Source organism: Lactuca serriola, chromosome 4, assembly GCF_051521515.1.
Source record: "Lactuca serriola cultivar US96UC23 chromosome 4, Lser_US96UC23_V15, whole genome shotgun sequence".
Lineage (NCBI taxonomy): Eukaryota > Viridiplantae > Streptophyta > Magnoliopsida > Asterales > Asteraceae > Lactuca > Lactuca serriola.
The window spans coordinates 396420148-396492236 of NC_136411.1; the positions used below are offsets into that span (position 1 = coordinate 396420148).

A 72089-nucleotide genomic window follows, 5' to 3' on the forward strand; every position below is an offset into this window, starting at 1 on the left:
TAAGTATTTTGTCTAAATTGTTCAAAAGTTGTAGCTTTAAATTGAGAATGGTTTGCATACAACAACATATTAAATCTAATAAATTAAGTATAATATGTTAAAAGTTAACGACAAAACATTCTAAGTAGAAGTAAAAATATTATTTTAATATTGAAATTTAGTTTATTTATAATTACACTTTAGGTTTGATACTTATTTAACCTTATTAACCAACTTATAATCATTATTAGAAAGACACTACAATTTATCACTTTTAACTATTTACAAAATATTCTTTAGGTTACTTAAGTTTAACTAAAATTTATTTAAGTTGATCTTGTACGGTTATATTTAAAATAACAATTTAAGTGTTTTACACAAATTGTTCAAAAGTTGTATCTTTAAAATGATAATGGTTTACATATAACATATTAGACCTAATAAATTAAGTATAATATGTTAAATGTTAAAAACATAACTCTATAAGTAGAAGTCAATATATTCTTTTAATATTGAAATTTAGTTTATATATGATTACACTTTAGGTTTCATATTTATTTAAGTTTATTAACCAACTTATAATCATTATTAGAAAGAAATTGAAAAGTCATGGGAGTTTCAAATGAATGTGGTTAAAGGAAAAATAAATGAGAGTTTCAAATGCATGAGATTCAAGAAAAAATGCTAGCTTTATAAGTATATAATGATAATGATATATATATATATATATATATATATATATATATATACACACATTGTAATTGTCTAATGTTCTTATAATTCAACTTCTAATTTGATATACTTCTATGATTTTTTATAAATTTCACATTTATCTTCCTCTTATATAATTTTCATGATCAACTATAATATATATATAACATATGAGGTGTTCGACAAAAAGATGTGATGTAAGAGGAAGATACTAGTGAAATTTCGAAAATATTGAAAGTAAATATATAAAACAAAACGATGTATTTTGGTGGGTTGGGTACCTAAGCTTATATACCTTCAAGGGTATATTCATTTTTCATATATATATATATATTGCATTGTGTCGTAACAAAAACTTGTCCGCAAACTCATGGTATTTTTTATGTTAATGACCAAAAAATGGATTTATGATAAAACACTACCATTTTATATTATATGAATAACTCACAAATCAATGTTTTGTTTTAACAAAATCTCAAAACAAACCCAAACCTCAGACTTATTCTTAATAGGCTACCCACTAGATGCAATCTAGATAGAAGAGGTGTTGATATGGATTCAGTGATATACCCATGTTGTCGTGTTGAGCAAGAGTATGTGGAGCATTTGTTCTTAAAATACACTTTGGCTCGACAACTTTGGAAAAAGATTACGGTTAGGATTGTAACAGCCCAAAATACAACCCAAAAATTTTCGTTTTTAAAACATTACTAAACCATAATATCAAATATCAAAAGATAAAAACCATGAATCGTGTATCCCTATTGTCATAATAAATTATCGAATCAAAACTAGTGTCAAGACCATATCAAAATATAAGAGTCAATCTCCCAGGCTAAACTGCGGTGTGTGCCATGCCGTCATCCCGAGCCCTTCCCTTTGCTAGCTGAAGTACCTAAAACCAAAACTGAAATTGTAAGCACGAAACTTAGTGAGCTCTCCCAAACTACCATATACCATACAATAACATATAAACACATATTGGGCCTTGCCCACTACATCGGACCGAAGTCCGGAACTAACCAGGGGTTTGCCCTCTGCATCGGACCGAAATCCGGAAACTGCATCGGACCGAAGTCCGGAACTAACCAGGGCCTTTCCCTCTGCATCGGACCGAAGTCCGAAAACTGACTGAACATAGCATAGCATAATCATAACTACTAGCATAAACACATACTGCATACTGCATCGGACCGAAGTTCAGAACACAAAACACAAAGACATGCTTGAATCACAAAGACATCAAGCACACTGAACTACTGCATCGGACCGAAGTCCGGAACTACTGCTAAATAAACGGGCCGACATTGTGGCCGTAGACCCGTTCCTACTGGAAGGAAACTCACCTCGTAATGTTGGCTGCTGAGATGCTAAATCTGAAACTGTCTGACTGCTGCTCCGGAACTCCCCGGCTACAAATCCCATAAACACTAAATCAAATACTGATAACTAATCTCAGGGTATCATGACTATTTTACCCCTGTTCAAAGTCAACTTTCAGTTGACCGGACTCGCCGAGTTGGGCCGCCAACTCACCGAGTCCCTATCATCTGACTCACCGAGTTGTATGAACAACTCGTCGAGTTCTCCTTCATCATATGAACATGTCCAGTCTGTGACTCGCCGAGTTGTATGAACAACTCGTCGAGTCTGTTCTTAAGGCAAGAAGATTGCCTTGGACTCGTCGGGTCATGGCGTAGACTCGCCGAGTCCCTCCATCTCTAATTCTGCTTCCTAACTCACCGATTCAAATCTTCATTCCCTCGTCCAACTCGTACACTAAAAAGGGGAAAATAATTAGGGATTATGAACCGACTCGTCGAGTCTCATGCATGCCATTACTATATAGTCGATTCAAGTCGATTTCAGTGCATCCAATTCATAGATCTGGGCTTCTAGGGCTGGTTTTACACGTAAAGTTTACAACTTTACGTGCATGCACAAGAGAATGGGGCTTAAACACCAAAACCATCCAACAATAAGCACTTAGGGTTTGGAACAAGGCTATATTTGCATAAAGGTAGCTACATTGAGCTCCTAGAGCTCAATAACATCCAGATCTATGGTTTCCACCTTAATGAGAGTTCAATTCTCGAGTTTGAATCATATAAAGTTCCAAGAGAAACATAAACAAGCATAAAAGAGGGTTTAATGGAAGAATAAGCAAGGTGATAACTTTATTACCAGAATATGTAGCAAATGGAAGCTAGATTCTGGATCTCCTTTCTCTTCTATTGGTCTTCTTTCCTTCCTTCTCTTCTACAACTTCCAAGCAGGAATGGGGCGTTACAAGGATAGACCAATCGGTTCCTCTTTTTTATTTTTTTCAAGATTTGTTGCCCTGGTTTGATAGCCAAGTTGTAACAAGTTTCCAAAGGGTGATTATGGAGACGATTTGTGTTACTTTCATTTGGTTTTTTTGGACGTATCAGAACACGATAATTTTTGGGAATATGAATTACAGAAAAGAGTTTATGTTTGATTCCGTTGTTTTCGTGGATGCAAAACCCCTCGTGAACTAATTGTTTATTCATTTGCTAGTTTCTAGCTAGCATTTTTAAATACATATAGTTATTCCAAAAAAGAAGAGTAATTGCAAAAAGAGGATATCGTGCTTTCGTATTCAATATTGACATGGAGACGAAACTGTCCTATGTTGTATAAAAATAATCAAATCGAGATCATAATCAACAATCAACAATTAAAAAGACATTAATATTCAGATTGCAAATATCAGACAAGTACCCAAAAATATAATCTCAAAATATTTAAATAATCCTTATATTAATAAAAGAATAGTTTTAATCTCCTTTTGACATGTGCCACTCTAACACAACTCCACATTAATATTATACCATGTGCCAAAAGATATATTAGGCAAATCACTATCACAATTAATGAGGTTAAGGTTTTAAATAAGAGATTTAAAACTTTTTATAGAAACATTTAATTTTTTTTAATTATATGTTAAATTTGAAGTTATAACTAACTTTAAAATTTTTGCATATCTTTTAATTAATAATTTATTTAAAATAATTGATTAATAATTAAGAATTTTTACTATGAAAATTAAATTAATTTTATAACTGTGATTTCCACGGGTTATATACTAATCTTTTATTAGACCGAAATATGTTTAGTTGCAGCTCTCTAGTGATAATTTGTTATGTTTTGACAAACACAAAAAAAACTCCAAGAAGAAAAAGAGAAATACGGGCCTGGCCAGATGGATGGGAGGGACCGTGGAGTAACCGGCCCGCCAAGTCCATCAGCTCAGGGGACAATAAAAAAGACGACAGCCCAAACAAGCGAATTAATTCTGCAGTGACAGACGTGACGCAAGAGATATTCCCAGGCTTCGATTGCTGGGTTCGCAGATGTTAGTTGATTCTCCAGCTCTAAAACGGAGGAGATTCGCCGTTGCTGATCAACTTGCTATGGTTTGTGTTGTGTTTTTGTTCTAGTTTCTCCGTAACGTTGATCGAATCTGATAGGGGTTTATCTTGTTTGAATCTTTGTGTCTTCTGTAAAGTATTCCTATCGGTTTCATAAGAATCACGGAAAATCAATCAATTAGGGTTCAAGAATTATTATCCGATTCAAGATTGTTGGTCAGCATAATCAATGACCAATACATTATTTTAAGTATCGGATAAAAAATCAATTAACTCAGGAACATAAGAACAACATTGTGTAACTTATTTTTGTCTTTTCGATTTGGAATATCTACTAGGTTCCTTACATACAAAGTTATTTGTATTGATCCTTATCTTGTTTGGAACTGCTAGAATTTGAATATACAATCAATTGAAGCATTAAGAAAAGTAAAGAATTAACAAAAGACAAGACCTCAAGTTCTTGTAGCTATTATATCTTGGATCTATAATGCTTGATGTTTTGCAATGATGATACTTAGTGTTGATGATATCTGTTGTAATTCAGGAAAAGCTTGTTGCTGCAAAGCAAACTTATGGTCGGGAAATCCGTGTATTCGAGACAACAACAGCAACAATCTCCCAAACATCAAATGATGTCTCTGGCAGTGGTAGGAAGTTCACTTCCCCTGTAACTAACAAGTATTATTTGATTTCACAGTTAGCTTTATGATTTCACATGAACATGTTCTTTATCATTTGGACAGAGGAACCAGATGACCTGGAATTCACCACTGCAGATTATTATCGCATCCTGGCTACTAAAAAAGAAGGTGGGTGTAATTATATGCATATGCATATATATATATATATATATATATATATATATATATATATATATATATATATATATATATATATCTGTTCTATTAGCTATTGTTGCTATAATATTTGCTCTTTTCATCACACATTATGTGCAATTGTGAGCAGATAAATATTTGAAAACAAAGAAAATTCGAGACGCAGAAACAGCAGCTAGTAGATCAAGAATTACCAAGGTAGATGTTAACTTAAATCAGGAAGCAACTTCTTTTTATCTTTTGTAAAATTTTAATTTTCAGATTATCATTTTAAGTAACTATATTATTTTCATCAATTCATTTATTTATATAATATACAGGCAGTGATTCGTGTAAGGTTCCCAGATAACCACACATTAGAAGCCACATTCCACCCAACAGAGACAATGCAAAGTTTAGTTGATCTTCTTGTGAAAGTTGTGGCTCGACCAGACCTCCCTTTCTATATATGTGAGCATATATACAATATAACTTAATAAAGCATAGTGAAAATGAATAAATATATTATATATAAGGGCATTCTTGGCCTTTTTTTTCCCTTACAGATACTATACCTCCCAAGAAGCAAATAAAGAACATGTCTCAGGATTTCTATTCTGCTGGTTTTGCTCCTGGTGCAATCGTCTATTTTTCATATGACCTACCACAAGGTTGATACTTGTTGTGCATTCTCCTACAATATCTAAATAAAATATTGTATAAAGCTTGATGAAATGGTCTGTTTGTATGTGAAGGTGATGATACTATTGTTGCACAAGGCCCATTTCTTAAAGAGGATGTCATGGCTTTAAAAGATCTAGACAGCCTTATACCCGACCCTGATCAACCTGCTCCCGAGCCTGTTGTGATGGCTGCTACTCCAGTACAGAAGCCAGCTGGCGAGAAGAAAATGGTGAAGCCAAAATGGTTGAAAATGTGACATTTCAAGGTAAAAAAAAAAAAAAAAAAGTCTTTTATAAATTGTAATCTAAATGGAACTTTATTTGGTTTGTAAAGCACTATTAGAAGGGGAGAATGGAGATCATCTTTATTGATTTTCTTGTTAAGGTTTAAGTTGTAATTGTAAAGTATTACCAAGTGTTTATCAATTCATTGTTTGGAACTAATTTAATTTCAACTTGTCTTTTATGTTAATAGATGTAACGTTATTGTATATAAGTTTTGTTAAGGGAGTTTTAGGATGTGCATTCACAAGGTGATACATATATAGACGTTTTGAAAATGCTAATAAGATAATTAGTTACAACAAATGATTGAAGATATAAATTTATATTTACTCTTGGAAATTGTTTTATTTTGGCAGCAATTCCACAAGCTTCTAAAAATCGTTTTGGCTTGGTTATTAATGGGTCAAACTCAAATAGAAATAGATTACTGAACTGATCCTATTGAACATTGGATTAGATTGGTTTTAACAGTCGGATATTTATTATTCCAATATGTCCGATTGGATTCATGCAATGTCCATTCATTTTGTATCATTTTTTTTTGTTTAAACACATTATATTTGACCTCTTAAATTTGTCTTTAGGTATGTGGTAGTCCCTTAATGCGTACATTTGTCTCTGTCATTGTGTCTTGACTGACCTACTATGTCTTGTTGGGCTGTACCTATCATTCACATCAAAGTCAATGACTTGGAAACAAATGCACAAAGAAAACCAAATGTATAACCTTAACTAATTTGTTGATAAATGCATAGCAAGATTTTTAAAAAATTTAAACCTCAATTAGTAAAATCAACTTTATCATGTTTTATATATACAGTTGTTCAATGCAAACAGATAAAGCGAACATTTAAGCCACATGTGATCATAGATCTATTTCTTTACGAAGCAAACAAAATCTGCTAAAGAGCCAACCCAAGATAGATAAACAGTGGCCAAGATGATTTTTTTTTTTTGGTTGCAAATTTATGCAATTATTCCATTTCATCAATAAAAAGACAAATACAAGCTTTGATTTATAGAAAAATAAATTACAAAACAGTTCAAACTGATAATCTATCAACCAACAATTAAAAAAAAATACAATCAAGTAGTTTATCATAGTTGATTTCAAAGAAAAATATACGTCCACTTGTTAGACTTAGGGCTCCAAACGGTTAATAAGTTTATTTACAAGTTATTTCAAATCGTTTTTTATCGAGTTTGAGGACAAAAAGCAAATTCGGAACATATTATAAGTTAAGTTCAAGCTTATAGAGACTTACTTCGAATTATAATAGAGCATCTTTAGCTTTATGTGATCATTTGTAATTAAAATTTGATAAAGAGCCAAGGACTCTTTGAAGAAGAAACTTATTTGAGGGAGCAAACATGTCTATTATACGAACTTCTGGGTTTAAAATGCTCTTTCATTTAAACAAAGTTATGGGATGAAGCCATATACCGAAAACAATATACAGGACATATGCGTCGTCTACGACAGTCGGTCCAATAAGCGGAAAACGTCCGGCAATCACTACATATCTGTTCGTCGGTGAAGAACACAGTGTCCTAACAGTTTCAGATTCCTTAGAGCTATCCTTCTAATCACGATTAATAACATCAGCGAGCTCGCAATACCTCACGAATTTAGAGATTATTGATTTCAGTTATCATGATTTAATTGATCTTCACTTGACATCGTGTTGTGATCAGGTAAATACTATGTTTGAAATAATATTGCTAGATTTGAACTGCTTTTTTGGTCATATATTGAATTCATTTTGATAAAGTCCACTCCACTACATTTCTCTCCTATCACTATGTACAGTTTAGAATGCATAGCATTCTTTTGGTTATATATAAATCTCTATGGTTATTAACTGAAATTTAGAGAAGAATTGGTAAATTGTCTTTGCTAACTTATAGGTTTAGTATAACACTGTTTATGTTTAATCTCATTTGTGAAATTTGATTGTATTTCTGATGATAAGTAACTGATTTTCTTTCGAATTATTTCTAGTTAGTTTGTTTTGTTTGTTCTGTGTTACAGGAAGGAGCTATAATCAAGCGTGATATAGTTCATCTTTCAAGCCTTAACTATGGAACGGACACAGTCACAAGGTGCCTATCAATTATTGTGCTTGGAGCTTCTGGTGATCTTTCCCTGCACTCTTTCATCTCCATTGCCAAGGTTTTATTCATTCAAATGATGTGCATATATATATATATATATATATATATATATATATATATATATATATATATATATATATATATATTTGGTTATGTCAGGAGCAAAATGTAAGATGATGATTTGAGGGAGTTTTTCATGACACTTAACACACGTATTTGTTGGGAATTCACACAAATTAACTCAAATTACGTACATAACCTCATTATAATTAGAAGCTCCATAGATCCATACACTGTCTGTTGGTAATACTAGTAATCAATAACTAGTTGAAATGAAGAAAAAGAAAAAAGCGGCAACTCAAGTGTACATTCGGCTTAATGATGCAACAAAAAAATAAAATCAAGCATATACAGCTGCGATAATTAGCATCAACGGGAACAACAAGTAGACCATGGAATTTCCTAAGCTTTGGGAATCACTTGTACCTGAAACACACATGAAGATTATAATTAGTTTACTGAAGAGAAACAAGAAAGATAGAAAAAGGCCGGGGGGAATGTATATATGATGGTGATACCTGGAGTAGTCTTAGAGGTGGAGGTGATGCATGAGATCGGGTTGACACGTTGACCACATCTTGCTGGTAATTCTTGGGCCTTAGTGACATTGATACCAGCATTCTCAGCATTTTTAGTACCTTGATTGCTTATCATACTACACAAGCACTCTGGATTGGATTTTATCACTGATTTCAATGGATCACAACAGCTATCAGGGGGATCCTGTCCCTGTCCCTGCCCTTGATTATTCAGATAGTTCAGGCAAGGAATTAGCTGATTCAGGCAGGCTGAGCCACCACCACCACCACCGCTTCCTTGTGCGTTTCCTTCTTCCATAAATACCCCTGCCAACGTTATCATTATTATCAACAACTTACCTTGCATCGAAACCTTCATTTCCAACTCTTACGTGATTTGTTTCTCTTTCTTTTCTATCAGCTATTTCTTTGAATCTTTGTGAGGATTTAGATATAATACACACATACAAATAGGGGATGATGCATGGTATTTGTTGGTGAACGTAGTTGATCAAACTGAGAGCATGTTGACTTTTTATATTAAATGCACAAACTGTCACGGAGCTTCCCAAATAGGTTGAACTACCCGAACCCCAGATAGGAATAGATAGAGATGATGCTAACTATTATTATATTATTTGTAGTATAATTAATAAATTATCATGTTTCTAGAAATTCTTTGCAGTTGTAAAGCTACATGTTACCCACTTTTCAAATTGGAGAACTATTTAATGAATAACAGATCTACCGTATTGAGTATTGATCACTATTTGGGAAAGGAGTTGGTGCAGAATTTGTTAATAGAAATAAGAGTAAATTACAAATTTGGTCCTTGTACTTTATTCAAAATCATAAGTTTGGTCCATTTTTTTACATCTTCTTAAGTCGTATTTACGTTTGCACTTTGTTGCGGATTCGGTTGTTGAAATTAATCCTGATTTGGTTCATGTTTAACTCAGTTTTTAATGCATTAAAAATGACTAAGTGGTTACCATATTATTAGGTGGATGTGGTTATCGAGGTAGTAAAGTATTTCAATTTTAGTTCTTTAGTTTAAAGCTTTTTATTTCAGCTTTCAATGTAGTATAGTCTATAAATTTCTAATCTCTGTTTTACTGATAATAGAGCATCAGAATAAAAACTTCCTAAAGTTCTTCCATGTGTATGTACCTTTGATTCCTAACTCAGTTTACATGTTTGAGTGTGTAGCTTGATCTCATGCTGTCTGATTTCCAACATTTGGTATCAGAGCATACGATTCATGCCCAAATATATCCACTACGAACCCATGTCATCCAGCCAACTTGTTACAAGAGAGAATGGTGGAGTGCCATTTCAATGTCCGATCTTGACTCCCACAAACTACACCACGCGGGCGATCAAGATCGAAGCTATAATCGATGCCCAAGGAATATGGGAATCCATTGAACCAACAGAGGGAGTAGTTGTGGATGAGAAAAAGAACAAGTTGACTCGGGCTTTTCTTTTCCAAGCAATACCGGAAGACATCTTGTTACAGGTGGCAAAGAAGAAGACAACAAAGGAGGTGCGGGATTCTTTAAAAACGAGGTATCTTGGTGTTGATCGAGTACAAAAGGCAAGATTACATACTCTTAAAAGCGAGTTTGAGGCGTTGCGAATGAAAGACGGAGAGTCTATAGACGAGTGCGCGGGTAAATTGACCGATATGATCTCAAAGTACAGCAGCCTTGGCGATACCCTTGAAGATGAAGTATCAGTTAGAAAGCTTCTCGACTTGGTACCAGATAAGTATCTCCAACTGGTTGCATCTATCGAACAGTACTCAGACATCGATACTATCTCGTTTGAAGAAGCCATTGGTAGACTCAAGGTGTATGAGGATCGCATTCGACTCCGGAGTGGGATTGCAAGCACGAAGGGAAGTCTTCTTCTTTCTAGAACCGATGATCAAACTGTGACAACCGGAAATTTCTTCCGTCCAAACTGTTAAAAATAAATCAATTCGGAATTTATTTCTGCTCTTGTCAGCATTATCTCGGGTCTAATTAAATATTTTGAACTCAATACAATCGAGGTTTGGGTCCAAGAACGAACTTTTCCAAGTCAAAGCATAGAATCCGGGCCAAACACCCCTTCAAGAGGAGTGTACGACCGCAAACTCGAGTTTACGGTCGTACACCCCCCACCCTACCCCTTGGTCGGAAACTCACCCCTATATAAGGGATGCTAGGCCTTCATTTACCACTTTACACATCTCATAAGCTTTCTCTCTCTACTCTCTCTCTACAATTTTCGAGTTTTGCTCAAGGGTCCTAAAAAATGTAAGTGATTCTTCACTTTGATTGTGTTTCAATCCTTAATCTAGTGATGAATCCATGTCTCATCATTTGCTAGATCTTCTCTCTCACCAAGAACACCAAGAATACACACTAGTTCTTGGTGGCTAAAAACCTTATTCCAAGCCTCTTACAGTAAGTAACTACTCCCTATGCTTGTTATCTACTAGGAATCACTTGTTTTCACCTAAAAATCGACCCAAAATCATGAACACGAAATGGGTTTACGACTGTAAACCATGTGTACGTCCGTACACCCTTCATTGGCCGAGAACTCCATTTTTGGTCGATTATTGGCCTTAAACTCTTCATTAAGCCAGACATGGGACTTAGAACACTTCGAAGAGGCTAGAAAGGACCTAGAAACGCCACAAATCACACTTTTTCTCGAATGTTTACGGCCGTAAACCCATGGTCCGTAAACCCATGGACCGCAAACACTTGGGCCGCAAACTCACGGGCCGTAAACCCTGTTGGGCCGCAAACCCCTAACCGTACACTCCTGATTACGGCCGCAAACTCCCCATCTTCAATCCCGTGTGATTCTAACACTTAGTTTCAAGTGTTTCCTAGTCCCTAAGGTGGTTTCCTTCCATAACAAATGGTGTTATTGTTGGGTTTTGAGCATTCTAACACTCCTAAGTGTACATGCAACCCTAAATACCTTGGATCTATGTTTTCTCTATTATACATGCCAATATGAATATTCCAAGGTATTACCCTAACTAGCATACAATCTTTTGATACTTGAATAATAAACTAGATAGAAATACATACCTTGTTGATGTAGCTTAACTCCATGAAGCTCGAGAGCCTAGTGCCCCAAGTGTGACACCTCAAATGGTTCACACAACATTATCAACACTTGGAATAACCATGAAAAGAAGACACTTCATACTCAAATTGGCTAGCCCTCATATAAGTATCACTAGTGCCAATTTCTTGAGCTAAAGGGGTCTTTATATAGTGTGGCTATTAGGGTTACACCAAGTAATTCATGACTTTACCCATTCCTTATGCTCCATGGGTTTTAACCTCCATGGAGTATCCATGGGTCACCACATGGGTTAAACCCAACATAAGGAATCTTGGATCATAAGCCCACATATATAAGAATTAACGATTTTCACAATCAATCCCCATATATTTAATTAGTCTCTTTTGATCACTAAATTAAGTCCAAATTAATTCTTGATCAATACTAATTAAATAACATGATTTCATATTAATATATTAGAACTTATAATATATTAATATGTCACAAATGTCCTATTCTCACAAACGGTCTATCCAAATGTTCCGATGCCATGCAACCCAAATGGACCATGCCGAGTCGGGTCAAATACATACCAATTATAGTTATGGACTTAGACACTAATCCAACAGTTATGTCCTCATCTAATACACACACACACACACACACATATATATATATATATATATATATATATATATATATATATATATATATGTTTTCATATGTTAATAGGGTCCACTTGAGTACGAAACATCAATTGACACTCAGCACTCATCCCGATCGTACACTCAAATCCTACGTTAAACAGTGAGTTCATACCCCTACACTTTTATAGTTTTTAAAACATTTTTAGGGGGAATACAAGCCAAACATAAAGGTTTTCACAAGTCATAAACTAATGCAATTACAACAAGTTTCATGTAAACATTTAGATACTTTATCCTTTTTGTAATATGCGGAGCATAAGTGACGTTTTCTAAAACATGATTGCATAGTTTTCAGAATCATATATGAACACAACTTACCAGTCAAACTATAATATGTATAGTTTGGGAGATTCAACTCCAGTTTATAGATTCAAACTACGTATAAAGTCAAACATATAAACTAATACAGGTTTAGTTTATCCATTACTACATACAGAAAGCAAGAGTATCTTATCAAATAATTATTTTGTATATAATTATTTATACTCTACAACGTATACAACGATTTCGAACACGAAAACAACAGAACAACACGTAAACTAGTTAATACAGGATTGTGAGACCTTCTCTTCATCATGTCCTTCGGGGTACCAGTAAATCCTCACCTATAGTATAACCAGAGTCTCCTGGAGGGAGAACGTGAAATTTGTGAATAGATCTATTTAGGACTGACGATCCCACACCTGAACTGTTAACTACAGTTAGGCAGACATGCCTGGGGTGACAAATTTTGTAATCGTACGACGCCTGAAGAAACGTCAAGGATGTTCATCAGTCATATTAGCATGGTTATACGAACTCACAATAGTATAAACTAACCTTTGTTTACGAGATTTCTTTCTTCAATAGTTTTATTTAATTAATAAAACTACCTATCTGCTTACTGGAGGGCATTCCAGGGATCCAACTCTTGGTTTTATTTGATTAATAAAACTACTATTCATACGGGTGGTAGCCAGAGTTTTCAAATAGAACTTACACTACATACTGGTGGTAGCCAGGGTTTTCAAACGGAACATACTTTTCATACAGTAATCAACAAACATATTAGAAAATATTGGATTTTCTTGGAAAGCATGCATACATATTTCAGAACTTGATAACAAAGGTTTTCGTTACAAACGACATTTTACTTATAATGAAGAGAAATAATTTGTACAAATTCAGTGACTAGTTTTCAATACAAAAACATGCTTATGAACTCACCAGCTTTATGCTGATACGTTTTCAAAACTGCTTGTATTCTTAGGGCAACAATAGACAGGAACCTTCATCAACTTTTGGAGAAGACAGAGCAATTTGGAGTCTCGTCTTTATCTTTTGTTACTTTTGATGTACACAAACTATGTTTTCAAACAGTTGTAAATATTCTTATTTTAATGTAATGGTTGTGTTTACTTTGATTGCTATGATACGATTGTTGTGATACTACGCATGACGTCGCCCGCCCCCGAACGTTTCCGTCGTCCGTTTGACGGTTCGGGGTGTGACACAAACTGTGCAGAAAACTTTAGGTGGAAGTTCATCGAATGGGAGAGCTCGTGGTTCAGCGTCCCATGACAGAGTTATATGGAATGGTGGACGTGGCAGAGGGAGTACCAGGGGTAGGGGAGGACGTGGAGGTTCCGGATGGTAGAAAAATACAGGGAACAACTATCAGAGGGGTAGAGATAAGAAGCATATAAAATGCTTCAACTGTGAAGAATATGGCTATTACGCATCTGAATGTAAAGCACCAAAGAAGAATGGAGATGAAGCTAACTTAGCTCAGACACATGAAGAGGAACTTGCCTTACTTCTAACTATATATGGAGAAGAAGATGATAACATGGTGCTGTTAAACAAAGAGAATGTGTTTCCGAGAAAAAAATGAGGCAAAGAATGAGAAGGGCGATGATATATGGTATTTAGATAATAGGGCAAGCAACCATATGACAGGAGTTCGTAAGTTTTTTTTCCGAGCTTAATGAAAACATTATCGGGCAGGTGCGGTTTGGTGAAGGGTCTAGAGTTCAAATAGCGGGAAAGGGTACGATTTTGTTGCAATGCAAAAATGGCGAACAACAATTGATCACTAATGTGTATTTCATCCCAACATTATGTAGCAACATCTTAAGTCTAGGAAAATTGACTGAAATTAGGTATAAAATCGAAATGTTTCATGAGTACTTGAGAGTACACGATGAAGGCGGCCGTTTAATTATGAGGGTGCTAAGATCAAAGAACCGGTTGTATAATATAAGGCTTCAAACCTTTAAACTCGTGATCTCTTAGCAAGTCTTGATTACACAGCATGGTTGTGGCATGCCAGACTAGGCCACATAAAATTTCAAATTATAGAGTCCGTGGTACATAAAAACTTGGTAAGGGGTGTTCCACACATAAGGCATCTTGCACAAGTATGTGAAGGGTGTCTGGTAGCTAAACAAACTCGTCAGGCATTCCCGAAGGAAGCACAGTGACGAGAAAGTAAGCCTCTTGAACTTGTCCATGTCGATTTGTGTAGCCCAATCAATCCACCAACAATAGCAGGTAATCATTACGTCATGTTATTAGTTGACGATTACAGCCTTTATATGTGGGTCTCCATGAGAAAGTAAGCCTCTTGAACTTGTCCATGTCGATTTGTGTAGCCCAATCAATCCACCAACAATAGCAGGTAATCGTTACGTCATGTTATTAGTTGACGATTACAGCCTTTATATGTGGGTCTCCATGATAAAGATGAGGTACGAAGCCTTTGCAACCTTTAAAAGTTTTAAGACACAGGTGAAAAATGAAATCATTTTCAAATTGAAGGGCCTGAGAACTGATCGGGGAGGAGAGTTCACCGCCCAACAATTCACTATATTTTGCAAACAACATGGAATCAAGAGACAACTAACAACTCCATACTCACCACCACAAAACAACATGGTGGAACGTCGAAATCGTACCACCCGTGAGGCTACAACATCCCTTATGAAATCAATGAGTGTACCAGACATGATGTGGGGGGAGGTTGTCCGTCATGCAGTCTACCTGTTAAATCGTATTCTGAAAAAGGGGGTGAAGGGTATGACACCATATGAAGGGTGGAAAAGAAAGAAACTGACTTTGGAGCATCTGAAAGTCTTTGGGTGCATTGGACATGTGAAGAAACCGGCTAATCATTCCATAAAACTAAGTGATCGGAGTACGATGATGGTGCACTTGGGAACGGAACCAGGAAGTAAAGCATATCATATGTAATAAACCTAAAGAAAATAGAGTTGTGGTTACACATGATGTTGTTTTTGAAGAGAAAAAAATGGGATTGGTTCGTGGCCCGAGGCGATGAACCCACATCAAACCAGTCTTGGTTTCAAACATTTATTACTAATGAATATGGAAGAGAATCCTACCAACAAACAATTGGTGGCCATGTTGAAAACCCTACCCATCAAGACAACGTGAATGCTCCACCATCACCACCATTCACATCACTTGGTTACGTATCAGACAATGCATCAAATGAGACATACCAACACGGGAGCCCCTCTAGATATGATAATACACTCATTCGAGGTTTTCAAATTTTTTTTTGAAATGTATGACGAGACAACCAATAGAACTTGAACCAGAAGAGTTATTGTTTTTTGGTGAAGAACCAACGAGTTACTCAGAGGCAGCAAACGATCAGGCCTGGTGGGTAGCAATGAAGAAGGAACTTGATTCAATTGTTAAGAATCAAACGTGGAGACTTACTTACCTTCCGAAAGGTAAAAAACCAATCGGTTTGAAATGGGTCTTCAAGCAAAAAAAAAAAGATGCAGATGGTAATATTATACAACACAAAGCCCGATTAGTCGTGAATAGATTTGTGCAGCAAAAAGGAATTGATTACGATGAGGTTTTTGTGTTGGTAGCTCGTTTGGAAATGATCCAACTGTTACTGGCCATAACAGCTAAAGAGGATTGGGGAGTTCATCACTTTGACGTGAAATTGGCCTTCTTGAACGGTGAGTTACAAGAAGAAGTTTATGTATCCCAACCAGACAATTTTCAGATTAAAAGGAAGGAACATTTGGTCTACCGTCTAAACAAAGCCCTATATGGGTTGCGATAGGCTCCAACAGCGTGGAGCATCCGACTTGATCAAGCACTCAAGGAACTGGGATTTTAAAGATGTCCTCAAGAACAAGTTGTATACAAGCTTGAGAAACTAGAGTTTTTACTTATAGTCGAAGTATATGTCGATGATTTGATTGTGACTGGTTTGATTGTGACAAAGTTTGACTTTGAGGGCATTTTGGGTACTTTTGGGATTTTGATGGAATTGGTCACGTGACGAAATTAGGTTTTTGTGTTGAGAGCCGAGATTCGGAGGCAGTCCTCATCAATTCTATCTAATTGTGAGGTGAGTTATCCTGACTGTACTTATGGGTCGAAGGCACCAAGGTTAGCCCTTTGGATTATTATCCTGATTATCGTATGATTGAGTACTGTAGTGATATGTTAGATCTGTATCCTGGTAGATGGGATGATGTTATGCTTAATGATCTGTAAGATCTGTCTGCTTGTTATTGGCTGGTTAATTCTATGATTATCTGTTATATATTTGTGTCGACACGGTGTGTGTGTGGTGCGGTCCTGCTTTGTGCTGAAGGCCAATAGACCCAGTGCGTTCCGGATAGACTAAAGTCCAGTGGGGTGTACCAGTTAGGCCGAAGGCCCGGAGAACGTTCCAGATAGGTTGAAGGCCCGGTGAGGCGTGTCGGTCATGTTGTAGGTTCTATGAGCGTACCAGGTAGACTGCAGGCCGGTGGGGCATTTCAGTTAGATTGAAGGCTCTATATGCATGCTGCTTATTGTATTTATGTTGGGTTTGTGTTGTGTTGGTATTTTGCAGGAACTCACTAAGCTTTGGGCTTACAGTTTTGGTTTATTTTTTAGGTACCACAGATGATCGCGGGAAGGCAAAGGTGTGATCGTACACTTCTTCATGTTTGTTTTATGATTTTGGGAAAAACTCTGATAATAAACATGTTTTGGAAACTATTTTTGTAAACATGTTTCGGAAATGCTTGATGTAGTATAGGGTTCCTACAACACACCACATATCAAGATTCTTGGATTAGAATTTCATCCATAAATGATGCTTTATTCAGAGAGCATCTATCATGAATACTTAAATGCTCTAGTCATTTGTTGTTAGGTGACTAGAGCATGAGCATCTATCAGATGCTCTGGTCATATATATATATATATATATATATATATATATATATATATATATATATATATATAAGATGACCGAAGCATCTTCAGATGCTCTAGAACTTTAGCTAAACTTGTATTCGACGGTAGTGGTCCACAAACTTGTATTCGACGGATGTGTGTATCCCACCCATTAAGATGATTTGACATGATACCAATTTGCAACATGAAGGTATTTACGAAAGCTTCCCTTCCATAAAAAAATAAAAATATATTGTAGTTCGTAAGTACGTTGGATATAGTAAAATATAATAACATAGAAATGGTTAAATACTAGAAATAGCAACGTACTTCTATATATATATATATATATATATATATATATATATGTGTGTGTGTGTGTGTTTATTATAGCATTTCACTTACATTTCGTCCTTTACAACACTATACTTTGAAAAATGTAACCAAATATAGCAATGTCATCCATATAAATGCCTCTATTCGACTTTACCATCTTTTTACCTATTTTGCATATGTTTAAAAGTGTGGTTTTCTGGTTTCATAACATATCAGTAGTGATTACTAGTTTGCTATTTGGCATAGATATCAGATAGTGATGTGTTTATTCGGGTATTTATTTCTTTAAACTATGAGTATTGATTCAACTTGATCAAGTTGGCTGACAACTTCAGTGTAAAATCCTTATAACTGGATCATGAAAATGACTTGATATTTGGATACAGATAGTTAGGGAATAACTCCAAAATAAACACATCATGCTGCTTTGGGGCATTATTCTTGTATACCGCTGGGTTCTATACTTTGAATATGGTTATCAGATTAATAGATTATCTATTAGGGTTAATACTTAATAGGGGTTAATTTTTTAATATTCATTGTGTTAATACCAAAAAATTGAACATTATGGTGGATCTTTTGTTTAAGTTTTTTTCATTTATGAATTATGATTTGTCTATGATTTTTGTGATGCTCTAGTAGTCTAGTTTGTATGGAAATGTGTTCCAATTTCAATAATATGATGTAAATATGATGTTATTCTTTAATATTCATTGTGTTAATACCAAAAAATTGAACATTATGGTGGATCTTTTGTTTAAGTTTTTTTCATTTATGAATTATGATTTGTCTATGATTTTTGTGATGCTCTAGTAGTCTAGTTTGTATGGAAATGTGTTCCAATTTCAATAATATGATGTAAATATGATGTTATTCTTATTCTATCAAGGAAGATCTATATTTGAACTAAATGTGTAGTACATTACCATTATATCGAGGTTTATAACATCAAGTATAATAAAGGTTAAAAGCCCCCAAATTTTTGGTTCGCTTAGAGCCCCCAAACTGGTTAAGTCATCACTAGTGAAGGTTGTTGTCAGATACAACTGGTGAATGGAGAGGTAATGTTGCGGGAAGAGACCGAGATTATGAAAGTCATAGGTTTAAAATTACACGTGAATTTCTAATATATACTATTTAAATAATAAAATATCATATTTATTAAAAAAATTGAATTACGTTTTAATAATTTACAAACAATTATTATATTTTAGAATCATTATAATATAAAAAGAATTCACCACACCTCTAGTCGACTATTCCAATACCTATAGATTTTATCACTATTACAAAGTGTTCATATCAGTATACTTCCAATTTTGTTTCTTTTTTCGTTATCGTTAATGAGTTGAATTGGACAATGCAACATACTTCTCCGATCCAACTCACTTTCATATACAATATACTCCATTTTTTTTATAAATGGCATGAGTTTCATCGTATTTTACTTGAAACAAGTTGTGATATTCAAAATAACAAGTAGCACCGAAACTTAAAATTTTATGAGTTTGTGTACTTTCTTAATTTCAAACTATATAAAATTAAGATTCAAGTTTGTCACACCCCGAAACCGTTGGTGGAAACATTTTGGGGCGCAGGACGTCATGTATAGCATCACAACCAATGAATAACAGCAATCATAGCAACGCAACCATTACACTGAATATTTGAATAAAAACGTTCACATATGTTTGAAACTCAGTTTTGAATTACATCCGATTGTTTTGCAAAATAAAACTTAAAAACTCTAAATACTTCGATTTCTCGAAATTCCAGCAAGTATCTGTCTACTGATTTCCTGAGAATATAAGCAGTTTGAAAATATCAGCATAAAGCTGGTGAGTTCATAAGCAGTAATTTGTAGTGAAAACTTGTTGATGAGCAAGCCGAAATGATTATGTAGTTTCAATAAAATCCGACATTTTCTTTAAATGAAAAAAAAAAAAGAAACGTAGTGATATCGATTTTTGTATACAACCATGAATGTTCGTTTCTGAAAAACAGTAGAGTTATGCAAAATACTATTTCATGCAACTAGCTAAAGCTAATCATGAAGTATATGTATTTAAATGTAAAACCGTAATGTAAAAGATTCGGTTTGAAAACCCTGGCTCTGCCAGTATGCGTAGTGTGTTTAGTTCTATTTGGTATAAATAAAACTATTGAAGAAACCAGGTTGGTAAACTATCGATGATTTATACATAATGTGAGTCGTATAACCATGCTTGATATGACTAGTGACCTTTCCAACGTTCTTCAGGCGTTGTTGTTAAATGACATTTGTACATCTCATGCGTGCCCGCCAAACTGTAGCTAACAGTCCAGATGTGGGATTGTCAGTCCCGAATAGATCTATTCACAAACCTCACGCTCTCCCTCCAGGAGACTCTGGTTATACAGTGGTAGGATTTATCCATGTACACCTAAGGGTACAATAGTGAAGTAGCGCCTCACAGTATCGTACAATCTAGTTTACAAGTAATGCAGTAGCGTTCTACCGTAGTGAAAATCCGAGTGTATACCGCACACAGTGATTATGAAAATTATGATAAAACAATGATATAAACTGTAAATGGTTTCTGTTCCAGTGCATATGTTTAGTAGAGAAAGTTTTCATGCGTGATAAGTTTTTAGAGAAATCCCAAACTATACCGATTATAGTTTGTATGAATGACGTGGCGAATAGCGTATCCGTAAAACTATGCAATTTTTGTGAAAACGTCCCTTATGCTCGACATAGTACAAAGGGAAATAAATTATGAAATTTGCATAAGTTTTATGTGTATTTCTAAAAACACTTTTGTTTAGCTTGAAAGAAAACATTTATGTTTAACTTGTACTCCCTCCCCCCCCCCCCCCTGAAAACATTAAAATTTGCGGAAAAATGTAGGGGTATGAACTCACTGTTGTTGCGTGAAGTTGTTGACTGAAAAGGAAGTTCCCGAATTGTTGCACGCGACCCTTAAAGAAATCCTGTTATCAAATAAATACGTATATGTATCTAAATTAGCGATTTCGTTAGATAAAGTGTCGGAAAACACTAGAATTTGGTTGAGGAATGTTACCGAGACTTGCTTGAATCGAAGGAATGAGTTTACTGCCTTAGAACACGAGTTTACGGTTTCTGCAGTTGAGTTTACGGTTTCTGCAGTTGGCCGCGTTTACGGTCGTAAACTCAAGAACTGAGTTTACGGTCTTTGAAGCCTGAACCGTAAACTTTGGAAAATGAGGTTTGGATGCTGACTTCGATGCGAGGAATGATTCCAGACGTTCCAAAGGGCTCCAAAGGGTGTTTTTCGACGTTTCCCGAGGTTTAAACGCGATTTTTAGAGTTTACGGTTGATGAATCTTAGAGAGAGGAGGAGAGAATGCGGCCAAAAAAATGTTCTAACGAGGATAGGGGTATCGTATTTATAGGGTAAAAGTGGGGGCCACTCGTCACTGACCGTAAACAGGGTTTACGGTTGTAAACCAGTTTACGGTCGTAATCCCATTTTTTGACCGAAATGTTGATTTTTGAGATTTTCGGGTTTCCGCGCGATTTTTGGTTCCGACTCGTAAATAATTTAATTAAGTATAACTAGATTATTTTATTTAAACCAAAATTTTGACGAAAAGGTTAACGGATCCGAAATTTCATTAACAGAAAAAGCGAAACAGAAACGGAAAAAGTTTCGGGTTGTCACAAAGTTACAAGTAGCATTGATGCCTTTATCTTCGAATTAGCATCGATAACTGAAAATCTCATAATTACTAACTGTATTCATCTTATTTTATCACCATGTACGTTTCTCTTTTTGAATTTGGTAGTGATAAAAATTGATATTCATTTGTACAGGGTTAGAGTAAGAAAAGAGAGAGAACACATTGTGGAGTGCATCTTCCTTTATTTTTGGAATTCTAGTGTAGACGAAGCTTTTCCGAACAACCGATTCAATTATGATTGGAGGCTTGGAGCAAGAAACACTATAAGAACAATACGAAGTACTGAACATTGTAATACATAATTCTTCCTCGTCTTCTTTGGAAAAGTGTTGTAGCTTTTGTTTCTTTTTGATGAAGTTTCATATGCTAACAAAAGATAACATGATTTACAGAACGAGTGAGATTTAGGATCGGACATTGGCAACTTGTGTAACATATCAAAAAATACAAAAATATTTAGCTTTTCAAAAATAACCCAAAACCATAAATGTCTACAAATCATTGTTTCAAAAGTGTATTTCTACAATCAGAGTATCCCAAAATCCAAATAACATAAAGCTGAAGGATGTGCACGATCATGCCTTTGCCTTGGCACGGTCCTATGAAGTACCTGAAACAATAACTAAAAGTGTAATCCAAAGCTTAGTGAGTTCCCCTAAAGTACCACCACATAACATAACAAACAACAACATGCATATAGAGCCTTCAGCATAACTTGGTCGCCGCACCGGGCCTTCAACCTAGCTGGACCGCTTTTTGGGCCTTCGGCACAACTTTACCGCCTTATAGGCCTTCAGTCTATCCGGACCGGCATGGGTATCTTGGCCTTCAATACCAACTGGTCCGTCTCAACCCATTAACCCATAACATATCGATATAAACATTATTAATCAATAATAAGCAAACACAGGTAGTCCTACAAATCTACCAGTCTAATCACATAACCAATAAAACATATATCCCAACATATCAGCATACAACAACCATGATATCTAATCCAATGGGTCGGCCTTGGTGCCTTCGACCCATAAGTACAGTAAGGAAAACTCACATCTCTGTCTGAACAAATAGCGGATAGGTCTCTGCTCCAAATCTCAGCTCTACCCATCACCTATTCATCAAATAGTGACCATCCTCAAATACCACTTAAAATACCCAAAATACCCTTAGGTCAAACTTGGTCAAAGTCAAAGTCAACTACAACAAGTCGCTAAGCCATGAGCATCCTTAGCCATGATGTGGCTACTAAATGACAATATAGTTGAGACTTAGCCCAGCCGCCATGTCGTAAGGACCTTGACCACGTCGTTGGCACTAGGTTCCCAAACATCTTAATGGATTAAGTTGATTTCCTTAATCTTAAGAGCTCCAAAGCCCATATCTAGTCCATTCTAACTTCCAAGTGGATAAAGTTTCTAAATTTATCCCCTTAGACTCTCTAAGGGATAGAGATCCCCATTTCTAAATCTAAAAGGGCAAGAAAAAGCTTTGCTTAACCCATAAACCACTTTCTCTTGAAGACAACTAGATCCCTATTTCCAGAATGATTCTAGCATGAAATAACAACATAAAAATCCTTACTTTCTATACATGCATGTCCAATGCATGTCTTGGACTCTATTAGGTCAAAATGAGGGTTTTGGCCAAATCTTCCATGCATGATGGTAAAACTCAATGCTATTCCAGATCCAAAGCATCTAAGGTCCAAAATGACCTGGAGATTCATAAAGTTGTAAACTTTATGAGATCTCACCACCCAATAATCAAGGACTTGAAGATTAAGGCATAGAAACCTAGATCTATGCACTTTAAACGAAAAAGCTTGGAAATTGGGGACTTACAAGAGTCCAGAAGATGCATAAGAAGATGGTGAGAAAAGTTGCTTGCTGAATCCAGGTCTAGAAGTCACCTCCTTCTTCATAAATCCCCAAAATCAACACAAATGGCTTAGAAAGCAAAACTGGAGGTTAGGGTTTGCTTGGAGGTTGATAGAGTGTGATGGAGGCTGAGGGTGAGCAACCCTAGCCCTCATATTCCCTTAAATATGATGCAAACCATGGAAATTAGGGTTTCTCATTAAACAGCTGCCACGTCGTGTCGACCATTTAAAACCCGCGATACACCGACCGTTGCCACGTTGCGAGATTCCTTCACCACGACGTGGCACTTCCCCAAAATTCAAAAATACAATAACTATAATACCTCTAAGAACCTGAATGTTACAACTTGTTTGGGCAACAAAGGTAATGTGGTCTTATCCTTCTCCCCCTCGTGACTTGTGATTATTCTTTTGTTTTTTGAATCGAATTGGTTCTATTTTTCTTTCTTGAATTTCTCTTCTCCATCTTCTAAAAAAGTAAATCCTCTCTTTTTCTAATATAGGATGTGATAGTTTCGCGGTTGAAGATGGGTTGTGATCATACATAAATGACAATTCAAATGGTTAGGATCAATTTGATTGATCCATTTTTAACCATTTTATGTTAAAAAAAGGTTTTAATATTTAGGGGTAATATAGTAAATTAATTTTTTTCTTTTTAAATTATAATTTTATAAAATAAATATTTAATTAAAAATGTCAAAAAAATAAAAAAAAAAAGCTTGGGTGAATACACTATTTTAAAGATTAAAAGGGATAAATACGATATTTAAATATTAAGCTAGACAAATACGTTATTTTATTGTTTACTAACGATATATACAAAATTCACCATACAATTAAGGTTATTGTCATTATAATGAAAACAAAGTTTTTTTTTCATTTTATTTTAAAATGTCATTGACTTGTTTTTGTGCATTATAAATGTATAAACTCAATAAAATTATGTCGTTTATGTTATTGTCATGAAAATAAAAGGGCTATTTAGTTTTGTTTCTTTTGATGATGTGTACTTTAATATTATTCAGAAAGTCAAAGTTTTCACCGGTGTGTACATTGATTTCCCTCGAGACTATAAAAAAATGTTTTGAAATGACAAGTTTACCCTTAAGACTGTATGCGTAACCAAAATCATTAGTATCTTCATCGTCTATCCATAAAATCAAAATTTCGAAATCTAAATCTTCGGTGGTTTCGTTTTCCTGAACCAACTGGAGACTTTATATCTCACCAAGGTCCAAAAGATGAAAGGAGTGAAGGAACTTGGCTGGAACAAATCCTTGCACCAAAGGTCACCTTCTTCTTTAAGAGCACACCAAAATACACACAATCAACTCACAAAGCACAAATATGGTTAGGGTTAGGGCGAGGGACGTTTTCTAAGAGTGGATGATGTCAAATGAGGCAAACCCTAAGGGTTAGAGCCTTTAAATAGGGTCCAAATGCCAAACTTTAGGGTTTCGTCCATCAGCTAGGTTACGTCGTGTACAATAGACGGCACGTTGTAACCTTCAATTAAGACATCACGCCTTGACCACCACAAGGTTGTGCCGTGAAGCTGAAAATTCCAAAATTAAATGTCATAAATGAAGCACATATTGGGAAAAATGATGATGGTTGCATCATCAGTGGTTTGCAAAGCCTGAAGAGGACATGGAATGTGAAGAGATCGGTAGTTGGAGATATGGTATTTAGGAGTGAATCAGTTTAGGAGTGAGATGGTGCAAATAATTTCTTAAATAACATCTTTTAGTTTGAGAAATTTCATGAAATAACCATATCTTAAGGGGTGTTCTCATCTTTTAACCATAAAATTTCGAAATTTGTAAAATGACCATCAGATCTACAGAGGGTGCTCTGCGGATTCGTTTACCCTTCTGAGGATCTTAGTACACCTCTACGGAAATGAGGTAACAACACTAAAGGACAAAAATTTTCGGGGGTTTTTAGGATTCCACACAGGTGGCTCTAAGGATCGCTTAGGGGCTGTTTGATAGTTGCTGACTGAGTCAAATCTGACCGAGTAAGGGCCTGACTGGGTATGAAGGTCTGACTGCATCTCTGATATGGGCATATTTAGTCATATAATTCATGCATTATCTTAATACTTTATGTTGTTGTTGTCTCATTTAATGAACAAAAGGTGCTTAATTAGTTTATAATTTCGTTTTTCAGCAACAATGACATGCTCGGATGGAAAAGGAAGCGGAACTAGCGATTGGAAGCTTGGATCTTGGATTTTGAAGAAAGAAGGATGTTGCTGGACAGCTTGACCCCTTGTCAGTGTTTTGGCCATATCTCATGAACCGTAACTCCGATTGACGAGATTCAAAATGTTCTGAAAACTAGACACAATTTCGGACAACTTTCGTGTTTTGAGAAAATGCTGATTGCAAACGGACTCGGCGAGTTGGTCAGAAGTTTCGTGATTCTTGACTTTGCCTTGTCGTGCACGGGATTTTAAGTGATGGACTCGGCGAGTAGGTCACTGGACTCGCCGAGTAGCCCCTGTTTTCATAATATATATATATATATATATATATATATATATATATATATATATATATATATATATATATAGAAATGCTTCTCATTCGAACCCTAACGAATGGGGGAAGTTTAGGACGATTTTTGGAGTCCAAAAGGGTTCTTAGAAGTTGTGGTTTTCGAGATTTCAACGTAGATATCAACTTGGAAGAAGATCAAAGGCAATAACACACTACTTTTATCTTAATCTTTTGCATAAACCATGTTTCAATCATTAGATTATGTTTTTAGTTTGTTATTTGTTGTAGATATGAGCTAAAAACTCATAACTTCTGTTTAGGATAGATGATTTTGTGATTATGGTTTGATTTATGGTAGGATTGATGTAATATTGGTGATTTTGTTGATTCTAGCTTGTTAAAGAACCTTATGTGTGAATGATAACTATTTTTCTATTAATAGGAAGATAATTGAGCTGCATGAACATCTCTTAGTTGTTAACCTCATATGTTTATATGACCACTTTATCATATGTCTAGGATTAATGAACATGAAACTAGAATTAATAAGAAAAATAGGTAAATTCATGTGTGAGCTTGTGTGATGAACCATCAACAAGAGGTTAACTAAAGGGCCAATTTAGTTGACCATTACAAGTCTTAATTAACCCGAATAAATAACCTAGTGAATTGAATTAAATTAGACAACTGGCCATTGTTTGAGTTAGTTTGTTCTCTAAGGATTAGTGTAGCGAACGTGAATCTAATCATTTGAATTGGTAGCCAATAAAAGAATTAATCCATTGCACTATTACCATAATATCAACCATAGTAACTCAAAGTTGAACTAAACAGAAGTTCCCTTCGTTATTGAATTTAGTTGAATCTTTGTTTATCTAGTTCTTAGTTTCTTAGTTTAAATTTTAGTTAATTGTTTAAGTTTCTAGTCTTGCAAAACTAGAGAAAACCCATTTTCTATTACTTGTTTTGTTTTGATGATATTAGCATTTATTTTAATTGTTTACCGTTCCCTGTGTTCGATACCCTACTTGCTTGAACTATATTACTAATCGATAGGTACACTGTCTTTCGTGTGTTTATTTTGTGTCTAAGTTAGTAGGATTAAAACTAGTTTGTTTTACACACATCAATTTCCTTCTGACTAAAACCTTGTTGTTTGATTATGCATCTGATTAACTATTCCGACCACTAAAAATGACCATTTTACCCTTCAACATTTATAGAAAATATTTCTTAAATATATGTTTATTTGGTTACATTTATCTAGCATACTGAACAAAACAATCATATAAAAAAGACTTCTTAAATAAAAGTCCTGGATTTCATTGTATTCTATCTATTTATTGTAAGAAATCTTGACACCATTTTGATATAATCAAATGCCCTGGTTCCAACAACCATCCCACCTCACAACAAGTTTTTTCTCCATTCTTTTATTGAGCTCCACAAGTTTTTGAACATAATCTGTCATAACAATGAAAACAAATTAACCACATATACCATACTTTATGATTTCCTTTTGGGCATTTTAATAATTAACCTCAAATATTATCATATATTGAAGTATATTATACTTTTAATTAAAGCACCATTATACCTAATCATGTCTCCAATTGGTTTTTACCAAATTATCATATAATTCAACTTCACAATGTGGCATGAAAAAAAATCTACAACAAGAAAGAACGAATATGCTACAAAAAGATCAGACGTTGGTCAAACAAGAAGATCACTCATGCATTCTATCAAACACTTGGCTGGCATGGAAAAGTATCAAATACAAACATGATCAATTGACAACCATAGACAGAAAGTCATCTGTACAAGAGCACAAATAAAAAAAGTTAGCTGTACAACATTATAAGATCACATTCTTCACCATTAATTCCAATATCATTTTCAATACCCAAAATTGAATGTTCAAATCAAACTAACTATGCAAATCTCGGATTACATCAATAATTTTTTATCAGACGTCTTCATCGATCATCAAATACATGAGAGAAGAAAGGTGAAACATACCTAGTATTTAATAGCCACCAAAGCAAACTAGAATCACTGTATTTGTGACGTGTTGGACCTAATTTGAAGAAAAATATCGTTGATTGAAGAACTTTGTGTCAATAATGTCGATTAAAGAACATTCACCCTTATTGACGTTCTCACACATGGAGGTTGGAGAAGGGAGGAGCAACGTTGGACGGAGGTCGTAGGAGGGAGGTTCGACGAAGGAAGGAGCTAAAGAACGGAGGCGATGAAGAAGGCGCTCTATTAAAGACGTTGGAAAGAGACGTGTTTTTTTTTATCAGGGCACGAATGTCTTTCTTCCATCACTTGCTCGGTCAGCTTGTATTTTCTATAGGACCGAGTCAGATCAATTTTTTGGATGGAGACCGGGTCAGATGCTCAATCTACACAAATCAAACACTCTGACCGGACCGAGTAAGACAAAAATGTCTGACCGGACCGGGTCAGCACCAAATCAAACAGGCCCTTACTGTCTCCGAGGATCGGTTAATGGCTCTGAGGATCTGTTCTTAGGCAAAATATAGTGCCAAAATCAACAAGTCTATTTTTTTAAATATTTTTTGTTACTTAATAATCCTTTTTAATAACTTTTTTTACTTAATAATCCTTTTAAATAATTTTTGTTACTTAATAATCCTTTTTGCGTATAAAATCAAAATAAAAAATAATAATAATTTCGCAGAAATGAACATTGATCCTCAGAAGGGGCTCTGTAGATCTGTTCTTGAGCAAAACACCTTTGTGGATCTGTTCTTCGCAGAAACGATATTTTCATGGCAAAAATCAGGCACAAATTTAGGATTTACTAATCACTAAACTATCATACATTCATACAAACTATCATACACCCTAAGTAACTAAAAATTTGGCACTATGTTTTGCTCAAGAACAGATCCTTGGAGCCATTAAGCGATCCTCAGAGCACCCTCTACGGATCTGATGGTCATTTTATAAATTTCGAAATTTTATGGTTAAAATGTGAAAACAACCTTTAAGATATGGTTATTTCATGAAATTTCTCTTTTAGTTTTGGTCCTTGATGTTAGTAGGTTGTAGTAAATTTGGTCAAAGAAAAAAAAAAGAAAATGTCAAAAAGAAAAAAAAAAACAATGGCATTTTCGTCATTTCATATAAGAGAAGTTTAAGAGAAGTGATACCTAAAACCCTCCACATGGACCACCCAAGATTAAATCCCAATACCAGGAACCAAGGATCAAAAGTGTAGTTTACTCTACATTTTACGTCTACGTGTACCTCAAATCAGTTGTCACGTGACCAACACGGGTCTGAGAAATTAGGAGTCAAATCTGTTTCGTCCCACGGCGGCACGGCCGGTTCTTTCCGCACCCTTTCTCTATCCATATCGAGGATTTTGTGATTAGGGTTAGCAGTAACTAGTATAGTCAGCACAATTTGATTCTTTCTCCGGGAAGCTACTTTCATCAATGTATCTCTCATCTGAGAAACCTCGTTCAATCGACTTCTACAAGGAAGTCGCCGGAGGAGGCGATAGGAACATGCTAATTGAATCAGAACAGACACCACACAACCACCAGCAGCAACATCAACAACAACAGCTGATGATTATGGCTGAGAACAACAATAACACCAGTAGCGGCGAAGATCACGAACTGAGGGCTCCGAAGAAAAGAGCCGAGACTTGGGTACAGGAAGAGACTCGGATCCTGATCAGCCTCCGTCGTGAAGTGGATCGGTTTTTCAACACTTCCAAGTCGAATAAACATCTGTGGGAACAGATCTCGTCGAAGATGAGGGACAAGGGTTTTGATCGTTCGCCGACTATGTGTACCGATAAATGGAGGAATTTGCTCAAGGAGTTCAAGAAGGTGAAGCATAAAAACAGTAAAGGAAGTAGTGGTAGTACTAAGATGCTGTATTATAAGGATCTGGAGGAGTTGATTAGAGACAGGGCCAAAGATGGAACTTACAAGGCCGCATCTCCTACTTCTTCCAAGCTCGATTCATTCATCCAGTTCTCAGATAAAGGTCAATCCTCCTCTTATCCGCCTTTCATTTGTGAAATTGCTTGGGAATTCTGCAAGAGCTTACCACCAGACGACGTGTTACCCCCAAAATGCTTCTACTCCTGTTATCACTCTCTGTCTATAGAATATGCTTATTACTTGTCAATTTTTGATACACATTGAAGTTCAAAAAGCACACTCTTGAACACTGCATACTTGCACATGTTAGGGTGAAAGAAATGACTAAAAGTCTGGTTGCTTGATTGCTTACAGGGCTAGATGATGGGAGTATTCCGTTTGGACCCATGGAAGGTAAATTTCTGATGAAACTAGTATTCTTCCTTTATTTAATTAACTGTAGTATTTGTTTGGTTTTGGTGTTCAGCTAATGGCCGATCAACAGTCAATATTGAAAGACCTTTGGATAATGATGGGGATCCTCTTGCCATAACTACAGCAGAAGCAGTTGCCGGAAATGGAGTCCCCCCATGGAACTGGAGAGACACCCCTGGGAATGGTATGCAGATGCAGCCTTAATTTTCACAAAACAAAAGTAGCTCTTGAAACACAATTAAAAATGGCCAGTTTGTTTGTTGTATATATGATTGATGCAGGTGGTGAAGGTCAATCTTGTTATGGGAGGATCATAACAGTGAAATGGGGAGAATACACTAGAAGAGTTGGTATAGATGGATCAGCAAAAGCAATAAAAGAGGCAATAAAATCAGCATTTGGGATAAGGTCAAAACGGGCATTTTGGTTGGAAGATGAAGATGGTGTGATTCGTGCACTAGACAGGACAATGCCTGTAGGGAATTATAATCTCCACCTAGATGAAGGTAGCTAGCTACTGCTACTCTCTGCAAATTTATTTAATGCTATCATCTTTCTTCAACGTTTTTGTTATGTGTACATGACAGGGGTGTCTATAAAGATCTGCCATTATGATGAGTCTGAAAGAATAGCTGTGCGTACTGAAGATAAGACGTTCTATACAGAGGAGGATTTGCATGAGTTTCTGAGTGGGCGTGGTCTGTCTGGATTAAGAGAGATTAATGGGTACAGAAGTTTTAACAATGTCGATGATTTACGCCTTGGTGCAGTTTACCAAGGGGTCAGACTCCTTGGAGGAGACTAGAATTAGAATTTCCTCTATTTCTTAATGCATCAATCATGTAATAATACTCAAAATATTCCATGTAAAATTTGGTTTAGTGTAAAATTGATCAAATAGATCTCGTCATTATTTATTTAGTTACTAGTTTATAACCCGTAGGAACCAAAATTAATTAAATTTTCATAGTAAAAACTTAAAATTATTAATCAATTATTTTAAATAAATTATTAATTAAGAGATATTTTTTTTTAATTATATAAAATTATAACCGTTGATTTAAATAATAAATACATGGAATTATATCATTGTATTAATTTTATTTTCATTTTTATTCTAATGTTATTAATTTAATGTAATTAGAATGATATATATGACAAAAGAAAGAATAAATTTATTTTTTTGTTATTCTTTTATTAAAATAAAAAGATTCGTTTTACCAATAGTATTTGTTTGTAGACTTTTTTTTCTTAATTAACACATCATTATTTTGTACCCACATTCCTACTTCTGAAGATCATTGAATTTTGACGATCATTGAATGTCAACAGTGGCAAATCCTCTCTATAGTCTATTCTCAACATCTTACTTCTTGTGTGTTTGCTAGTTTCTTATGGGACTTTGAGTATTGTTGTTGTTTTACAAACAAATAGTATCATTGAGTTGAAGGTCTAAGGACTAATTTCGTTGACTATTGTTGTTGTTTTCGCATGTTTGTATAAAACTTCTTGTTTAGGTAAACTAGTGGGGATGTATGCACGTTGCGGCGTGTTTATTAATCCTATAATTTCGTCATTCGACACCATTTATGAAATGTTCTCTTACACATGGACCATTTATGTCAATTTGTTATTACACCAGAACCATTACTGTAATTTTGTCTTACATAAGGTCCATTTATTTAATTTCGGTATTACACAAGGACTATTTCAATAATCATGTTATTACAGGGACAATTTTATAAAATCAATGTTACAACGACCATTTTTGTATCTTTGTCGTACATAGGGACCGTTGCTATAATTTTGTCATACATAGGGATCATTTATGTAATTTTGTGTTAGACACAAACCATTACGTAATTATTAGAAAGAGACAGTTTCTATAACTTTCCAGGTGCATTTAGATAAAACATAATTTTACATATGGATCATATTTATGTAATTTTCTGAAACATAGAAACCATTATATAAGTTTGCAAGGACCATTTCTGGAATTTTATCAAACATAAGGAGTATTATAAAATTCGATACGAAGTTGTTAAATTTACCATTAAATTAGAGTTATATCTGATAATTGGATCCTTCAAGGCCATTGACCAAGTTGAAAAACTTTATTATTATAGAGATTTTGAAAATGCACTATATATATAAATATAAAGAAGGGAATGGCTAAATAAACACCCCATTTACTAGAAACACAATCTATACTAAAGAAACACCCTTTAATGATTAAAAACACCTTTTACCTTTAATAAACCTAATTATTAGATAATGATTTAAGTAGTATATTTTTTTTAAAAAAAAAATATATATATATATATATATATATATATATATATATATATATATATATATATATATTAAAACTGTCGCATTTTTTTTAAATACTTTATCTAATAATAAAAGAAATTTATAAGCTCATTCCACATATAAAAAATCATCAGCCCATTAATCCTCTTAAAACCCTAGACATATTTAAAATCATATTTTTTCTTTCATTCTCAAATTCCCTGAACTCCTGAAAAGAGTATGAGAACATTCGTCCTCACCATCTTTCTTCCACCGGAGCACCACCAGCTACTGAAACACTGCCTCCAGTTCCGACCACACCATCTTTCTCTCCACCTTTGTCTCTCGATTTCTCTATTTTTCTCTTTCTGTTTTCTCCAAGTGGTGGCCGACGGTAGGTTTCCTACAGGACGACGATGGTTGTCGTCCATAAGTCGCAGACAAGTGGTTTCTCTATCTCTAGTCCATAAGTCGCAGACAAGTGGTTTCTTTATCTCTATCTCTCTCGATTTGTCTCCATCGCTCGATCTGTCTTTCTCTCTCGATCTATTTCTATTTCTTTCCGTTTTTTTTTTCTGGTGATGTCACGGGCAGCGGTAAGCCTCCGACGATTATGATGGCTGCAGTTAGAAGACTAATTTACTCTAATGTATATTGTGACAATGATAATATAAATTTGATTATTTATAATAGATGTTAGTTTTTTTTTATAAAAGTTAATTCATGGTTAATAGTTGGATTATATTTAAATTTAATGAAGATTAAATTACACAGTTCCCAAACACAACATCAGCATTTCCAATGTTATACTATTTTCAAGATTTGAGATAGAAATATGGTGTTTTTTTAGTAAAAAGAGGTTTGACTTTAAAATAGGGTGTGTATGCGGTGTTTATTTAGTAGCCACCATAAAGAAAAGATAACAGAAGAGACACGAATGCCAAAACACACTTTTGACTTTATTGAAGAAACATAACTCGAAAACTTCAATCTCTTAACTCTCTGCTTATAGAATAATGGATCATATCTCATTATATATATATATATATATATATATATATATATATATATATATATATATATATTAAAGCACATGGAAGGTTTCAACAGGAAACTTTCCATGTTTATACTTTTAACACTATATTTTTACTTTTTCTTAATTTTGCCACTAAAGTTTCAACAAACTTTTCATTTTTATAATTTTGCCACTTTATTTTTACTTCTTCATATTTTTGCCACTAAACTTTCACTTTTACTTCTTTAAAACCATTTTTCTTTATTCTTTTATAATTTTACCACTTTATTTTTACATTTTTATAATTTTGTCACTAATGTTTCAACAAACTTTTTCTCTTTATAGTTTTTGTACTTTACTTTTACTAATTTTGCCACTAAAGTTTCAACAAACTTTTCCTCTTTATAATTTCGACACTTTATTTTTACTTCTTTATATTTTTGCCACTAAACTTTCACCCGTGCAACGCACGGACCTTTTCCTAGTTATATACTAAAACAAATACATTAGAATATAACTAGGATTCCTAAATTGTAACCACTAAAACTTTCCTTGTTTACTTTCCTTATTGCTCAAGGAAAATACAAAGACTTGGACACCACTCCAAGATAACCTTTAAGATGGACCATAACATTCCAAGTGGCCACATTTGTCTCAGCAAATTCGCCAACAATCACCCCCTGAATTTCTGAGTCAGGGTAATTCTTGCACGCCAAGCAATGCTCTCATCTCTGCGAACTTTATTCGAGCTAGAAGTGGTATTTTTAGGTATTTCCGGAAAAGTGATGAAAAAACATTTTCAAGTTCTTTTATCTTCCAGAAAACAAACAGTCTTTATAAACATATATCACATGCAAATGTAAGTGCCCAAAAAGACTTTTTGCCAAAAAACAAACGAGTCCTTAATCTAACAAGATAATATATGTAGATTATATTAGACTGGGCCAATTGAAAAAAAAAAGCAAATGTATGCTTTCCTTTATTTCTTTTGTATATCATTTTACTCTCATCTTTCAGTTACGAAACGTATTTTGAAAAGTCCATCCAATTATAATAATGACATACTAATGCAAAGAAGTCTTTATATTTTGACTCTATTGACAAAAAACCACTCTTATTTTTTTATTTTTATTTTTTTTATAATTTAACTATTAAAACCGATAAACACTTGCAAGAACCATACATATAGTTACTTTTTCCCATCTTTACCAAATTTAGTCTTCAATCACCATTTTCCCATCTTTCATTCTAAATTTGCTAAAATGTCGTTTTGCTTATTGCAACACAACCATGGCTAGAACCATACATATAGTTTCATTTATCTTGATTGTAGTTTTCATGTGACAACCCGTAAATTTCTATCTTGTAAAGTCAATCCAATCAACCAAAAGTCAGACTTGTTTCTATTGCCTTTTAGCATTGTTAAGGGTCATTTTAATGAGTTCTAAGCCCAGTATACTTAAGGATTGAGTGTTTTGAAGTATTAGCTCGAGATCAGAAGGCTGCACTCGAACCAGAAAACCCAACACATGAGGTTCACGGCCGTAAACCCTGTTCACGTCCATGAACACTCTTCTGGCCGTAAACCATCCTCCATATATAAGAGATTGCTTCATTTTTTCTTCATTTATTCTCCAAGTTCCGGCCGCAAACACTCCATTCTCTCTCAAGTATCATCCAAGAAAAGCACTCATTTCACTCCTAAAACGTAAGCATATCATCCCTTACTTGTTCATGCTTAGCAAACCCTATGTTCTAGCCTTGATTCATCACTCTTTGTCACCATCTTCAAGATCTTCAAGATCTTCAAGAGTTTACGGCCGTAAACCCTTCATAAGGGACGTAAACCCTTCATAGGATCTTGGGCTGTAAACCCTCCCAAGGCCGTGAACTCCTAGATTTTGGCCGTGAACTCCTTGTGATCAATCACATGTGATTCTAACACTCCATTGAGAGTGTTTCCTAGTTCCTAAGGTTGTTCCCCTTTATGTTAGTTGTTTTAAACACTAATTATATACATATATGTATCAATATATGTCATTTAGGACTCATTTGTGCCTCGGGACTTCATTCGTGGAACTTCTCATCCTTACTCGAATCTTCAATTGAATCACCCACATAAGGTGAGTTCATACACCTATAATCAATCTTTTAAATGTTTTAAATGCTTTTAGGGGGGGATACAAGTTGAACACAATGGTATTGTGTTAATATTTTACCTGTGATAACCATCACATTAAATGATTTCTTATGCTTTAGTAAGTGATCAAATCAATTCAAAAACTTTTTTAAGTTATGTTAGATTGTTATTTATAAAACCCTGCTTTTAAATTATGAGCATAACTCAGTAGATAATTGAGTCTTTTCTACAAATCAGAGACATCTCAAACAAACATACTAGTAAAGTATAATAGGTATAGTTTAGAGGTTCAGTACATACTATAACTAGGACAGGGAGGAACATGCTATAACAAGAACAGGAAGGAACATACTATATTCGAGAACAGAGGAACATATCATTAACACATTGTTAATAACAAAATATGATAATATACAAGGTATAAGGATATATATGGGTACTTCTACAAAGTACCAGGTTATATATGCGGTACATCTACAAAGTACTGGAGTTATATATGGGGCACATCTACAAAGTACCGGATGTTATTTATAAATGGTACATCTACAAAGTACCGGACAATAAAAAACATATTAATATATACAAAACTCACAACCGTATCGACTGAGGCGTTTAGAGTACAAGATTTCATTACTTCTAGTAGTCTTCCTAACAAATAGAACATCGCCACATAACTTCCTGGTAACATGAACATTTAGTTAGAAGGGGGCCTATAAAGCTAACTTTATGATTCCTTAGTGGATACATTAGGGATATATATTAATTAGATCGGACAGACAGTAGGATGTGTGCTTTCCGCTTCATTTCGTGTTCCTTGTTTGGTTGTGGGCTTAGAGCAGATTCACCCAGTCTACTATCTATTCGATCTTAGCTATATATATATATATATATATATATATATATATATATATATATATATATATCTTGTATACACTTAGTAATCCTAGGGAGTAACAGGTATGGGTCAAGTCATAACATACAAATTCAATATACCGTTTTCTAGTACAGAAACATACTTTCAGATAGGCTAAACTATAAACTTATCAGTAAAAGGTTTAATTCATTTTATTAAACCAGTATAACTTAAAGGACCTTTAGTGGTTAATTCTATAATACATTAGTTTATACATCAGAGTTATATATAATTAATATCCGATAGGCAGTTGGATGTGTGCTTTCCGCCTTACTTCCTGTTCCTTGTTTGGTTGTGGGCTTAGGGCAGATTCACCCATTTAACTGTAACATCCGGATTCCCAGGTATTCTATGTTATTCATTTATTTTGAGTTATGAGGAGGGACTCGGCGGGTTGACGCCTAGACTCGTCGTGTAGGATCGCGATTTGTTGACTGGATTAATGAAGGGACTCAACGAGTCGATGGGTGGACTCGACGAGTCCGCGTTGTGGACAAAAACCCTAAATCTTTGGGCATGTGCCTTATTTAAGGGTCCTTATATCCCTCAATTGCGGCTACTAGTCCAGAGAGAGAAACCCTAGAGAGCTTGAACGAGTGGTATAAGAGAGAGAGCCTTTTTGATCCTTATTAGTGTGATTTTGCAAAGAAGAAGGTGTTTCCAGCAAGAAGAGGTCAAGGGGATTGCTATTCTGTGGGTTTCCAGCTTGGATCTGCAACTTTGAGGTAGTAAATTGATCCCTTCTTCTGTTTAGTATGAGATCCTTGAATTTAGGGTTGTCTATACCCTTTTATTAGCTTGAATAATGAGCATATTGTCCCTTTGAGTGTTAGACTCTGGATCTGGACCTTTAGAGGTCCAAAGAGCCTTATCCAACCTGCTTTATGTTGTTCCATGGAAGAAATGATCTTAGGTTGCCTTTTTAGAGATGATTTCACCAAAGAGAGCCCTACGTGTGCTGCATGACTGTAAAGGTCGGACCTTTACGTGATTATTGTAAATGGGGAGGACAGATCTATAGGTTAGAGAAGCGGATCTGACCTCAGAAGGTCATTTGAGTGTTGTCATGGACACTACTCGACGAGTTCATAAGTGGACTCGACGAGTCGAGTCGGGGTTGCCCCGCGATTCGTGACAGGTGTAACCAGTCGAGTGAAGGGACGGCTCGACGTGCCAAGTGAGGCTAGAAGGATTTAGAGGACCCGCGTGGACTCGCCGAGTCGCCCTTGTGCTCTCGACGAGTCGGGTCAAAGTTTGACCGTTGACTTCAGTTGACCTTCGGGTTTTGGTCAAGCTGATTAAGGAGAGTTCAGGGAGGGGTAGAATGGCCTTTTACCCAATCTTTTGAGATGAGGCTATGAGAGGATATTTATCGGGAATGTTATTCGTATGATAGGAGGAGGCTAAGTCGGGACGTCAAGCACGAGAGTTTATCCGACTTCGTTCGAGGTGAGTCTTTTCACTACTGTACCTAGAGTGGTACCTATGTGTCACACCCTAAAACCATGAACGGCGGAAACGTTCTGGGGCGGAGGACGTCATGTACAGTATCACAACAATGAAAAGTAGTAAACAAGCAACAACATCATCCATTACATTAATAATATAATTTTAAATACAAGTGTGTTCTGTCAAATTATAATAGACACTAAAGTATAAAACAAAATGAAAGATGAGTCTTGAACGAGCTCCATCTTCTCTAAACTTTGCATCTGTACCTGTCTATCGTTGACCTGAGGATACAAGTTATTTTGAAAGAGAGTATCAGCTTTAAAGCTGGTGAGATCATAAGTATTTTAGTGTCTTAATTTGTATGTAAGTATTTGTATGTATATGAATCGTAAGTATTTGTATGTATATGAACTGTAAGTATGAAAAATGTTTTGAACAATCCTAGAAAGCCCTATGCTTCCTACTGAGAGTATCCTTCTACCAAGGCATCTAGTATCTGTGTGTGTCTCCTGTAAGAGTGTGTATTTTCCCAAATCTGACTATCATTAACCAAAAATATAGCTTCTACATTACCGTGCATCATGTGAATGTTCACAAAGTGAATGTAATGGGAAAATGAAATAGTATTATGGTGTAGTATCGAACTACCACCGTACTAACTACCTTAAAACAAAAAGGTGTTCAATGTAACATGTGATCGACCTGTATCCTGCTACCGACTATAGTAAAACGATGATGTAAGACGCCGTAAGAAATGACATTTGGCACCCGTAGACTTGCAAGTCCCACTGTAGCGAGCAACAAGGTGTAGGATAGTCAATCCAGTATAGATCTATACGCAAACTCATACGCTCCCCAATTAAGGAGATTCGGGATACAAGAACGGTCATGGCAGGAAGTGCCATGACCCACTCAATGCTTCACATAACTACATGAATGTACTAACTGAAAGTGTACTCTTTCTCTGTCTAGCCTGTATGTACTGAAATGTTCTGTGTGTGCTAGCTGTAATGTATGTTCCCTCTCTATCTAGCATGTATATTAATGTACTGACTCATGAATGAACCGACTCATTATGTTTCATTGTTCTAGTAATAGTATTTGTATCTTCTTGTGCTACCCCTATGGTAACTTACTAGTGATGTAACTGGTACGTATGAACATGGAAGTATACCCTTGCTACCCAAGGGTATTGAATGGACTGGAAGAACCTTTATGACTATATATGTACACATGATATATAACTAATATTTAAACGACCTTTGGACGGATACCTGATACCCCACCAGACCACATCTCAACGGCGAAAAGGAAATAGGGCAGGCAGGCCTTCCTAAGCCTTTTAAACATTGCTTATATAACTATACATACATAGGCATTCAATTGATAATATAAAAGCATAAAATAAGTTTTTTAAAACCTTTGAACATGATTACTATCTAAGAAAAAATCAACTTGATGTCAATCTATAAAACGGGTTGAAAGCATGGGTTTGATAAAACAGTTTAAGTATAAAGAAACATTTGGTTGAAACACAATTGTAAATGAGCTTGAAATGAAACATACAGTATATAATAAAGAGTTTTAAACATATAAAACGTTTATGAAAATCATGTGAAGAAAACTATTTGGTAAAACCGCTAACGAGTAGTAAATCATTTGAATGCCGCTTATTAATCACATGTGATTGATATAATAACTAGCATGATTCTACTTGTAACCCCCATAAAACATTTAAAAACATTTAAAACATTGATTAAGGGGTATGAACTCACATGTAGTGAGTGGTACGGATGAACTGAAGATGTAGGACTGCTAGGTGTCAAGTGAAGTCTTGAACACACTCTATGATCCTAGTTAACATATAATATCACATATATGTAACAAATTAGTCTATAAACAACTAATAAACAAAGTCAAGACACCTTATGACATGCTAAACACCTTTAACAAGTGTTATTAGCCTCTAGTATTGCATCTAAGTGTTGTAGGGAAAAGCTATTGTGTGTAGGGTTCAAGGAAAACTCCCTAATGGTGTTCACGACCCTAATGTCACTAACAAATGAGTTTACGGCCGTAAACTCATGAGTTTACGGCCGTAATCTCATAATTACATGACCATTTGATGTTTGAGGCTCTACAAGACCCTAAGAAGCATTTCTACTTAATGGCAAGATCTTTGGAAGAGTTTAGGGCATCCTATAACTCCTTTGAGGAGTTCACGGCCCTGGGACCAAACCCCTTGGAGATTACGGTCGTAATCTCCCATGGAAGGGTGTTTTTGGTGATTTCAAGTCCCTAATTTAACTAAGAACTAATCTAGGCTAGTGTCCAAGGCTTTAGGAGAGTTTAAAGCACACTTTGGCCCTATTATTTGGAGTTCACGGTCCAAGAACTTCTTGGGCCGTGAACACCTTACTCTTGGTGTTCTAGAGGTGTTTTCTAGTCCTAAACACATTAGGGTACAAGTCTAAACTAGTTTCATCGCAAGAGGAAGGGACTAGTGTAACGACCCGTCTCTGGTATGTTGCTTCCATGGTATTTATTTTGAAGTTTTCAAGAGGGAATCGGCGAGTCTATAGCCCGACTCGTCGAGTAGGGACGGGATTTCGAGCACGTGTAAGTCGGCGACTCGGCGAGTCCGCCTGCCAGGAAGAAACCCTAAATCCCCGGGTTTGCTCACTATTTAAGCAATGTTATGTGCCCCAAACTCGCCTCCTTCACCCTCAGAGAGCTTGTGAGAAACCCTAAACCATCCCTTGTATGATCTAAGTGTTTTTGTGTGGATTCTTGAAGGATTGAAGAAGAAAAAGAAGAAAGGACCAAAAAGAGGAAGTGTAGAGCAAAGATCCAAGGCCAAAGTCAGAGTTCATTGAGGTATGTCTCGGATTATCCTGTTTTGTGCTTAAAACCTCCATTAGAACACCTCTAAGGCTAGTTTAATGTATTTTCCAAGCTTTATAGTTGTATGGATGCCTTGTTGGGTCGAGATATCCCTAGATCTGTTCATTTAGGAGTGTTAGAGCCCTGATCTAGTGCCTTTTCGAAGTTTCCTTGCTTGAGAACCCTAGATCTAGCCTTTATTGTGCTTTTTGAGCCTTTTAATCTTCATGGGTGCATATGGGCACGTAAAGATAGAATCTTTACGTGTTAATCGAGCTAAGGGAACCCAGATCTATAAGTTTTATGCGCTGGATTCAAGCAGAATTGAGTTTAAAGTAGTTGCATGCATGCGACTCGGCGAGTCGGAAGAACGACTCGGCGAGTCGAGTCGCGAGTCCCTAATTTTTCCCCTTTTGAGTGATGTCGAGTGGGGACCATTGAGTATTAGAGTGGACTCAATGAGTTGGAGGTCAGACTCAGTAATGGAGGGACTCGACGAGTTGTTCATACAACTCGGCAAGTCCAAGGCAATCTTCTTAGCTCAAGAACAACTCGTCGAGTTGTTCATACGACTCGGCGAGTCGGATGCAGATAGCCTGAGTTTTAGAATCGAAAGGGAACTCGTCGAGTTGATGCCATACTCGACTAGTAGCCGCGAGTAGGGTTGAGAAGTGAGAATAGAGACTCGGCGAGTTGGCGGCCCAACTCGGCGAGTCAGGTCAACTGTAGGTTGACTTTGACCGGGAGAGTTAACTTTGACCAGGGGTAAAAGAGTCATTTTACCCCAATTCAGTTATTAGTATTTGATTGAGTGTGTTTATGGAATTGTAGCCGGGGAGATACCGGAGCAGCAGCAGATAGCTTCTAGAGCCATACACTCAGCAGCCAGTTCACGAGGTGAGTTTCCTTCCAGTAGGAACGGGTCTACGGCCACAATGTTGGCCCGTTTAGTTAGCACTAGTTCCGGACTTCAGTCTGATGCAGTAGTTAGAGTGCTTGATGTCTTTGTGATTCAAGCATGTTTTGTGTTATGTGTTTCGGACATCAGTCTGATGCAGTATATGTGTTATGTTAGCAGATACGTGTTTATGTTATGCTATGTTCAGACAGTTCCGAATTTCGGTCCGATGCAGCTAGTTCCGGACTCCGGTCCGATGCAGGGGACAAGGTCCCAGTCAGTTCCGGACTTCGGTCCGATGCAGTCAGTTCTGGACTTCGGTCCGATGCAGTTAGTTCCGGACTTCGGTTCGATGCAGCTAGTTCCAGACTTCAGTCTGATGCAGTGGGCAAGGCCCAGTATGTGCTTTATTTGTTATTGCGTGGTATGTGGTAGTTTGGGGGAGCTCACTAAGCTTCGTGCTTACGGTTTCAGTTTTGGTTTCAGGTACTTCCGCAAGTAAAGGGAAGAGCTCGGGATGATGGCATCGCACATACCACAGCTTCAGTTTTTGTCCTGGGAGTTGATTCAGTTTCTTAGATATGTTTTGATACAGTTGTGACACAATTTTTCTCACAGTATTTTAGTATGGTTTGAGATACGCAACGTATGGTTTTATTATATGATACTCAGTTTTATGATTTTTGTTATATTAAAAATGAAATTTTCGGGTCGTATTTTTGGGATGTTCCAAGTTGGTATCAGAGCCTTGGTTTGAGGGATTTGGATACACTTCTGGGTGTATCTGAACTCAAACTAAGGGAAAGATAAAAAGATTTTCAAAAGGAAAATGTTTTCGAAAGAAATTTTGAAAAGCACTTAGAAAGAAAAGAATTTTTAAATGAGATAAGGGTGTGGTGCATGCGATCAGCCGAGCTCAAGTAAGTACTCCCAAATTACCCATACAAGTTTCAGTTTCAGTTTTAGTTCCAGTTTCAGTTTCAGTTTCAGTAGAACAGCATGCTAGTATAGGACTAAGGATCTAGGAGGATGCCTTATGTGCCTGCTTTATGTGTTTCAGCTTGATAAGAATTTCATGCTAGTATTGAGTAGACAGTAGTAGGATAGCCTGTTTAGGTTATGCCTGATAGTATGAGCTTAGCATTGTATGCTAGTACAGTTCTCGTTATGAGAATAGATTTGCTTGAGTAGTTTCCTGTGTCCGAATGCTGCTTGCTTTGTGCTTTGTAGGACTCTTGGTGATGGGAGTTAGCCGTTAGGTGAATACGTCACGTCACATGTGATCAGGGTTGAATAATCTCAGAGTGGTGGATTTGGCCCTATTGCGCAGCTCTTGTTTGAGTCTAATCGTTGTATGGACGAGTCTTTTACTCGAAGGATTATCTGAGCCTCATCACATGTGATGGTATTCAGGTGATGGCTAATTAGCATTACAAGGAGGCCTTCGACAGCTGAGGACTGGTTTGAGTGGAGTCAGAGATTTCCCTAGGGCAAGCCTAGGATGAGAGTAGCAGAGATCAGTAGTAGTAGAAGTGACTTGGTGGAGTCAAGGCAGTTCTTGAGGAAACTACGGATAGATGTGGAAGGTAGTATGGGCCCGTACTACTGAAAGCAGAGGATCCGTACTCGAATCAAGGAAGGCTGAGACAAGACCAGGAAGCTAGTAGTAGTATCAATGATCCCTTGAGATATTCCGGTTTTCTGATGTTGTCATGATGTGTTTCAGAATGGTGGTTTTACGTTCGAGGCTAGCAGACAGCAGTGCCGGTGCCGGGGAGGGATCAGGATCAGGCTCGGGGGCCGAGCGTATGGATAAGCAGACCGGATAGTTTCTTTCTTCAGAGATTACTCGTATCATACTGGAGCAGACCCCTGTGATCTTCGGTTCGATCAAGGAGGGTATCCTAGAGCTGATGGATGAGAGGTTGGGCATTGTGACATCCCCAAAATCTCGGCCAGAAAAGACCGATTTTCATTTATGCTTTTAAAATAATTTCAGAGTAAATCCTTTTGATTTGAAAGAGAGTTGGGGAATTTGTTCCCAAAAACAAAACATGATAAAACAATGTTTACCAAGCATTTCATAAAAGAAATGTATTTTCATTATATAATCAAAACTCGGGGTGTCATGTTCCGATACAGAACAATAAGCATAAACAATAACATTACAAGTCATTCAATAAATATATACATATACAGACTTGTAAACAAAACAACTTGATGGTTCGTCCATCTTCTGCCCTCACGCCACTTCCTGTAATACAAATAAAACTGAGTGGGTCAGTCTTGGGAGCCTGGTGAGCATATAGGGTTTTCAACCCACAATAAATAATTATATTTAATTTCCACCAACCAACAATAACCCAATTACCCATTCCCGTTATTCTCACTTTATGTCCCTAAGACAACTAACATAAATGACCTAGTCTAAGAATATTTCATCGGGGCGACAACACATGCTTCGGGGGTTCCTCAGCAATATAAGTCAAATAAGGAAACCATGAGGGGGATGGAGTACAGTGAATGAACACCCAAGTTCATTAACACCTATAGGTGGCGAACCTGCTAATGTTTCCACAAGACTGTCTAGAAAAGTCTGTGGCCGTCATCTAAACTCCGCTAGATGACTAAATCAAACAACAACGAGGCCTCTCATCTGTTTATTACACACCAACTATCTACCCATGTTCTACCCAACATATTAGTAGATAAAATATACATTTTTATACATGGATAAAAAAACCTGTATAGCATGCTTTGATCAATACATATTCCACATAACAGATGAGGCACACACACATAACACGTATTTCATAGAAAACAAATCAGATCCATGAGATAGAAGAGAGTGAATATACAATCACACATATAACACAAAATATACACATAACACGTATTTCGTATAAAATATTTCATAATTATGCGTTAGAAGAAAGTAACCACACACTCACACCTATAAACAACAATACACTTAATACACTCGAACCATACTTGTATTATTATCGTGTTTATGAAAGGTAGTATACACTCACTTGATCAGAAGATGATCGGACAACACTACGACTTTCAGAAGTAGTAATCCTTAGCAGATCTGGAAGATCTTCACAAAAATCGAACTTCTCGCGGGCAGAGCTTCGGCTCGGGAACTGCACTTCTCGGGATCTTCGGGATCTCGGGACTTGCTTCGGGGCTCGAGAATAATACCGGGGCTTCGGGGTATTTCTGGCACGCAAATCGATGCAAAACGGGAGAGAGAAGAGAGAAAAATAGCAATTGAGTCGGCTGCCCTCACTTCCTATTTATAGGAGGCTGGAGCCTCGGAGTACGTGAGGCGTACTGCTCCGAAATCGTCACTGCTTACGTATCCGAAGTGCTCGAGTGCGAGTGTCGACATTCCTCGGTGTACGCGGGGCGTACTTCGGATGAGTCTGATGACTCCTCTTCGGATAATGCCGGATTTTCCAATTAAATTTAAATACAAATTATTTAATAAACTTCGGAAATTCATATCTTCTTCATACAAACTCCGTTTTCGACGTTCTTTATATCCACACGAAGGTGAGACTACGCTCTACAACTTTCGTTTAGACTCCGTCGGCTAATTTTAACTTTATTTTTATTATTTATTTATAATAAGTCGGGACAGAAAAACTTCGTTATAAATTCATAACTTCTTCGTTTGACGTCCGTTCTCGCCTAACTTTTTATCGCTTCGATACCAACAACGAGACCTTCGATCCTCGTTTAGATTGCTTCGGCTAAAAACCGCTCGATCTCAAATCGAGTATTTCAGGCTGCATACCGCTAAGCCGAAACTTCGATAAATCATAACTTCCTCATACGAAGTCAGATTTGGGCGTTCTATATATATTCGGAAACCTCGTTTCAACTACTACAACATTATCCAAAGATATCAAGTTTACTTTACACTTTAATTTTGACGCTTATTTTTATTCTTAATTAATCAAACCACATAATTAAGCAATTAAGCACAAAACACATAATACTCAAATAATACACTCTTATTATTTCAAAACGGGTTACAAAGGTTAACCTAGACTATTACATTGCTAAAAATGGCAAGCCCGGAAACACAGGCATTACAATTCTCTCCACCTTAGAATGATTCCGTCCCCGGAATCACACATCAACAAACAAATGCGGATAGCGACTCAACATGTCACTCTCCGTCTCCCAGGTCAGATTCGGCCCATTCGTGTGTTTCAATCGGACAAGCACTAACCCAACCATTTTGCGTCGCAACTTCTTAGTCTTCCGGTCAACAATTGCCTCTGGTTCTTCAATCAACCTTTTGTTCTCATCAATCCTCAATTCAGAAATTGGAATTATATCGGGAACTTCTCCCGTAAACTTCCTCAAATAACACACATGAAAAGTGTTGTGAATTCCATTCAGTTCTTCTGGTATTTCGAGCTTGTAAGCTTGGTTCCCAATCCTCTGAAGAACTTTAAACGGTCCAATAAACCTTGGACTTAACTTTCTCCTTTTACCAAATCTTATAAGTCCCTTCCACGGCGAGACTTTAAGCAAAACCGAATCTCCAACCTCAAAAGTCATCGGTCTTCGCTTTTTGTCAGCATAGCTCTTTTGACGATCCTGAGCTGCTAACATTCTTTCCCTAATTATTTTCAACTTTTCAGCAGTTTGATGAACCATCTCCGGTCCCATAAACTACTTTTCCCCAGCCTCAAGCCAACAAGACGGCGTACGACACTTCTGTCCATACAAAGCTTGATAAGGTGTCATCTTTAATGCTCGAGTGAAGACTATTATTATAGGAAAATTCTACCAAAGGTAAATGTTCATCCCAATTACCTAGGAATTCCAAGGTACATGCTCTTATCATATCTTCAAGTGTTTGTATCGTTCTTTCACTCTGACCATCAGTCTGCGGATGGTAAGCTATACTTAAACACAACTTGGTACCCAATTCCTCTTGTAGACTTTTCCAAAACCTCGAGGTGAAATAGCTATCACGATCCGACACAATCGTTAACGAAACACCATGAAGCCTCACAATTTCCTTCACGTAAGAATTCGCAAGCTTCTCCATAGACCATTTCTCCTTGGCTGCTATGAAATGCGCACTCTTAGTGAATCGATCAACGACCACCCAAATCATGTCGTGACCATTCTTTGTTCTGGGTAGTTTAGTGACAAAATCCATAGCAATGTCTTCCCACTTACCCATAGGCACAGGCAATGGTTCTAAACTCCCGTACGGTTTCTGATGTTGTGTCTTGACTCTCGCACAAGTCACACACTCAGCCACATACTTTGCAACATCAAGCTTCATCGTCGGCCACCAGTAGTAGGGTTTCAGGTCCCTATACATTTTAGTGCTACCGGGATGAATCGAGTACATGGTCTTGTGAGCTTCTTCCATCAGAAGATCTCTGACTCCTCCTGTCTTAGGTATCCAAATCCGATCTTGGAACACCTTCAGTCCATGACTGTTTACACCGAACACCAACGTTTTGCCCAAACGTTCCTCCTTTCGGTCATTCTTTTAAGAAGCTTCGCTTTGATCTTTCTTTATACTTTCCACAATGGTCGAGACAACTTCAATTCTCAACGCTCTTGGCCTTTTCCTGTCAAGATTGACTTTCCGACTAAGAGCATCAGCAACAACATTAGCTTTACCGGGGTGGTAAAGTATCTCGCAGTCGTAGTCTTTAAGTAATTCTAGCCAGCGTCGTTGCCTCATATTCAATTCTTTCTGATTAAAGAGATATTGGAGACTCTTATGATCAGTAAAAAGTTTGCACTTCGTGCCATAGAGTTAATGCCTCCATATTTTCAGAGAGAAAACTACCGCTGCCAACTCCAAATCATGAGTCGGGTAATTCTTTTCATGCTCCTTCAGTTGTCGAGACGCATATGCTATCACCTTTTCTCTTTGGGTCAAAACACAACCCAATCCAACCCTAGACGCATCGCTATAAACAGCGAAGTCTTCAACTCCATCGGGTAAAGAAAGTATCGGTGCCTCGCATAGCTTCTTCTTTAGCTTCTCGAATGCTTCTTTATGCTTATCCCTCCAAGCATAAGTAGCTCCTTTGTGGGTCAAAGCTGTTAATGGAGTAGCAATCGAAGAAAAGCCTTGGATAAACCTTCGGTAATATCCGGCTAATCCTAAAAAGCTTCGGATCTCCGTGGGACTTTTCGGTTGTTCCCACTTCATCACAGCTTCAATCTTTGTTGGATCAACCATTATCCCTTCTTGGTTGACCACATGAACCAAGAATTGGACTTCACGAATCCAAAAATCACATTTGGAGAACTTTGCATACAACTTCTCCTGCTTCAAAACTTCTAACACTTCTCGCAAGTGTCTGCCATGCTCCTCCTGGCTTTTCGAGTAAATCAGAATGTCGTCTATGAACACTATCACGGATTTATCAAGGAACGGATTACAAACCCTATTCATTAAATCCATGAATGCTGTCGGAGCATTGGTTAGTCAAAACGACATAACCAAGAACTCGTAGTGTCCATACCTAGTTCTGAATGCAGTCTTCTCGATATCTTGCTCTCTTACTTTTAGCTGATGATATCCTGACCTAAGATCGATCTTCGAGAAATAGCTCGAACCTTGCAATTGATCAAACAGGTCATCAATCCTTGGCAACGGATATCTATTATTTATTGTTGCCTTGTTCAGCTCTCTGTAATCGATGCACATTCTCATACTTCCATCTTTCTTCTTCACAAATAACACCGGAGCTCCCCAGGGCGATGAACTAGGTCTAATGAAACCTTTGTCCAATAACTCCTGAAGTTGCATCATTAGCTCCTTCATCTCCGTCGGTGCTAATCGGTAAGGTGCTTTTGCTATTGGTGAGGTTCCTGGTAACAAGTCAATTCTGAACTCCACTTGTCTATCAGGTGGTAATCCAGGAAGATCTTCGGGAAATACTTCCGGATACTCACACACCACTGGAATACTCTGCATCACCTTCTTTTCTTTCTTAGCATCAATCACGAATGCTAAATATGATGTACATCCCTTGGTCAAACACTTTCTGGCTTTCATTAGGGAAATGATTCCAGAATTCACTCGCCGTTTGTCCCCATACACCATAAACAAATCTTTCCCAGGCGGGTTTACTTTAACTATCTTCTTCTTGCATAAAATTTCGGCATCATTGGCGCTAAGCCAATCCATTCCCAACACGATGTCGAAACCATTTAGTTCGATAGGCAATAATTCCTCGTGAAACTTATTCCCATTAAGGTCGATTAAGATGTTTTTCATACGATGGCTAACAGGTACAAACTTGCCACTAGCAACTTCGACTAATAAAGCATTATCTAGTCTATCAACAGGCAAAGCTAGCTTTCTACCAAACTCATGCGAAATAAAGGAGTAGTTGGCTCTAGAATCAAACAAAATTTGAGCAGGTAATTCGTTTACGAGAAAGGTACCTGAAGCGACATCAGCTTCATCTTTCGCAGCCTTAAGTGTCATCTGGAAGGCTCTCTCCTTCGGCTTTGGTGGAATGTTGGGCTTTGTTGCCTCCTTCTTCTTCAGACGGTCTTTCAAAATATGCCCCTCTTCATTACAACCAAAACACATCCTTTTGTTGTTCGGACACTCATTGGCAAAATGCCTAATTTTTCCGCACTTGTAGCAGGTTACATCCTCGCTACATTTCCCAAAGTGCTTTTTCTTACACTTATCACACCACTTTGCTTCGCCTCCTTTTCCTCCAAACTTTTTCGAATCAGATTTCGAAAATTTGCTTTTCTTACTGGAACCAGACGTTCCCTCAAACTTTCTTTTCTCACCAACCTCAACCTTGTCGGTGGTTCTCCCCTTAATCATGTTCTCAACAGACTTGGCAGCCCAGATAGCTGCCTCTAGAGTATGTGCCTGACGTACTGGCACCTCGTACTCCCATGGGAGTCCCTTCGCATACTGGTCCACCTTTGTCAGCTCGTCTGGGACGATATGCAAGGCAAAATCCATCTTATCGGTGAAGTTATTGGTGTAATCATCAACTGACATGCTGCCTTTCGTCAATGCCAAAAACTTATTCTCCAACTCCAACAAATTTTGGGCTGAACAGAACTTGCATTTGAACTGCGCCAAGAACTCTGCCCATGTCAATTGTAGTGGCTCATTAGGGCTTAACGTCTTCCCTAGTGTGTTCCACCAACGAACGGCTCCACCTCGGAATTGACGCACTGCATAGATAGTCTGCAACATGCCTCTGCAGCCACAAGTCATGAAGGCTAACTCCATTTCGGAGATCCAATCCATAACTCCAATCGGATCCTCCTTTACATTGAAGGTAGATGGTTTGCAAGTTAGAAAGTCCTTGTACTTGCATCCCATTCCATTATTCCTTCCATCGTGGTTGTCTTGCCTAACTATCAGTGGGTTGGCTTGACCAATAGACCCACTGAAGTTTCCACCTTCCGAGTGCCCTTCATTTAATTCAGGCTCTTCCACACGAATTGACAGTTCTTCACGATTTTGTTGAAGCAACCGTCTAGTTTCATCCATCTGACGATCCAACATCGTCTGAATCATCATTTGCACACTAGCCATGGTTATTGGCTCAGGTGCTGCTGCTACGACCGGTATTTGTTCAATCACTGGTGGTTGATTCCTGTTTTCATCAGCATTTCCAACTCCACTTCTTGTTCTCACCATTTTGATCTACACACCGAATAAGGTGAAATTAGATCCTCATTCACGATAGATATTCAAATCATCCTTATCACTCCGAAACGTTTACATGCTAGTTCTAATATCTTAGGCGTACACTTAGAATCCTACACACATAAAGTTTCTAGATCCGGTCGGCAACAGACCATAGATCTGAACAAATAATATCATATATGGCAACATATAACATTTAGCACATAAAGTATTTTAGGCAACTTTCCTAAAATAAACTAGTGCTCGTGTCTAAAACATAACAAACACATATCTCAAAATTTCACTTAGCATTCTAAGTTTAAGTCTAGAAATCCTACAAATTCCTAGTTCGCTTAAACTAATGCTCTGATACCAACTGTGACATCCCCAAAATCTCGGCCAGAAAAAACCGATTTTCATTTATGCTTTTAAAATAATTTCAGAGTAAATCCTTTTGATTTGAAAGAGAGTTGCGGAATTTGTTCCCAAAAACAAAACATGATAAAACAATGTTTACCAAAGCATTTCATAAAAGAAATGTATTTTCATTATATAATCAAAACTCGGGGTGTCATGTTCCGATACAGACCAATAAGCATAAACGATAACATTACAAGTCATTCAATAAATATATACATATACAGACTTGTAAACAAAACAACTTGATGGTTCGTCCATCTTATGCCCTCGCGCCACTTCCTGTAATACAAATAAAACTGAGTGGGTCAGGCTTGGGATCCTGGTGAGCATATAGGGTTTTCAACCCACAATAAATAATTATATTTAATTTCCACCAACCAACAATAACCCAATTACCCATTCCCGTTATTCTCACTTTATGTCCCTAAGACAACTAACATAAGGGACCTAGTCTAAGAATATTTCATCGGGGCGACAACACATGCTTCAGGGGTTCCTCAGCAATATAAGTCAAATAAGGCAACCATGAGGGGGATGGAGTACAACGAATGAACACCCAAGTTCATTAACACCTACAGGTGGCGAACCTGCTAATGTTTCCACAAGACTGTCTAGAAAAGTCTGTGGTCGTCATCTAAACTCCGCTAGATGACTAAATCAAACAACAACGAGGCCTCTCATCTGTTTATTACACACCAACTATCTACCCATGTTCTACCCAACATATTAGTAGATAAAATATACATTTTTATACATGGATAAAAAACCTGTATAGCATGCTTTGATCAATACATATTCCACATAACAGATGAGGCACACACACATAACACGTATTTCATAGAAAACAAATCAGATCCATGAGATAGAAGAGAGTGAATATACAATCACACATATAACACAAAATATACACATAACACGTATTTCGTATAAAATACTTCATAATTATGCGTTAGAAGAAAGTAACCACACACTCACACCTATAAACAACAATACACTTAATACACTCGAACCACACTTGTATTATTATCGTGTTTATGAAAGGTAGTATACACTCACTTGATCAGAAGATGATCGGACAGCACTACGACTTTCAGAAGTAGTAATCCTCAGCAGATCTGGAATATCTTCAAAAAAATCGAACTTCTCGCGGGCAGAGCTTCGGCTCGGTAACCGCACTTCTCGGGATCTTCGGGATCTCGGGACTTGCTTCGGGGCTCGAGAATAATACCGGGGCTTTGGGGTATTTCTGGCACGCAAATAGATGCAAAACGGGAGAGAGAAGAGAGAAAAATAGCAATTGAGTCGGCTGCCCTCGCTTCCTATTTATAAGAGGCTGGAGCCTCGGAGTACGCGGGGCGTACTGCTCCGAAATCGTCACTGCTTACGTATCCGAAGTGCTCGAGTGCGAGTGTCGACATTCCTCGGTGTACGCGAGGCGTACTTCGGATGAGTCCGATGACTCCTCTTCGGATAATGCTGGATTTTCCAATTAAATTTAAATACAAATTATTTAATAAACTTCGGAAATTCATATCTTCTTCATACGAACTCCGTTTTCGACGTTCTTTATATCCACGCGAAGGTGAGACTACGCTCTACAACTTTCGTTTAGACTCCGTCGGCTAATTTTAACTTTATTTTTATTATTTATTTTTAATAGGCCGGGACAGAAAAACTTCGTTATAAATTCATAACTTCTTCGTTTGACGTCCGTTCTCGCCTAACTTTTTATCGTTTCGATACCAACAACGAGACCTTCGATCCTCGTTTAGATTGCTTCGGCTAAAAACCGCTCGATCTCAAATCGAGTATTTCAGGCTGCATACCGCTAAGCCGAAACTTCGATAAATCATAACTTCCTCATACGAAGTCAGATTTGGGCGTTCTATATATATTCAGAAACCTCGTTTCAACTACTACAACATTATTCAAAGATATCAAGTTTACTTTACACTTTAATTTTGACGCTTATTTTTATTCTTAATTAATCAAACCACATAATTAAGCAATTAAGCACAAAACACATAATACTCAAATAATACACTCTTATTATTTCAAAACGGGTTACAAAGGTTAACCTAGACTATTACATTGCTAAAAATGGCATGCCCAGAAACACAGGCGTTACAGGCACCTTCCGTGCCGAGGTGACGGTCATGATGGGGTCGCGCACACTTACGTTCAGGGAGTTCAGGTCATGTGGAGCTCCAGATTACCACAGGGCGCGAGACCCCATAGCGAGTACTAGATGGTTGGCGGATGTGGCCAACGCTTTCCGCACGAGCTGGTGTTCGGAGGGGGACAAGGTTAGATTGGCGTCCTGTCTTCTGAAGGACAGGGCACGGGATTGGTGGGAAGAGGTTGGACATACCATTGGAGATGATGCAGCGCTAGATGCCATGACCTGGGCTGATTTCTCTACCAGGTTCAGGGCGGAGTTTGCACCGGTTATTGAGGTGCAGCAGTTAGCCAGAGAGTTTCAGGACCTCACCCAGACTACAGAGATCGTGGCGGAGATCACCGCCAAGTTCAGGGAGAGGGCTCTTCTCGTTCCTCAGTATGCAGCCAATGAGGAAATGAAGAAGGCCCGCTATCATGAGATGTTGCGGAGCGATATCCGCCAGTTTGTGAGTCGGTCCAGCTGTAAAACGCTGAATGACATGATTGCTAGGGCTCGGGAGAGGGAGATTGACCTTGAGATGGAGAAGAAGAGGAAACCGGAGGCGGTTTCGGGTACAGGTAGTTCGGGCAAAAAGCCCAAGGTTTTAGATCACAGATCCAGGAGTCAGCAGAGCCACAGTCGATGTGGCAAGTGTGGGAGATTGCATGATGGGGTGTGCAAGGCAGGGAGTTCCGGCTGCTACAAGTGCGGTCGGACTGGGCATTTGAGCAGGGATTATACGGCCCCTGCTACCGCCATTGCAGCATTAGATTTGATTTGCTTTCAGTGAAATCAGAGGGGACATAAAAAGTCCCAGTGTCCGAGTTTAGCTGCAGCAGGGAAGGTGGCTGCACCTGCCCCTGCTACTTTGAGGATTACAGATGGCCGGCAGGGCCGAGCCGAGGCGCCAATGACGAAGAGTAGAGCTTTTTAGATGACAGCAGAGGAGGCACGAGCGACTCCTGATGTGGTGACGGGTATGTATCTTCCCTTCATCTCTATATTATTATTGATTGATTATTGCTTATGGTTATATGTTTTGTATAGGGTCGTTCTCTGTGATCTGCATTTCTGCTACAATATTATTTGATTCGGGGGCTACCCGATCGTTTGTATCGCTAGCGCTTAGCAAGAGATTTAGTAGAGCTCCAGGGGAGCTGGATTGTCCACTAGAGGTTGAGATAGCAGATGACAGGACCGTGAGGGTCGCCAGAGTGCATAGAGGATGTTCTCTTCAGTTGTTCGACGAGCAGTTTTCGGTGGACTTGGTCCCTATTCCCCTGCGAGGGAATAAGGTTATAGTAGGCATGGATTGGTTGAGTCCCAATGGGGCGGTGATTGATTATGAGCTGCAGCTAGTGAGGGTTCGCACTCCCAGTGGGGGAGAGTTAGTGATTCAGGGCGAGAGGCCACAACGCGGACCAGCTTTTTGTTCAGCCGCGAGAGCGAGGCGCTATTTTTAGCAGGGTTGCGCCGGATATATAGCTTATGTTTTGGATGCCCGGGAGAAGGGTAAGGTGGCAGTAGATGATGTTCCAGTAGTGCGAGACTACCCTGATGTATTCCCAGAGGATTTTCCTGGAATACCTCCAGAGAGACAGGTCGAGTTCGAGATTGATCTGATTCCGGGTGCGGCGCCGATAACTAAGGCACCGTATCGGTTAGCTCCCCCTGAGATGCAGGAGTTGTCTACGTAGCTGCAGGAGCTGCTAGACAAAGGTTTCATCAGACTGAGTAGTTCGCCTTGGGGAGCTCCGATTTTGTTTGTGAAGAAAAAGGACGGGTCGCACCGTATGTGTATAGATTACCGGGAGTTGAATAAGGTAACGGTGAAGAACCGTTACCCACTCCCGAGGATAGATGATTTGTTTGACCAGCTTCAGGGAGCGTCTTGGTTTTCCAAGATCGATTTACGTTCCGGGTATCATCAGATGCGAGTCAGAGATGAGGATGTGCAGAAGACTGCTTTCAGGACCAGGTATGGTCATTATGAGTTTGTGGTGATGCCATTTGGGCTCACCAACGTTCCAGCCGCGTTCATGGACCTCATGAATCGTGTGTGCAGGTCGATGCTGGACCAGTCTGTGATAGTATTCATAGATGATATCTTGGTGTATTCCAAGACGCAGGATCAGCACGAGGAGCACCTGAGGGAGGTGCTAGAAGTTTTGAGGAGGGAGAGACTTTTCGCAAAGTTCTCCAAGTGTGGGTTCTGGTTGTGCGAGGTGCAGTTCCTTGGTCACCTCGTCAACCAGAAGGGTATTTTAGTAGATCCGGCCAAGATAGAGGCCGTGATGCGGTGGGAGGTCCCGAAGTCTCCATCCGAGATTCGGAGCTTCCTAGGGTTGGCAGGGTATTACTGGAGATTCATTCAGGATTTCTCCAAGATAGCAGTGCCGCTCACCCGACTGACCAAGAAGTCGGTGGTGTTTCGTTGGGGGCCTGAGCAGTAGGCAGCATTTGAGACCCTCAGGCGGAGGTTGTGCGAGGCTCCGATCCTTACCCTGCCAGAGGGAGTAGAGGATTTTGTAGTCTACTGTGATGCCTCAATCACAGGTATGGGAGCAGTATTGATGCAGCGAGGCCATGTGATAGCTTACGCTTCGAGACAGTTGAAGCCTCACGAGGCTAACTATCCTACCCATGATTTAGAGCTGGGGGCGGTTGTGTTTGCCCTCAAGATTTGGAGACATTACCTTTATGGGGTCCATTGTACCATCTACACGGATCACAAGAGTTTGAGGTACCTTATGGATCGGCCGAATCTAAACATGAGACAGAGGAGGTGGTTGGATGTGCTGAAGGATTATGATTGTGAAATCCTTTACCATCCAGGGAAGGCCAACGTAGTGGCCGACGCCCTAATCCGCAAGGTGACATCAGCCCCTATCAGAGACTTATGTCTGAGGATGACAGTGATTACTCCTTTGTTGGAACGGATCAGGGAGGCTCGGGTTGAGGGCCTCAAGGAGGAGAGGCAGAAGTGTGAGAGGATAGTGGGCCGAGTAGCTTCGTTTGATTATGATAGTCGGGGGTTGTTGACCCTTCATGGGAGAGTGGGTACCGTACTGGGACGGAGTACGACAGGTGTTGATGGACGAGGCTCATAAGTCTCGATTTTCTATCCACCCAGGGGCGACAAAGATGTATAGAGATCTTCGACCCGATTACTGGTGGCCCTGCATGAAGCGGGATGTCACCTGGTATGTAGAGAGGTGCCTGACCTGCAGGAAGGTCAAGGCAGAACACCAGAGGCCTCACGGCAAGATGCAACCGTTAGACATTCTCGTGTGGATATGGGAGGACATCACCATGGATTTTATCACCAAGCTTCCCAGGACCGCACGTGGGGTAGATTCGATTTGGGTAATAGTGGATCGGTTAACGAAGAGTGCGCATTTCATACGATCCAGGAGAGCATATTGGCAGAAAAGTTAGCCGATACCTATGTGCGGGAGGCAGTGGCACGTCATGGAGTGTCGGTATCGGTGGTGTCAGACCGAGACTTTCGTTTTACATCCAGATTCTGAAAGCGGTTTCACGACGAGATGGGTACTCGTCTCCATTTCAGCACCGCTTTCCACCCTCAGACGAACGGGCAGAGCGAGAGGACGATTCAGACTCTCGAGTACATGCTCCGGGCATGTGTCCTAGACTTCGGTGGCAGTTGGGATACGTATCTTCCGTTAGCGGAATTTTCGTATAACAACAGTTATCATGCGAGCATTGATCGACCTCCCTTTGAGATGCTTTATGGGAGGAAGTGCAGGACCCCGATTTGTTGGGGCGAGGTCGGTCAGCGAGTCATTGGGAGCACAGAGGTGGTGCTCAAGACGACCGAGTTGATTCAGCAGGTTCGTAGTAGACTGCAGACTGCGCAGAGTCGGCAGAAGAGCTACGCCGACAGGAGGCGTTCAGACTTGGAGTTCCGGGTGGGCGATATGGTCCTTCTGAAGGTCTCACCTTGGAAGGGTGTCATCAGGTTTCGGAAGAGGGGCAAGCTGGGCCCCAGGTTCATTGGTCCTTTCAGGGTTTTGGCTTGAGTGGGTCGGGTTGCTTATTGGTTGGATCTTCCAGCAGAGCTTAGCCAGATCCACAACACTTTCCATGTGTCTCAGTTGAGGAAGTGTTTGGTGGATGACTCAGCAGTTGTTCCCTTAGAAGATATTCAGGTTGATAGCAGCCTGAATTATATTGAGAGGCCGGTCGCGATTTTGGACCGGAAGACAAAGACCTTGAGGAACAAGGTAATTCAGTTAGTGAAGGTGCAGTGGCAGCACCGGAAGGGGTCTGAGTGGACGTGGGAGGCTGAGGAGGAGATGAGAGAGCACTACCCGGAGTTATTTGCAGATTCAGCCGTAGCAGACTTCGAGGACGAAGTCTGAGTCAAGTGGGAGAGAATTGTAACGACCCGTCTCTGGAATGTTGCTTCCATGGTATTTATTTTGATGTTTTCAAGAGGGACTCGACGAGTCTATAGCCCGACTCGTCGAGTAGGGACGGGATTTCGAGCACGTGTAAGTCGGCGACTCGGCGAGTCCATATTCGGGACTCGGCGAGTCCGCCTGCCAGGAAGAAACCCTAAATCCCCTGGTTTGCTCACTATTTAAGCAATGTTATGTGCCCCAAACTCGCCTCCTTCACCCTCAGAGAGCTTGTGAGAAACCCTAAACCATCCCTTGTATGATCTAAGTGTTTTTGTGTGGATTCTTGAAGGATTGAAGAAGAAAAAGAAGAAAGGACCAAAAAGAGGAAGTGTAGAGCAAAGATCCAAGGCCAAAGTCAGAGTTCATTGAGGTATGTCTCGGAATTATCCTGTTTTATGCTTAAAACCTCCATTAGAACACCTCTAAGGCTAGTTTAATGTATTTTCCAAGCTTTATAGTTGTATGGATGCCTTGTTGGGTCGAGATATCCCTAGATTTGTTCATTTAGGAGTGTTAGAGCCCTGATCTAGTGCCTTTTCGAAGTTTCCTTGCTTGAGAACCCTAGATCTAGCCTTTATTGTGCTTTTTGAGCCTTTTAATCTTCATGGGTGAATATGGGCACGTAAAGATAGAATATTTACGTGTTAATCGAGCTAAGGGAACCCAGATCTATAAGTTTTATGTGCTGGATTCAAGCAAAATTGAGTTTAGAGTAGCTGCATGCATGCGACTCGGCGAGTCGGAAGAACGACTCGGCGAGTCGAGTCGCGAGTCCCCGATTTTTCCCCTTTTGAGTGATGTCGAGTGGGGACCAGTGAGTATTAGAGTGGACTCAGTGAGTTGGAGGTCAGACTCAGTAATGGAGGGACTCGACGAGTTGTTCATACAACTCGGCGAGTGCAAGGCAATCTTCTTAGCTCAAGAACAACTCGTCGAGTTGTTCATACGACTTGGCGAGTCGGATGCAGATAGCCTGAGTTTTAGAATCGAAAGGGAACTCGTCGAGTTGATGCCATACTCGACGAGTAGCCACGAGTAGGGTTGAGAAGTGCAAATAGAGACTCGGCGAGTTGGCGGCCCAACTCGGCGAGTCAGGTTAACTGTAGGTTGACTTTGACCGGGAGAGTTGACTTTGACCAGGGGTAAAAGAGTCATTTTACCCCAATTCAGTTATTAGTATTTGATTGAGTGTGTTTATGGAATTGTAGCCGGGGAGATACCGGAGTAGCAGCAGATAGCTTCCAGAGCCATACACTCAGCAGCCAGTTCACGAGGTGAGTTTCCTTCCAGTAGGAACGGGTCTACGGCCACAATGTCGGCCCGTTTAGTTAGCAGTAGTTCTGGACTTCAGTCTGATGCAGTAGTTAGAGTGCTTGATGTCTTTATGATTCAAGCATGTTTTGTGTTATGTGTTCCGGACATCAGTCTGATGCAATATATGTGTTATGTTAGAAGATACGTGTTTATGTTATGCTATGTTCAGACAGTTCTGGATTTCGGTCCGATGCAGCTAGTTCCGGACTCCGGTCCGATGCAGGGGACAAGGTCCCAGTCAGTTCCGGATTTCGGTCCGATGCAGTCAGTTCCGGACTTCGGTCCGATGCAGCTAGTTCCGGACTTCGGTCCGATGCAGTGGGCAAGGCCCAATATGTGTTTTATTTGTTATTGCGTGGTATGTGGTAGTTTGGGGGAGCTCACTAAGCTTCGTGCTTATGGTTTCAGTTTTGGTTTCAGGTACTTCCGCAAGTAGAGGGAAGAGCTCGGGATGATGGCATCGCACACACCACAACTTCAGTTTTTGTCCTGGGAGTTGATTCAGTTTCTTAGATATGTTTTGATACAGTTGTGACACAGTTTTTCTCACAGTATTTTAGTATGGTTTGAGATACGCAACGTATGGTTTTATTATATGATACTCAGTTTTATGATTTTTGTTATATTAAAAATGAAATTTTCGGGTCGTATTTTTGGGATGTTCCAACTAGGGCACTCTTTGCCCTTTAAAGAAGGGTTTACGGTCCAAGATGTTCTTGGGACGTAAACTCTTTAATCTTGATGGTTTCCTATGATTTCTAGTGTATTAAGTACATAATAAGCTCTATAATACAACTAGATTGAAGTACTCACGTTCTGGGATGAAAGTCCGAAGATCCTTGAGAGAAAATTCGGCTTTTCTCTAGTTGGAAATGTAACTAATGAATAATTATGGCTCAGAATCATATATATACTCCTGGGGTTTTTGGCAGAAAATATTTTATTCAGGCATTGAATTCTAATATCAACGAGTTTTGGAATAACAGAGTTGCACAATACCCTAGTGCATCCTCTCTCCTGATATCTCATCAAGTGTAAATCCTGAAATACTCAAACTTATACCAAAAAGTCTGAAAATTTACTGCAACTGTTCTAACTTCTATTGACTTGATATGTTATACAGAATGGAAATTTCGGGTTGTCACACTATGTGTGACCGGAAGGTCTTATATGCTATGAGATGTATGTGTTGTATGTTGTTATATGATATGGATGTGTTATGTATGTTATGAATACTAAGGACCGGAAGGTCATTATGATATGGACCAGAAGGTCAAGATATGGACCGGAAGGTCATTACGGGTAGGACCGAAAGGTCTATAAGGGTTGTGGGACGGAAGTCCTCTGAGACACAGTGACCGGAAGGTCTTATAGCCTTGAGTGGCGTATGTGCATATGTGATATTTTGGGGAACTCACTAAGCATTTATGTTTATAGTTGTTGTGTTATGTGTTTCAGGTACTAGCGAGGATTGCGGGAAGGCGCCGGCATGATCCGTACACACTCATGGAGTTTATGTCTTGAGATTCCGGGATATGTTTTGTTATGATAACATTGGATACATTATGTTTTGATATTACCTTATGAATAAAAGTATGTTTTAAAAGTGAAAAATTGTTTTGGAAATTTACGTTGTTACATTAATTGTCCGTTCGATATTAGATTATATATAGCTAGTATAAACTAAGTGATTATAGAAGGAACTATTATGGTTACCATTTTTACAAAAGGAAATATATGATTTTCTTAAAGAATGTTTTCAACAAATATAAAGAACTATTACAGTTTACTCCGTAAGTACCAAATGAATACGCCAGGGTTATATACAGTAAAGACCTAACAAACAATGGGATGTGTGACTTCCGCCTCATTTCCTGTTCCTTGTTTGGTTGTGGGCTTAGGGCAAATTCACACAATCGATTTTCTGTTTACTCTAAATTGCATATAACTTGTATCCATTTAGTACTCATAGAAGGAATTGTAGATTCATTTTTACTTTCATTCATCATACCAGAAAGATATAGGATTTTCTGGAGGAACATGCGAACTTTTCTAAAAGAACTTACAACTTACTTTTCATCACTTAAATACTTATAAACTCACCAGCTTAAATACTGATCTACTCTTTCAAAATAACTTGTATTCTCAGGAAACTAGTAGACATGTACGCGCACTGGGATTCAGAAGATGGAGTATAGTAGCTTCATGTCTTGTTTTGTTATTTACTTTTGGAGTCAATCTTTTGTGAATCACATACTTTGTAAACACTTTAATATTAATGCAATGGTTGTTTGTTACTTTGATTACTATGATGCATGTGTTGTGATACTACATATGACGTCCTCCGCCCCCGAACGTTTCCGGTTTGGGGGTGTGGCATTTCATGAAAGATTTTGCATTGCATCTTGTTCTTAGATGGCATTCGATAACATAGTTTCAGTTTAAACCAATAACTTTTTACCTGTAAGATTTCTCCATATTTTCACAAAATACAGTAATGTTAATTATAAGTATATTGCTAGAAAATAACAACATGCTTTACATTTTTTTACCAACACACACTATATATTTTATCTTTTTTATAATAGCAATGTTAACTATATGGTAAATTGGAGGAAATAACAACATGTTTTACTCTTTTAGCAAAATAGAGGGGTGTATTTGCATTTCTTTAAATAACATTGTACGTACGACTTTCAACTAATAATAATAACAAAGTATTGTTATTGCAGTAAATAATAACAATATGTAACTTATAAAAACAATTTATTTTTTCATTCCTTGCCCATAATAACAAAGTACTTGGATTTATTTTCTCGTTTGAGCCAAATTGTCGGGACCCAAACTAGCAACCGGTCAATCTACTTAGTTTTGGCCAAACCATGAACACCCTTTCAGGAACCATCGAAAAAGGTTGGTACATTTCATATAGACATTAACAAATAAGATGTATCATATATAATATGTGCATTTTAAATGACAAAATTTTGGATCCCTTTATGGAATCATTGAAAATCGAGTATTATATGTAAATCTTTTCTTAATAAAATAATGTATTCTGAAAATATATCCAAATTAGTATTGACAATTTAGTGTGATTTTGGATGAAGTTGTTAGAAGAGGGTTGAATTTTTAACATATAATGTTGTAATATGACAAATAAATTTAGATATCATAATAAATAAAATTATTGAAGTGCATTATTATTCATCACACTTAACCCTTGTTTTAACAAGAGTCTTGAAGTAAAGGGACTGAAACAGAATACATGGAAAAGTAAAGGGTTAAAATAGATGGTCTATATGATTTAGGGGTAACATGTGTAAATGAAAACACAACGCCAGCATTTGTTGGATTTCTGAAGAAAACACTGGTTAGGGTTTACTGTGATCCGAGAGTTACAGATTGGCTGGCAGCTCGTTAGGGTTTTAGAGGATTCATTCGTTGAATTTGTGTGCATAAGATGAAATCAGTGGTTGGAATGGTGGTGTCGAACAAAATGCAGAAATCGGTGGTGGTCGCCGTCGACAGGCTCTTCCATAATAAACTCTATAATCGCTATGTCAAGCGCACCTCCAAGTTCATGGCCCACGACGAACAAAATCAGTGCAATATCGGCGATCGAGTAAGTATTCCCTTCTTATTTGTTATGTTAAAATCTTTTTTCTGCTAACGGCGCCTTCTGTAATCGAAGTCCTCTTTGTTACTGCAACTATTCGAAAAAAAAGAAGCCACTCGAATCACCATAAAAGTGACATTGCAAGATTTGTACAATATGCTCTAACCTGATCATTTCACCTTTTAGGTGTTATGATGAAATCATATGAAATTGTATCACAACATACCAGTAAGTAGAATTTTATTAATTTTGAAATAAGAACAGTACTTGGTCTGGTCTTCAATTAAAAATTCCGAAAATTTTCCTCTAACTCTTATTAGGAAACAAAAATGATCGTTCAAAACACCATTAGCAATTATATACTTATATTTGGAGTTAATGTTTGCAAAATTTGAATAATGTGCTCTGATACTGATGATTTTCAACTTCAGAGTTGATTCAGTTAGTTGTATATGGGAAAGTATATCAAAATATATGGCAACATACAATAAATGGAATATTGTTTGTCTGAAACCTACATTCATTTTTGCAATATTTGGTTTTTGATCATTTTGCACTTGGCAAATTACATTTGAGAGTCTGAGTTAGAAAGTGCTTCCAATTTTCTCAAGTATCAATAAACAGTGAAGAAAATTAGTGTTCTTTTTATAGGTTTAGGTAGAACTTAGACCTCAGTTCTCAGTTAATCATTGTCTTTTAGCCAACTGTGACCATATCAAAGATAGGTGTCATGTAATCACATAAATTAGAAAATAAAGTGAGTGAAGGGAACAGACTCAAATGTAAGGATCAATAGAAGCATAATTAATAGGAATGAAGATTCACTTATAATAATCAAGATAATGTAACTATGCAAAACATTGGTTTTACTTTTTTTTTTTTTGTTTTGTTTTGTCGATTTAGATGCCAAAATATTGTTATAATTATTATCGAAAAATAATAGTTCAGTGGCCAATTTAACCTGAAAATAGTTAAGTGGCCAAACTGATAAACTGATGAAAGTACAAATGTGGAGGAGGAAGTAAACTTATAATTGTTATTTTCAGGTTAAATTGGACCCTTCAAGGCCATTGAGCAAACGGAAGAACTGGGTTGTTGCAGAGATTCTGAAAAAAGCACAAATTTATGCACCTCCCACCAAGACACCACTACCGGATTCATCTTCATCCTAAGGTTTTCCTTTTCCATAACCAACCTACTTTTATTTATTTATTTATTTCTTCATAACTCTTCTATTCCAACATTCTATTTTTAAAAATTCTACTCAATCACAACATCCAAATACAAACCAACTTTTGCTATTATCATCGACTACATTTTTCGAATTCTAACAACCTAATTGAGACTACAAGTTGGATGTTGTAATAAACAAATAAATGATTATTACCTCTGAAATATAAAATGCACTTTTTTCATTATGTGCAAATACTGACATGCTTTTTTTTTTTAAACAGGTGAAGAGTACATTTTGCTAAAACGTGGGTTTGTTTGTCTTGATTGTAGTTTTTGGGGAAGGTTTTGCATCATTGAATCTTGTTCCTGAATCGCTTTCTACAACATAATTTCAGATTATTAAACCTATCATGTGCCGAGTTTTTGTTAGTTTTAATGTGTAAGATTAGTCCATTGAGAAAACATGGTATGCAAGAAATAACAACGTACTTCACTTGTTTTTTTTTTTTTTTTTACCAAAACAGATAATATATTATATTTTTTTTCCCATAACTTCAACGTCAAGTATAGGGTGAATTTCAAGAAATAACAATGGATTTTATTTTTTTAGTCACATAGAGCAATACTCACATTTCTTTACCGATAATGCTAATGTACTTATGTCTTTTTACCAATTATAGCATTGTGCAACTTATAATAAGCAATGCACTTACAATTCCTTGTCCATAATGACAATAAATAAAACACATTGCAACATGTTGGTATTATGGGTAAAATAAAATATATTGTTATTATTGGTGAAAAATGTAATTATGTTGTTATAGGTAAAAAAAAAAAAAGATGTGTTTATTGTCCATATTGGTACGTGAGTGATTTCACAATTTGCCCTCAGACTTTATTGTGTGATGAGAATCGAGAGGTGAAAATCCAATCTATTGTGTGATGAGAATAGAGAAGAAAGACATGGAAGAAGGGTTCGCATAATCATACTTGACTTTTTTAAACTGGTTGATTCAATAAATTATGACATCAATGATGTAACTAAAATATTGGAGCAACTAGATACATAATATGATGAGGGAAAAGCTAGAAGATTATATATAAGCCAATAGTTGGGACATACATGGAAAAGTTTCAACTTGAAGTTAACTCAAAATAATAAACATTTATTGTATTATCTCCAATTTAGTACCTGAAGGAAATGCAAAAATGATAGCCTATCATTTATTCAGCAAGTGGAACCAATCAGATATCATATTTTAAATCTTTTTAGCATGTTGTCATTCTCAAGATCATTTATTCCTCAGTCTTTTTATTAGTATAGCCTTTTAATCATTTTTAATACATTATGTATGACAAAATGACTTCCTTTTTGGGAGAGTAAAACGACTATTTTATCCTTTTTAACACGACATGCCAAAGAGCGTGTGATACAATGATCCATTGCAGCACAAAATGGATAAATGCCGTCTATATAAATGAACAAAGACTCTTTTCTTTAATGGATTGAATGAGAGTAAATGACCAATTTACCTTTTCTTAACAAAGGAAAACCCTAAAAGGGAAACAGGAGCAATGCAATCTTTTTCATTTCTTCTTGAATGTCGTCAATTGGACACCTTTGAAACCGATCTAATTCACTTTAAGAGTCACACATCGAACCACTCTGTTCACAAAGCCATCCAAACTCTTCTATATGATCTTTTGTTTAAATGCATACAAACAAGAGAGTTCCATACCTTGGTCAATGGTCATAATCCAAAACCTCAACCTCATAAATCTTTTCAACTCCATGAGCAACAACTGTTGATTTTTTTCCTTTTACCACAATCAAACTTCCCTCCCCCAACCAACATGTCCAATCGAACCATGCAACCATCACATTAGTTTAGTTTCCATATATTATATTCTGCTCTTCAAAATCCTTTCCACCTCATCTACACTCAAATGCCTTATCCCATTCTGCTTCAACCATCTTTCCCCTCCTTCAACTTGTTTCTCCTCTATTTTCAATTACTTCAAGTTCAACCCCTCACTCAATTTCCCAAAAAACCCTTGAGGCCTCAAACACCGATCTTTAAAACCCCCAAATCAACACCATCAAATCATTCCCAAGCCTCTCTACACCACCATCGGAAAACTTCACATAGCTCATAAAAACACCATTAAAAAACAAGCAAATCTATTGCACTCGCCACCTGCCTCCACACTCTAACAAAATCCATCTTATTTAAATTCATTTCCAATATCAACACCCCCAACCCTCTTGGGTTTTTTCGATCCAATGTTTTTTATTTTTTATATATTCGCGACTACATGCATCAAAACCCCGAAAAACAACTTTTGATAGCTTCTCAACCCATTCGATTGTAAATTCCTCTAATTTACGTATTTCCTCATCAAATATACCACCATCTGATCCCATTTCAATGAAAAAAACTTCTTTGTGCCATTCTTTTAAAACAAATTCAAAGTAACGAGATTCATTTATACACTTTGTTACTTTGGTCAAAGCGGTCAACCCTTCTGCTTCTTGACATTTCACAGTTAAAAAATCCAAAAACTTGTGTATAATCGGTGCACTTGCTAACCTAATAAACCTTGCTCTCATTGCGACACCTGGCAGTGAATTGCACCTCTCGATTATAGACGATATGTGTCTCAAAAAAGCACTTGTGGTTGCAGGTGATTTGTACTTCTCTAAACCTAAAATGTTGACTGATTCTGGTTGGTTTGGTTTTTCGGGTTCTATATCGGTTTGGGCGGTTTCTCGGTTTCTTGGGTTCAACCCATACACTTACGGGTTCTGGGTTTAAACCCATGGGTTTTAGGTTTAAACCTATTTTCCAGAAATGGAGCAATAAGTTAAATAATTCAAAAAACACCAAATTGAAGTTAAATACTTCAAAAAACATGAGTTTTACAACCAAATTGTCTATTACAAGTTACAAACAAAGTCCGAAATAGTCTATTACAACCAAAACACAATCAAAGTAAAACATAAAGTCCTGTCGATTAGACGATTACAACCAAACACACAATCAAACTAAAACACAAAGTCCAGAATTGTCGAAACTGAAGAAATTTTCGATATAAATGAAAAGAGCTCTAAAATTCACATAATACCATATATGATATATGATATATGATATAAAGCAAGACCCATGTATGAACTGAAGAAATTTTTTTGATATAAATGTCACTCTTTAAAGATAAAACATTTAGATGAAAATATATTTCAGAAACTAATTTTACAAATTATTTTCTAAAATGTAATACATTGTCTTGATTAATTAAAAAAGTCAATACATCTTAGTTATAATCATCGTACGACTAATGAGAAGGCAAACGGGAAACAAGTTGGGCTGTTAAGCCTTTTTGTATAGTAAGGCCGATTCTTATGAAGATTACATCCATAGATCTAGGGGATATAACATTGATATGCATAATCCGTACTGTACTAAGAAGCTCCACCGCATCCGGCGCAAGAAAACCAAACGTATCAAATGCAAATGATATGAACATGTGTTAATTTTCCATGCACGGTTTCTCATGTTTGGTGACCTTGCATGTAGCAGCTTTTAATGCAGCATGTCCCGCCGTGAAGCCCCCGACCCTCAAGCCTACGAGAGGGGATACCCATGTAAGGTCCACACATGTGTGTTTCCCTCTAATCCATCCAAAAATCAAAACGTCAGCCTGTCTAAGGGTTAACCTTCCTTCTGTCGGGCCAATCAAGAAATTCACAGTAGCCTCTTTTTTGGCGGAAACCCCAACATACTTACCCTGTCAACCAAAACATCCCTAATTATATCGTGCCTGTATATGAACCTCGGAAGTTCTTTGCAATGAATAACATGCTCTCCAAAAGAGTCCAAACTTGCCTTGCAACACACCAGACATATCTCGTCGGTTGGGAATACTGGAATTATGAGTTAATATTTGAGGATAGTACGATACTCCATGAGAGACATATGTTGGCCAAACTCATCTATAGGGATAGCTAGAATAAAATCTTGAACATGTGGTGCACGTAAACATTGAAAAACTGATTTCTGTCGAGCCGTCATGTTGAAATGCACTTCCATAACTTGGATAATTTTACTAAAAAGGGCACCCGCCAGTGTATTTTAGGATTTTTTTTTTTGGGGGGGGGGGGGGGGTCCTTAGTAGTAAAATTGCTAAGGTCAATGTCCAGAAGCTTGTTACGAAGAGAAGTTAAGGCACAAGTATAATCAGAATCCATACCATAAATGTCGTTATCCCGTAAGATGTGGTCTTGCAATACCCAAGATTGGGCTCTTGAGGCAACAAAAACATATAAGGTAGCCTCTACTGTCGAGCATAAATGTAACATCCCAAAATTTAAGACCAAAAATTTCATTTTTAATTTAATAACTAGGATTTTACCCACCGTGCGTTGCGGCCGCGGTAATTGATTTAAGTAGAGGAACTATTTCAGTAAAAAAATCAGGGACCAAAACCATGTCAAGAAAAATGCTTAGAAATAAGCACGATAATGTAAAAAATATTTGCATCAAAACGTAGATAAACTCGAAACACCCAAACATAAAAAATACGTCCAAACATAAAGAAACTCTAAATTTAGGGAAAATGACACAAATGTCCTACCAACATTTTAGGGTTTACCCTTTGAGTCTCTAAAGTTTTTGTTAGGCTGTATGGGTCCCTAAACTAGGATATGACCTGCTCTTTTAGTCCCTGTCAACCCGTAATAGCCGGTTCAGTGACCTTTTAGACCAAAAAATTCACATTGTGCCCCTATAAAGCCAAAAAAATAAGTTTGGATATATATATATATATATATATATATATATATATATATATATATATATATATATATATATATATATATATATATATATTTCTTCTAAAATACTAAAATATCAATGGTAATATCTAAAATATATTTCATCTACTACATGACAATATTTAAGAACAAAAACTAAGCAATCAATGCGACATTCTACGAAGATGGTTGGAGATGAAAAGTTTTGTTTATTAAGAAAGCAACATTCCAAATATATGTTCAGTTATTTATTATAAACGGAAGGATGATATTATTAACAATTTTAAGATATAGAAAATGACTATAAACTATTAAAAACATTATAATTTTTTTTTTGTGTGTGTGTGTGTGTGGGGGGGGGGGGGGGGGGGTAAATAAAGGTTTATAAAGGGTAAAGATGTAGCACGTTATTGTAGCCGCTGGTGTGGTTGGAACTGCATTTCTATAAATGTGCTTTATCGCAACATCAACGTTCAAGTAAAATTTCCCGTCTCCGATAGCCGCGCTGCACGGACCAAAGCGGTTGGTCTACACACAACCCACGACAGATCCGCAGCGATGCCATCACCACCACCTCTTCTCCCCCTTTCATGCTACATTTTTCATGTATATATAACCGCTACTAGCCACTACACTTCCTCCATTACAGCATTACTACAAGTCTACAAACACATTCCTCCTTAATTCTCAATACTTCTCAGTTCAGTTAATCATGGCAAAGGTCAAGATCGGAATCAATGGTTAGTTTGTGATCCGATCCTTCGCCAATTCCATTGGTGTTTGTTCCATGATGCTCGATTGATGTATTTTCCTTTTGTTTTGTGCAGGTTTCGGAAGAATCGGCCGATTGGTTGCGAGGGTTGCTCTACTGAGCGATGATATCGAACTCGTTGCCGTTAATGATCCTTTCATTACCACCGACTACATGGTACTTGTCTCAATTCTATCGCTGTAATTCGTGATTGTTTCAATTATTTATGCACATCCATCGACTCTGTGCTTCATCGATGGATTGATAGTATATTCCATTTTCATTATTACCGACTGCATACTTGTTTCGATTGTTATATGGGATTCAATCGATTCTCTCTTTTGATCGATGGATTGACGATTTATTCCGTTAGGACGTGGCAATCATTTGGTACTCGCTAACAGATTGTCATCGTTCTTACTGTTGATTTCTGCATATAACATGGGATAATATATGCTGATCTTCGATGGCTTCCATTTTGTTCAGATTTACATGTTTAAGTACGATAGCGTGCATGGGCAATGGAAAAAAGACATCACAGTGAAGGATTCCAAGACTCTTCTCTTTGGCGATAAACCTGTAACCGTTTTTGGCATGAGGTGCTTTTCTCTCCATTCTTTAATTCACCTAGAACAAGAGAGCAAAGTGTTATAGGCCGTTCATCTTTTTCAAATGGTTTTACAGAAATCCAGAGGAAATCCCCTGGGGTGAGGCTGGAGCTGAATATGTTGTGGAATCCACGGGAGTTTTCACTGATAAGGAGAAAGCCGCTGCCCACATGAAGGTCTGCATTTATATATATCACACTTCATCTTTCATTTTTGTTTGAGAAGAATGTTAGAAACATGCATGTTGTTAATTTGTTCCTTAGGGAGGTGCAAAGAAGGTGGTGATCTCTGCTCCAAGCGCAAATGCTCCGATGTTTGTGATGGGTGTGAATGAGAAGGAATACAAATCTGACATCACCATTGTCTCCAATGCTAGCTGCACCACTAATTGTCTTGCTCCTCTGGCGAAGGTTATTCATGACAAATTTGGTATTGTTGAGGGACTTATGACCACTGTTCACTCCATAACAGGTATATACATACATATATGTTGAATTGTTGATGGTTGCAGATTATGATCCTAATTAATTAACTGGTGTTTGTGTGTATATATATATAGCAACACAAAAGACTGTTGATGGTCCATCAATGAAGGACTGGAGAGGCGGAAGAGCTGCTTCTTTCAATATCATTCCAAGCAGCACTGGAGCTGCAAAGGTAATTACTATTAATTAATCTATAATATTATATGCATTATAGATTATAGATTAATTAATTAAGCGATGTGTGATGTCAGGCTGTTGGAAAAGTTCTGCCTGCACTTAATGGGAAGCTAACAGGGATGGCCTTCCGTGTGCCTACTGTTGATGTGTCGGTGGTTGATCTTACTGTGAGGCTGGAGAAGGCTGCCTCATATGATGAAATCAAGGCTGCTCTCAAGTAAGCCTTCCATTCCATTTATGATTTATGCATGATTCCATTAATTTCAAGAATTAAAGAATTTTGATGGATTTGTGAATTAAATGTTGTGTTTGTGTAGGGCGGAATCTGAGGGAAGCATGAAGGGAATTCTTGGGTTCACGGAGGATGATGTTGTGTCAACAGACTTTGTGGGTGACCTCAGGTCAAGCATTTTCGATGCTAAAGCTGGGATTGCATTGAACAACAACTTTGTCAAGCTTGTCTCATGGTATGACAACGAATGGGGTTACAGGTATGTATGTATATTTTATATTGATTCTACTCAAAAACTTGGTTTTGATGTTACTTAATTTGTGGATGGATCCGTGATTTTTGTTGCAGCAACCGTGTGGTTGACTTGATTCGTCATATGTCCAAGTCTTAAGCTGTTTTTGTTACTGTGGGTGCTTCTTCTAATCATGCATTCTTTTTGGGAATAACACGAGTGAAAGAGAGGCTCAGTATAGTTTGATCTTACATCGTTGTTTGATGTTTGATGAGAGAATCTGTGTATCTTTTTTTTATTGAACATTTTGGTTTTGGTTGAGTAATGCCATGATTTTGTTTTTTGTTATTGCGTTTGTGCCATTGAATCATCTTTATGTTCTATAATTTTATGCTACATGAACTGTAGGAAAATGAAAGTATTGCACCTTTTTTTTACCATTTGACCTTTTAATAAATTAAAAGTTCCTGTGGCAATGAACGCTATTGTATTCCAAGGAAACTAAATTTCTGCTAACTTTTGGAAATTGTAAGCTAGAGAATGAAAATGAATCGTGTTTTGTTTCAAATATATATAAAACATACAATCCGAGATATTATTTAATATTTGTACACTTATACTACGATAATAGACGGACACATCTGTACATCCCTATTCTAATAAATGAATAGTTTTATTCTCTTTTTGCCAAGTGTCACTCTAATACAACTAGTCATTAATATTATGTCATGTACATATATTAAGCAATTCATTTCAAAATTCAAATTTATATTTTCTAATTATACGTTAAATTTGAAGTTATAATAACTTTAAAATTTTGATATATCTATTAATTAATAATTTAATTAAAATTACTTATTTAAAATAATTGATTAATAATTATAAATTTTTATTATAAAATTTTAATTAGTTTTATAACCGTAGTTCCCACGGATTATAAACTAGTGTCTCATATAATAGTACGTAACGAACATTTATTGCTAATATTGCAACTTAAAAACTAAGGTTGTGATTTTTCCACTAAGATTTTATATTCGTACACTGAAAAAAAATATGTATGGACATTTATACCCTTCCATTTAATTGACATTTACCGAA

The 72089-nt window shown here is 37.3% G+C and overlaps 5 protein-coding genes and 1 long non-coding RNA gene across 6 annotated transcripts; 5 read left to right on the forward strand and 1 right to left on the reverse strand.

Moving 5' to 3' along the window:
* The first annotated feature begins 3972 nt into the window (after positions 1 to 3972).
* Positions 3973 to 6041, forward strand: LOC145097946 (plant UBX domain-containing protein 1-like). The gene is made up of 7 exons (XM_079035617.1): positions 3973 to 4130; positions 4633 to 4735; positions 4832 to 4897; positions 5055 to 5122; positions 5245 to 5374; positions 5470 to 5574; positions 5659 to 6041. The coding sequence occupies exons 1-7, from the start codon at positions 4068 to 4070 to the stop codon at positions 5841 to 5843; spliced, it is 720 nt and encodes a 239-aa protein (XP_078891743.1). The 5' UTR covers positions 3973 to 4067; the 3' UTR covers positions 5844 to 6041.
* A 2160-nt stretch (positions 6042 to 8201) lies between these two features.
* Positions 8202 to 9104, reverse strand: LOC145100838 (uncharacterized). The gene is made up of 2 exons (XR_013705271.1): positions 8565 to 9104; positions 8202 to 8472 (listed from the first exon to the last, which is right to left on the reverse strand). It is a non-coding gene; the product is annotated as an uncharacterized LOC145100838 (long non-coding RNA).
* Positions 9105 to 9852: 748 nt separating this feature from the next.
* On the forward strand, positions 9853 to 10536 carry LOC145099892 (uncharacterized). The gene has a single exon (XM_079037393.1). It carries the CDS (start codon positions 9853 to 9855, stop codon positions 10534 to 10536), a length of 684 nt encoding a protein of 227 aa, XP_078893519.1.
* Positions 10537 to 29227: 18691 nt separating this feature from the next.
* Positions 29228 to 31239, forward strand: LOC145097947 (trihelix transcription factor GT-4-like). Its single transcript, XM_079035618.1, has 5 exons — positions 29228 to 30007; positions 30259 to 30297; positions 30371 to 30502; positions 30600 to 30824; positions 30906 to 31239. Exons 1-5 carry the CDS (start codon positions 29446 to 29448, stop codon positions 31121 to 31123), a joined length of 1176 nt encoding a protein of 391 aa, XP_078891744.1. The 5' UTR covers positions 29228 to 29445; the 3' UTR covers positions 31124 to 31239.
* A 30998-nt stretch (positions 31240 to 62237) lies between these two features.
* LOC145097948 (uncharacterized) lies at positions 62238 to 64201 on the forward strand. The gene is made up of 3 exons (XM_079035619.1): positions 62238 to 62529; positions 63570 to 63696; positions 63978 to 64201. Exons 1-2 carry the CDS (start codon positions 62368 to 62370, stop codon positions 63693 to 63695), a joined length of 288 nt encoding a protein of 95 aa, XP_078891745.1. The 5' UTR covers positions 62238 to 62367; the 3' UTR covers position 63696; positions 63978 to 64201.
* A 4873-nt stretch (positions 64202 to 69074) lies between these two features.
* On the forward strand, positions 69075 to 71339 carry LOC145097949 (glyceraldehyde-3-phosphate dehydrogenase, cytosolic-like). The gene is made up of 9 exons (XM_079035621.1): positions 69075 to 69246; positions 69334 to 69434; positions 69744 to 69856; positions 69942 to 70041; positions 70129 to 70336; positions 70425 to 70522; positions 70602 to 70744; positions 70845 to 71018; positions 71108 to 71339. The coding sequence occupies exons 1-9, from the start codon at positions 69219 to 69221 to the stop codon at positions 71148 to 71150; spliced, it is 1008 nt and encodes a 335-aa protein (XP_078891747.1). The 5' UTR covers positions 69075 to 69218; the 3' UTR covers positions 71151 to 71339.
* The last annotated feature ends 750 nt before the right edge of the window (positions 71340 to 72089 follow it).

Coding starts and splice junctions, on each gene's coding strand:
- LOC145097946 (XM_079035617.1), top strand. CDS start 4,068: ATGTTAGTTGATTCTCCAGCTCTAAAACGGAGGAGATTCGCCGTTGCT. Junction 4,131..4,632: donor TTGCTGATCAACTTGCTATG/GTTTGTGTTGTG, acceptor GTTGTAATTCAG/GAAAAGCTTGTTGCTGCAAA. Junction 4,736..4,831: donor AAATGATGTCTCTGGCAGTG/GTAGGAAGTTCA, acceptor TCATTTGGACAG/AGGAACCAGATGACCTGGAA.
- LOC145097947 (XM_079035618.1), top strand. CDS start 29,446: ATGTATCTCTCATCTGAGAAACCTCGTTCAATCGACTTCTACAAGGAA. Junction 30,008..30,258: donor CATCCAGTTCTCAGATAAAG/GTCAATCCTCCT, acceptor GATTGCTTACAG/GGCTAGATGATGGGAGTATT. Junction 30,825..30,905: donor TAATCTCCACCTAGATGAAG/GTAGCTAGCTAC, acceptor TGTACATGACAG/GGGTGTCTATAAAGATCTGC.
- LOC145097948 (XM_079035619.1), top strand. CDS start 62,368: ATGAAATCAGTGGTTGGAATGGTGGTGTCGAACAAAATGCAGAAATCG. Junction 62,530..63,569: donor AGTGCAATATCGGCGATCGA/GTAAGTATTCCC, acceptor TGTTATTTTCAG/GTTAAATTGGACCCTTCAAG.
- LOC145099892 (XM_079037393.1), top strand. CDS start 9,853: ATGTCATCCAGCCAACTTGTTACAAGAGAGAATGGTGGAGTGCCATTT.
- LOC145097949 (XM_079035621.1), top strand. CDS start 69,219: ATGGCAAAGGTCAAGATCGGAATCAATG. Junction 69,435..69,743: donor TCATTACCACCGACTACATG/GTACTTGTCTCA, acceptor CATTTTGTTCAG/ATTTACATGTTTAAGTACGA. Junction 71,019..71,107: donor GACAACGAATGGGGTTACAG/GTATGTATGTAT, acceptor TTTTTGTTGCAG/CAACCGTGTGGTTGACTTGA.